The sequence below is a fragment of the Acinonyx jubatus genome, chromosome A2 (assembly GCF_027475565.1).
Source record: "Acinonyx jubatus isolate Ajub_Pintada_27869175 chromosome A2, VMU_Ajub_asm_v1.0, whole genome shotgun sequence".
NCBI classification, from domain to species: Eukaryota; Metazoa; Chordata; class Mammalia; order Carnivora; family Felidae; genus Acinonyx; species Acinonyx jubatus.
Window position 1 is genome coordinate 68356507 of NC_069383.1, and position 72089 is coordinate 68428595.

The 72089-nt window shown below is 36.1% G+C and overlaps 1 protein-coding gene, 1 long non-coding RNA gene and 1 pseudogene across 2 annotated transcripts; 1 reads left to right on the plus strand and 2 right to left on the minus strand.

The window, feature by feature from the left end:
- Window positions 1-14929: 14929 nt before the first annotated feature.
- Window positions 14930-18520, minus strand: LOC106969957 (40S ribosomal protein S2-like; annotated as a pseudogene).
- A 1589-nt stretch (window positions 18521-20109) lies between these two features.
- On the minus strand, window positions 20110-30755 carry LOC106970011 (uncharacterized). Its single transcript, XR_008296828.1, has 3 exons — window positions 30619-30755; window positions 26417-26575; window positions 20110-22099 (listed from the first exon to the last, which is right to left on the minus strand). It is a non-coding gene; the product is annotated as an uncharacterized LOC106970011 (long non-coding RNA).
- A 73-nt stretch (window positions 30756-30828) lies between these two features.
- Window positions 30829-55188, plus strand: SEM1 (SEM1 26S proteasome subunit). The gene is made up of 3 exons (XM_027071936.2): window positions 30829-30970; window positions 48811-48904; window positions 54982-55188. Exons 1-3 carry the CDS (start codon window positions 30895-30897, stop codon window positions 55022-55024), a joined length of 213 nt encoding a protein of 70 aa, XP_026927737.1. The 5' UTR covers window positions 30829-30894; the 3' UTR covers window positions 55025-55188.
- Window positions 55189-72089: the final 16901 nt, after the last annotated feature.

Here is a 72089-nt window from a genome sequence, read left to right on the forward strand (position 1 = left end):
AGGTAACATATCCATCACCTCACATAACTACCTTTTTTGTGTGTGCTGAAGACATTTTAGATCTACTCTCAGTAACTTAAGTATATGATAAGGTACTGTTAACTGTAGTCACCATGTTGTATATTACATCCCAGAACTTATTCATCTTATAACTGGAAGTTTATACCCTTTGACCAATATTTCCTCCTTTCTGTCACTTTCAGGTCTTGGCAACCACCCTTTTACTGTTTCTATGAATTTGGCTTTTTTAGATTCCACATATAAGTGATATCATACAGTATTTCACTTTCTCTGTCAGACTTATTTCACTGAGCATTATAATCTAAAGGTACATCCATATTGTTACAAACGGCAAGACTTCCTTCCTCTATTTGTTCCCTCTTACCTTTCCTTTTATATTTTCTTGCCTGTTCCTTTCTAGGAGAGTTCTCCAGCTGATCTTCCAGCTTACTAATTTATTTTCAGTTTTGTTGAGTTCTTTCTTTATTTCAAGTCTCATGTTTTGATGCCCAGTTTCTTTCACTGTTATATTCATTCTTACAATGATTTGTGTCTGTTTTGTGTTCCTAATAATCTCTCTTATTTCTTTGAAAAATCTTTATTATGATTAAAATTTTTTTTCTTCTATCTGGTACATTAAAGGTGCTTCATCTAGTACAGGTTGTTCAGTTTGTCTTTTTTTACAGTGCTTACACCTCAGAAAACGTCTGCTTTGGCTGGTAATGTTTCCAAACTGAAGCAGCAAAAAGCCTAGGCCCTGTCTAGCACCATCAGAATGTTTTTGGTATTGGGGAGGGGATTCTCCTTGTAGAACAAGGTCTCTGATGTTATAATTCACTGTCTATCACTCATTCCACTTGTTTTCCTTCCCACCAACTAGGCAGCTGGCTTTGAAACCTTCCTATACCTTGGCCTACTATTTATCAAAAACTACCTCTCTGAACTACAATCACCTATTTCACACGGTATTGAAAGGAAAAGGGAAGAGAGTGCGATAAATGCTTAAGGGTTAGCCTTCTGCATGTATGGGTTTTGTTTGTTTGTTTGCTTGCTTGCTTTGTTTTTATCACTCTTCACCCAAGCTAGAGAGCTCTTCCCCATAGATTGATCCAGAGCATAGGATGGCCCCTTGCTTTGAACTATCATGCACCTCATACCTGGACCTAACCTCTTTCTGTCTCCCAGGATCTTCAATGTCAGTTTCTAGGATCCCTCAAACTTTTTTCTTTCTCTTTTAAGAAAGAGGTTGAAGTTCTCTTTTTTCCCTTTCTCTCTTGACAGGACCAGCCAAGTATTGTCTGGTATCCTAGTCCTCACTTATAAAATGTGTCTAAGAAAACATGTCAGCCCAGAAATATATTAAGGCTGAGTTTTCACTCAGAAAGTTGTAGCTTTACAATGATAGAAGAAGGTATTTCACAGACTTGAGGTGGCAGTTTTGTGCCAAGGTATGTAGCTTTTAGAAAGAACATAGCCAGGGTAAGACAGTATGACAGGCCTTGATAACTACATATACCTCAGTCATATTATTAACCTCCAGTAACCCTGTAGAGACTTTATCATTCATTTTCCTCTTTTTTTCCTCTCCTCTCCCCACTCCTCTTTCCCTCATTCCTGACTGACCTCTTTTTCTGCATGTGAAATGATCAGACGCTGCTTGCCCACAGCAATAGGAATCCACACAGTGGGGTGCAGGTAAAAGCGGATTTGCAGCAGGAAGTTTGGTGGAGGGACAGAGAAGCACTTTCCTCTGTAGTCAGAGGATTATGTCTAGACGAGGATGCCTGATTTGACTTCCAAATTAAAATACTGCAATGCAATTTCCCCAACAACAATAGGTGATTCTTATAAGCAAAGCATTATATGGTTCTTTGCTCTTCTAATTGTAATGTCCCCTCTGATTTCTTCCATTAACATGCTTTTTGCCAGAAGCAAGTCAGACAATTGAGTAAAGAGAGCTGGATTAATCATCCCAAAATATCTATAGTCTACAAAAGAAAAATATTACCAGAAATCGGCAATTTTTATTTTCTCCCAAAGTAAAAATGTGCAAAGGACTATTCAAAAAATGTTATTTTATTTGTATTCTATGTTTATGTAAATTCACAAGAATAAATGGTTTCCTATGACATCATCTTCCCTCCTAAGTAGATAATTTACTGACTGGTACACTTTCCAAAAGAAGGCTTTTACCAAATAAGGACTGTTGCAAATGCAAATGCACAAAGTGAACACTCGATGAATAGAAAAATAAGAGAAAGAGAGGAGGAAGAATATACCTAAGTAACTCCTTCTTAAGAATAATAATGTTATTCATTTACTTCAGAATTTCTTATTCAGATAGTCTCAATTTATTCAATAAAGAAAGAAGGTTTATGAGGCTATTCTTCTGCATTCTTTAACATCTAAATTTATTTCATTACGACCAGAACCTATTTCAGCCAATTAATTTATCCTTCAAAAGTATGTCATAATCATTCCCTTCCTTCTTTCTATACCACTATCACATCCTTATCCCCTGTCCTTATCCTCTGTTTCAGTTACTATTGCTGCATAACAAACATGCCAAAACTCAATGGCTTAAAACAATTATTTAGTATTTATCATGTGTTTGTAGGCTGACAGGGGTTATTTGGGGCTCAAATGCTTCCTAACAATCTCTCTATAGTCTGTATAGACTAGCCAAGACATGTTCTTCTCTTTGATGACAGCAGAATTAAGTCCAATCACACAAGTGCTTCTTGAGTCATACTAACATTCTAGCAGCCAAAACAGGTCACAACATCAAGTCCAGAGTCAAGGGGTGAGAGTGGTACGGTGGAAGAGAGAGGAAGTGAATATTTGGAATTATAATTTAACTTACTTTATCCCCTTATTTACATATTTTGATATATCAACCTCTTAGCCACTCTTGATGATTGTAGAATCACCTTTGTCCAATGCCTACTATGTATATTTTCCAGATTAGTCTTCCTTAAACAGCACTTATATCATGTCATTCATCTCTTCTAAAATCATGAATGGATCTCAATTTCCAGCTGTACTTTGTCTAAAGTCTTCTTCCTGTCTTTCAAAACCCTTCATGATTTGGCTATTCTCCATTTCCTCAACACATATCCTCCACTCTGATAAAGCTAGGCTCTCCAATATATTATGAACATCCTCATCTAGGTACTTTTGTTCATACAGTTCCTCCCACCACAAATGCCACCTTGTTTTCCCCAGTCTTAATTTCATCTTATCCACAAAGTTCCCTAGGTAATTTTCCCCAATTTATATCCCTTTTACCAAACATTGCCTGGCATTATAGTAAGTGCTGGAGATACCATAGGGAAAAACACCTAGTCCCTATATGATAACAAATTGGATAACCTAGAAGAAATTGATAAAGTCATAGAAACACCCAACCTTCCAAGACTGAATCACAAAGAAATAGAAAACCTGAATAGACTGATTACAAGTGATAAAATTGAATCAGTAATTTAAAAATTCCTAAGAAACAAAAGCCCAGAACCAGACCATCCACTTCATAGATGAATTTTACCAAACATAAAGAGTTAGTACCCATCTTTTTTGAATTATTCCAAAAAATTGAAGAGGAAGGAATACTTTGAGGCCAGCATTACCATGATATAAAAAGCAGATAAAGACACCACAAAAAGAAAATTATAGGCCAATATCCTTGATGAATGTAGATACAAAAATTCTCAACAAAACATTAGTAAAACAAATATATCGAGTGGGATTTATTCTATGGATGCAAGAATGGTTCAACATATGCACTTCAATCAACATTCTACATCACATTAACAAAACAAAGCATAAAAACCATATATGATTACATCAATAGATGCAGAAAGAGCATGTGACAAAATTCAACATTGATTTATGATAAAAACTCAACAAAGTGGATACAGAAGGAATGTACTTCAACATAATAAAGATCATTATGACAAATCCACAACCAACATCATGCTCAACAATGAAAAGCTGAAAACTTTTCCTCTAAGGTGAGGAACAAGACAAGGATGCCCATTCTCACCACTTCTATTCAACTTAGATAAGATTTCTTAACCATAGCAATTAGGCAAGAAAAATAAACAAAGTCACCCAAATTGAAAAGGAAGAAGTAAAACTGTCTTTGTAGATGACTTAATATTATACAGAGAAAATCCAAAGGACTCCACCAAAAAGTTATTAGAACTAATAAATTAATCCAGTAAAGTCACAGGACACAAAACTAACATAGAGAAATCAGTTGCATTTCTATACACTAATAATATACTAGACAATTTTATAATATAGTATAATATAGTATAATATAGTATAATAATATACTAGACAATTAGAAAGACAATTTAGGAAAACAATCTCATTTACAATTGCATCAAAAAGAATAAAATACCAAGGAATAAATTTAACCAAGGAGATGAAAGACCCATACACTGAAACTATAAGACATCAATGAAAGAAACTGAAGCCAATACAAATAGAATACTATTCCATGCTCACAGAATGGAAGAATTCACATTGTTAAAATATCCATATTACCCAAAGCAATCTGCAGATTCAGTGCCATCCCCATGAAAATACCAATGACATATTTTTCACAGAACTAGAACAAAGAATCCTAAAATTTATATGAAACCACAAAAGACCCTGAAGAGCCAAAGCAATCTTGATAAAAAAGAACAAAGCTGGAGATATACCAGACTCCCTGATTTCAAACTATATTATGAAGCTATAGTAATGAAAACACTATGGTAGTAGCCCAAAAGCAAATATAAAGATCAGTAAAACAGAATAGAGAGCACAGAAGTAAACCCATACATATATGGTCAATTAATCTATGACAAATGGGGGAAAAGACATTCTCTTCAATAAATGGTTCTGAGAATAGTGGACAGCTACATGCCAAAGAATAAAACTGAATCACCATCTTACACCATAAACAAAAACAAATTCAAAATTAGTTAAAGACTTGAATGTAGGACCTGAAACCATAAAACTCCTAGAGGAAAAGATATGTTTAAGCTCTTAAACATATTAGCAATTTATTTTTAGTCCAGTCTCCTCAAGGTAAGGCCAATAAAAGAAAAAAATAAATGAGATTATGTAAAATTAAAAATATTTTGTATAGTGAAGGAAACCATCAACAAAACTAAAAGGCTAAAAAACTAAAATATTTGCAAATCATACATCTGTAATGGCTTAATATAACAAAATATGTAAAGAACTTACACAACTTAATATCACACAACTTAACTAAACAATGGGCAGAAGACCTGAACAGACATTGTTTCCAAAGAAGACCTGATGGCCAACAGACACATGAAAAGATGCTCAACATCCATAATAATGACGGAAATGCAAATCAAAAGCACAATGAGATACAGCCTTACATTTGTTAGAAGGGCTATTATCAAAAAGACAAAAAATAGCAAGTGTTGGCAAGGAGGTGAAGAAAATACAACCCTTGTACACACACTATTGGTAGAAATGTACATTGGTGCAGCCACTATGGAAAACAGTATAGAGTTTCCTCAAAAAAACTAAAACTAGAACTACCATATAATCCAGCCATTCCACTTTTGGATATTTATCCAAAGAAAACAAAAACACTCATTTGAAGAGATATACGCACATTGTAGCATCACTACAATAGTCAAGATATGGAAGGAAATTAAGTTTCCCTCAACAAATGAATGGATATATATATACATACATGCACCCAACACAATGGAGTACCACTCAGCTATAAAAAAGAATAAAATTTTGCTATTTGCAACAACATGAATGAGTCTAAAGGGTATTATGTTAAGTGAAATAAGTCAGTCAGAGAAAGACAAATACATGATTTCACTTACATGTAGAATCTAAAAAACAAAACAAATGAAAAAAAAACAGACTTATAGATACAGGAAACAAATTCTTGGTTACCAGTTGGAGAAGGAACTGGGGAGAGGACAAAGTAGGTGAAAGAGATTAATAGGGACAAATCTGCAGTTATAAAATAAGTAAGTCATGGGATATAATAATGTACAACATAGGGAATATAGTTAATAATATAATTTTGAATGGTGAGAGTTACTAGACTTATTGTGAAGATCATTTCATAATGTATAAAAATTGAATCACTATGATATACATCTGAAACTAATAGGATACTGTATGTCTATTGTACTTAAATAAAAAAATAATGAAATAAATATAAATAAAAGTCAATAAATATATTAGGTAAAAAAAAATTTCCTAGTCCCTGTCCAACATGCTGGTTGACAATCTCTTAGGAAATAGTAAGGTGATAGAGCTGTAGAGAGGTGAACACAGAGGACACAGAAATGCATATGAGGAGCATTTAATTCCTATCTTGGGAGACTATGGAAAGACTTGGAGGACAAGTTCTCTAGAGTTAAGTCTATGTGGTAAGTGAGAGTTATTCAGCTGAAAAGGGATTAGTAGAAAGCATTAACAGTAGAAGGAACTAAGAAAGGAAGAAAGACCCAGCATATTTGAAGTGCTGCCCACAATCCTGCATGGCTGTGGCATTGAATGTGAGACAGAGAGAGGAAGGAAATAAGGCTAGAGAGGAAAGCCATGTGTAAGGAATACGAAACTGACTGAAGTCAGCAAGGAAGTACGTAGCATGCTTAAGCAGGGACATGACATAATCAGATTAGTGTTTAGTTTTTTTGTTTTGTTTTGTTTCATTTGAGATATAATTGAAATATAACACAGTAGTTTTAGGTGTACAACATAATGATGTAATATTTGTATATATTATGGAATCATCACCACGAATCTACTTAACATCCATCACCATACATAGTTGCAATTTTTTTCTTATGATGAGAACTTTCAACATCCACTGTCAGTAATTTTTAAATACACAATATGGCGTTATTAACTATAGTCACCATTCTGTACATCACATCTCTATGTCCTGTTTATTTTCTATTTGGCAGTTGGTACCTTTTGACCCCTTTCACCCATTTCATGTCTCACAACCACCCACTTACTTCTGGCAAACACCAATCTGTTATTGATATTTGTGACTTCATTTTTTAATTCCACATAGAAGTGTGATCATATGGTATTTGTCTTTCTTTGACTTATTTCACTTATAATGACCTCAAGGTCCATCCATGCTGTTGCAAATGGCAAGATTTCCTTTTTTATGCCTGCATTCCATTTTCATATATTATACATCTATATATTATGATTACATATATAACAGTATTTATATTATATATTATAAATTTTATTATACTTATAAATTATTTATAAATGTTATAAATATAATATATATAATATATATGTAATAATATAGTATAATATGACCTAATATAATAATAATATGTAATATGCCTACATCATTTTCTTTATCCATTCATCCACTGATGGACATTTAGTTTGTTTTTATGTCTTGGCCATTGTAAATAATGTTTCAATGAGTATGTGGGTGCAGGTATCTTTTTGAGTTAGTGTATTTGTTTCCTTTGGATACAGAATTCCAGAAGTGAAATTGCTGGATCGTACAAACAAGTACACAAGTGTTCTTTTTTCTCCATATCCTCCCCTGTTTTAAATTTTTTAACACAGATTAATTAGTGTGTTAAAAAGATCACTTTGGCTGCTTTGTGGACCATGGATTAAAGGGAGATAAGAAGAGAAGCAACACTCATACGTGGAATTTAAGAAACAAAACAGATGAACGTATATGGGAGGGGGGAAAAGAGAGAGGAAACAAACCATAAGAGATTCTTAAGAGTAGAGACAAAATGGAGGGTTAATGGAGGGAGGTGGTGGGAGAATGGGCTATATGGGTGATGAGTTCTAAGGAGGGCCCCTGTTGTGATGACTGCTGGATATTGTATGTAAGTGATGAATCATTGAATTCTACTCCTGAAATCAATATAGCACTGTATGTTAACTAATTGCAATTTAAATAAAATTAGAAAAAAAAAAAAAGAGAAGAGAACTAACTCCAGTTCAGGAGGTTGTTGTAATAATCCAGGTGAGAGATGAATGTGGATCAAACTATAGTAGCGGAGAAAGTAGATTATTTCAGAGATACCTAGAAGTGGATTTAACAGGTCTTGGCTACTAAAATGAAATGAGGGTACAAGGCAAAGAGCAGTGCCACTAGTTTGGGGAGCCAGAGAGGGAAAAGAGGAGATATGGAGAAGTGGAAAGTAGTGCAGAGCAGGATGCAGAGGTGGACAATCAAGGGGGGGGGGGTGCACGCCACACCTTGATGCTAATTAAAGAATGATGTTTGTTGTAGATATCATCAAGTAGGCAGATAAGGAGGTCCTTCCTAGCACCCCTGAATCACTCCACATAGGTGAACACTTATAAGTGTCCTGCTGGTGAGTGGAAGTAAGTTCAAGTTGGAATGGGCCTAGGAGGAGTGCTATGGCCCAAAGTTGCCTGAGATCCAGATCAGCCCAGTTGTGGATACCAGGGGTGGGGTACAAAGTTGCTGAAGGTAAGACTATGGGTCTATGTGTACTTTCTCCTTACTTGACTTAGAACACTGATAGTTAACAATTCCTCATTCCTTAAATACATATCCAGTGATAGTGTTCCTGAGACTTGCAGCTCAACCTTACTCATTTGATGTTGCTACACTAATAGTGTTCTACCAAACAAGAAATGAAAGAATTAACTCCAAAAAGTCAGTTTTACATTCAATAAAAATTTATATTCCTTTTAAGGAAAATGAAATTAATAATCATTTACATATGGAGAAATAAAATTTCCTTTGCTGGAAGAATGGTCAAAATATACATATTGGATCTTAAAAACAAAGACAGACATGGAGTTTTTATGTTAATATCAGTGATATCAGAATGTTGCCCCAAAAGAAAATAGCATCCATAGGAATGACAGCTATACACTCAAGGGAGGGGACTGCGTGCTTGATGGTTTACAATGCGTTCAATTACTGGGTAGATCAGCGACTCAAGGCTTTTAGCAGTGCAAAAGGCTGTTAGATCATTTACCAACCCCTATTCCATACCCCCACCAGCACAGGATTCTTCTCTTTGGTATGTTCATAAGGACTCTGTTCAGTCTCGTTTTAAAGGTCTTACGCTTGGAGGTTTTAATCACCTTCTTTAGAAGACTCTTCCCTCCTATCATAGGAAGTATGTCCTTAAGGGAAATTCACTGATACTTAACCCATATTTTACTTGTTATAATTTCCTATTACTCTAATTAATACCTTTCTCTGAGCTTTTCCTTGTGACTCACCCACCCTGTATCACCTCTTCCTCTGTGGTGTTTTTGCCATTTAGATCCCTTGCATGTGGATAGTCATCCTGAGTCTCAAGTCAGTCTTAATAGTTAGGAAATGTTTAAGCCTGTAGTACTAATAAATCAGCTCAAGGTATAATTAGAGGCTTAACTCTGCGAAGAGAAGATGTAACCATTTGTTAATAACATCACTTAGGTCTTTTGAAAACATTCCTGCCTAAAATAACTGAGTCAAATTAAGAACTAGCCTTAAACAAAATGTCAAAATAATGGGCTTTGAGGACACTGAGAGCCCAATTCCTCTACTGAAAGTGTAGCTAAGAATACGCTGCCACTTTCTGCTAGTTATTCCATAAGCAAGTTGACTTTTAGCTTCTCCAAAGTTGATTAAAATTCAGTTGTGATTAATATTCGCTGATGTACTAGATACTTTCATTTAACCCCCACATTATACTCATAGACAGTACACTACAGCTAAGAGATGTTAAGTAACATTTATGATACCATACAGTAGAAAGTGAAAGACTCAGGATATAAATCCACGTCTTTTGACTCCAAATCCTGAGCTCTGGAAATGTTATTCACCTGACTCGGAGATGATTACATTATTACTTAGTGGGCTTGAGTCTCTCCACTACACCCTGAGGCCTTAGCAAAATATCTGCTTTGTATTTTCTGCTGTGCCATAAAGCATCTGGGCACTAAGAACAAGCATGTTTATGGATGTATATAGAGCTATGGAATTCATATTCTCCACCTTGTAGTAATCTATACTTCCTTGCTCAACCTACTTCACATTTATTCCTTTTGTGTTCTTATACAAAATGGCTGCTGCCCCCTTTTATGGACAAGGTGCTCTTAAAAGTTTTCCAAAGAGCACAGAGTAAGTAGAAAGTGGCTGAGTTCAAAATCAAACACAAATCTCTCTGATTCCAAAGCTCTTCCTTCATTTGTTGAAAATAAGTGAAGGAAGCCTACTTTGCTTCCTCATCAGGAATCTTGTGAGGGGGGCGGGGGGGGGGGGGCAGCGGATAACCAAAGAGTGATTGCAACATGTTTTGCAAAGTAAAATATGTCAGGGAAGAACTGATAGTATCAACAAGCTCCATAGGAATTGTGTAGATGATGAACTTTAAAACTCACTAAACTAGTTTTTCTGTTGTGTAATTCCTTTTCTTGTCACTCTCCTAAATATGCAATGTCATCTCTTATGTACTGTAACCTGTTCAGTGATAGCTAGTTCTAATTTTATTGCTACTTGGGTAAATTATGTTTAAAATTAAAGTTAGTAATTTTTAATGAAGAGAACATTTTCTATGACTAAGTAAAATATCAAAAGAGCATGTAACCTGACAAACACTACTTCAGCCAGGTGGTCAAGGTGATTATCAACAGTGATAAATCATGGGATTAAATTGGCACTTTATGTCTGTGGTCTTGCTTCCAAAGATTGTAACTTCCATCCAATTGAGAAAAAAATTAGAAAAATCTCATTAGAGGGACATTTTACAAGATACCTAATATAGATATAGCTAAAACCGAAAGTACTCCTCAAACCTGTCAAGGTCATCAAAAACCAAGAAAGTCTAAAAAATTGTCACTGTCAATAGAGGCTTAAGGAGAAATGATTAAATGTAATATGATATCCTGGATGATATCCTGGAACAGAAAAAAGGACACTGGGTAAAACTAAAAAAATCTGAGTAGAGTACAGACTTTAATTAAAAACAATATATTGATATCGGTTCATTAATTGTGACAAATATACCATACTAAGGTAAGATGTTAATGACAGAGGAAACTAGTTGTGGGTTATATGGGATTCTCCATACTATCCTCATAATTTTTCTATAACTCTAAAACTGTTCTAGAAAACAAAGTTTATTAGAAAAATAGCTAAAATGAAAGATTATGTAAATAGAATTTTGCTTTGAATAAATTCCTTAAAATATATATTCTCCTCCCATTCTCATGGTTTTGTTATTTTGTTAAATTTTTTCTAATATTTTAGAATATTCTAAATAAATATTTACTTTTGGGAGAGCGCAAATGGAGGAGGGGCAGAGAGAGGGGGCAGAGGACCCAAACTGGGCTCTGCTCTGACAGGTTGACATCAGTGAGCCTGATGTGGGGCTCAAACTCATGAACCGCCAGATCATGACCTGAGCTGAAGTCGAATGCTCAACTGACTAAGCCAACCAGGTGCCCCTCATGGTTATTTTTTTTTTATTGCAAGCACACAGGAAAAATAGCATTTTTTAAGTTCACAGTAAATGTGTTTATCATGGAAGTGTAAAAAATTACTTTTCCCTTGCTATCATGAACAGAGATTAAGAAACTCAGGGCTATTTTTCTTTAGCTTATCATTGATTAATTATGATCTTTAAAAAGTCATTTTTCCATTTGTAAAATAGATAAAATTCTACTTTATGGGAGGCTTATATAGTTTAGTGAAATGAAATAGATAAATAGTGCCTAAAAGAGAATTACTTTAGGGCTAAAGTTATAATATCAGAGCTTTTTAAAAATAATCAATGATCCATTTCACCCACTGACCAGAATATTTGACTTTCCTGTCAATGAATATGACTATAATGATTTTATTCCTTTGTTGAATTTTCTTCACACAAATCAGATGCACTTAAACTTGGCTTAAATACCAAAACATGCTGACACAAGCTGAGGACAGAATTGCATAGACAGTCCACACCCTGGCTCCTGCTCAGTTTTTAAAATCCAAGACACAGTATAACCCAGCAAGTCACTGTTTCATGAATCAGCCCCTCGATGTGAGGGGGAAAGTCCTTGGCAACCTGACTGTGCTGTTCTAAGGTAAGAGAAGTGATTGCCTGGGGAGAAGACATCAAGGCCACCACATGTACAGACTTGCTCTTCCCAGGATATGGGGAATTTTGCTTTGCTTGGAATCAGCCCCAGAATTCAGAAGTAAGCTAACTATAGCTTGCTTCTCTAATATCCTAAAAATTCATGCTTTTCATAAGACCCTATGTGCTGGTTTTCATATCTGTGCTTGCTTTGCTCTGCTCACCATCTCTGAGCCCTTGGAGTTGACACACCATTGCTTGATCTAGTCAGGTAATGTGAACTGGAGTGAGGCAATCAGCCATTCAATTCAGTCACAGGTGTAAGTGTAGAAACAACCTCACATGTAATCAAAGGAAGTCACAAGACAGCAAAGGCAACTGCAGGTTTTGAAAAGAGACCTGATTAGGTCTATACCAGAATCTAGGTAGCTAGAGTGGGGTATGGTCACCACTTCCGTGGTGTCTGTTGTTGTTATGGTCTATGCTATCATTGCTTAATTCAAGAGAATCTCACCTGGTGGGACCAACAGGCGAGAGAGAGGCTACTCTTCTGTGGGGTCCAGTCTCTGACCTAAGGTTATTTCCAACTGCTCCTTTTATTCCCTCAAGTAGGCCCATGGAACTCATGTGATTAGACTTATGACTCATGGTAGTTACTAACAAGAATTTTATGGAACATAAATTCACCACATGACTTTAAAGTTGTAAGACTGAATTTCATAGCCTGCATTCCTTTTCTCTTTATTGCTGTGCCTACTGCATCTATCCCTAGAGATTCCTCTTTTTTCTCATCTCCAAGACTGGCTGTGAGTGGATCATGTACTCTCTAGTACTTAGTTGTTAACGTATGGACATGCACACCATTTCTGCTTTAGAAGTTTAGACCAAAGTACTATAGGAATGCTGACACCAGAAAAGAAAAGAATGTAGTAAGCATGGGGGAAGTTGTAAAACCAAAACCAAAACCAAAACAAAACAATAAATTATATAAAAGTCTTCCAGTCATAATCCCTAGTCTGAAGTTGTGGGATAACACCCATTGGTATTCAGTTCTTGTTCATAAGGGTGAAGTTTGAAAGAAATAAACTTATATTTCCTATCTAGGGGTAATGTTTATTTTTCAGAAACTTTCAAATAAATGTTACCAAATGTAGTGGGCATTTTCACAGGAATGGGTATTTAAGGAATTACCACCTCCTTAAACATACTGAGATACTTACATCCCTATCCAAAATTCTTTGAATGCTAAGGAGTTATTCAGTCAATATACTCAAAAAGAAGAACTTGACTTCAAATTTTACTTCTATCATTTGACTCATGAGGGTAACTAACCAGAATTTTATTGAATATATATGTGATTCTGAAACAAATGCAGAAGGCTCTGTGGCTTGGTTTCTAATTTCATTATCATCTCTCTACTCAGCAATGTTGCTTGGACTCAATGCTAGTCTAGGGTTTTTTTCCTCATTTAGATCCAGAGCTTCATCTGACAGAGTTTAGGCTTATGTTCGATAAAGTCACTAGAAAATTTTATTAATTTATAACACTAAGAACATTAATTTTTTTTTCTCTAGATACTGACCTCAGAAATGAACCAAGGACAGACACAGGCCTAATGACTATGGAGGTAGGGAATAAAGCAAAGAGAACGTTTTTTAAGCTGAAACAGCTTGAGGAAACTTCCCCTTACAATTATGGCACCACAGACTTGTATCTGCCCAGGAGCCTAAATATTCCTGTCACTAGTCTGGGGGCCCTTAGTTTAGAGACATGCCCACAAATTCTTACTTTATAATTCCCATCTTTCTGGATGCCATATGTACCCACACTTTCTGTATCTTCACCCTCAATGCAACCCTCTTACAACCTTTGAACAATGTCTTCTACGTTCCATTTAGCTGACTTCTTATGGGAAAAAAGTACCTATGTATATTAATTGCTGTCAGTCCCACAGTAGGACTTGCCTTTTTTTCTCTCCTTTTTAAAAAAAAAATGTTCTAGCATTCATCTTATTTTGGTCCGTTTTGTATATCCAATTATTACAATTGCATACAGCAAATAACTCACCACATTTCAAATTTGTAGTTATATCATCAGTTGACTAGGTACCATAAGCACAAACAAGAGCAAAAATGGTATTATAAAATCACAAAGGAGAATCATATAGGATATACATTCCTTTTTTCCTCATCCTATATATGTGAATGGGGGAATTAATATAGGTTGACATAATGGTAGGGATCTTGGCACTTTAATACATAACAGTAAATGAAGGAGTGTAATTGAACAATTGCCAATCTTGTGTTCAGTCATTACTGACTTGAGGTTTTATTTTTAAATGTTTATTCATGTTTGAAGGAGAGAGTGTGGTAGGGGAGGAGCAGAGGGAGGGGAACAGAGGATCCAAGGCAGGCTCTGGGCTGACAGCAGTGAGCCTGATGTGGTTCATGAACCATGAGATCATGACCTGAGCCAAAGTCAGCCACTCAACCCACTGAGCCACCCAGGCGCCCTACTGACTTGAGATTTTAATTCAATGGACATTTGTTTCGTTCTAAATAGGAGTGTTTACAAATCTTTGACAGAATAGCAGAGAAGCACCCAGAGTGGGGAAATCGTATTGTAATTATTATTAATAAACACACTATAATTAATATAGCCTCTGAAGTATTTTTACCTAAATTTTGAAAGGATCCTGTGATTGGGTAACTGGATATGAAAAAGAATAAAATTGGACCCTTATTTCACACCATGTATAAAAATTAACTCAAAATGGATTACTGACCTGAATCTTCATGACCTTGGATTATGCAATTGTTTCTAGACGTAACCTAAATGCACAAGTGATAAAAGGAAAAACAGATAAATTGGATTTCATCGAAAAAAAAATTTTTAAGTTTATTTATTTGAGAGAGACAGAGACAACGTGAATAGGGGAGGGGCAGAGAGAGATGGAGAGAGAGAGAATCCCAAGCAAGCTCTGCACTACCAGCACAGAGTCCAACGCCGGGCTGGAAATCAAGAAACCATGAGATCATGACCTGAGCCGAAACCAACAGTCAGATGCTTAATGGACTGAGCTGCCCAGGCACCCCAAGCTTAAAAACTTTTTAATTGTAACTATGTGAGATGATATGTTAATTAGCTTAATTGCAGTAATCATTTCACAGTCTATATGTATACCAAATCATCATGCTGTACACTTAAATATATACAGTTTAAAATATATAAATTACAAGATTAAAAGCTTTTTGCTTCAATGGACACTGTTGAGAAAGTGAAAAGGCAACCCACAGAATGGGAGAAATTGCAAGTCATATATCCAATAAGGGACTTGTACCCAGAATACATAAAGAATTCTTATACCTCAACAATAAAAAGACAACCCAATTTAAACATGGGCAAAGATTTGGATAGGCATTTCTCCAAAGAAGATATATAAATGTCCAATAGCACTTGAAAAACTAAACATCATTAGTCACACAGCAATGCAAATCAAAACCCTAATGAGACACTACTTCACACCCATTGGGATGGCTATAATCAAAATGACAGACAATGACAAGTGTTGTCAAGGTTATGGAAAAACTGGAGCCCTCATACATTGCCAATGGTAATGTAAAATGGTACAATGCTTTGGAAATAGTTTGATAGTTCTTCAAAATGTTAAATATAGAGACACTATAGGAGTCAGCAATTCCACTCCTACTGAACTCATTCCCAGTTATATCCCATGAAAAAATGAAAACAAATCCACACAAGTTCATAAATAACCAAAAAGTGGAAACAACCAAAATGTGCATCAACTGATAAATGGATAAACAAAATGTGGTATGCCCATATAATTTTATATTATTTGACCATAAAATGGAATTAAGTATCCATACATGTTATAACATGGATGAACCTTGAAAACCTTATGCTAAGTGAAAGAAGCCAGACACAAAAGACCACATATTATATTTTCAATTTGCATGAAATGTCCATAATAGGCAAATCCATAAAGAAGGTGATTAGTGGTTACCAGGACCTGGGGGAAGGGGTAATGGAGACTGCTAATGGATATTGGGTTTCTTTTTGGAGTGATGGAAACATTTTGGAACTGGATAGCAATGATAGTTGCAAAACTGAATATACCAAAACCCTGGAGTTGCACCCTTTAAAATGGTGAATTTCATGGTTTGTGAGGTAGGTATATGAAATATCCACACTTTAAGGTAAAGAAACAATGGTTCAAAAATGCTGAGGACTTTATTAGACTAATGGTTCTCAAAATGTGGTTTGCAAATCAGCAGCATCAAAATCACCTGGAAGCTTGTTAGCAATGCACATTCTCAGGTTACTCCCCAGATCAAACGAGTCAGAACTTTCGGAGGAGGAGCTCAGCAATCTGCGTTTTAACCAGCTCTGCAGGTAATTCTGATGACACTCAGGATTGAGAGTCACTGGGTTAGTTATAGCTTTAAAGCCATATTGCTCTCCTGGTCACTAGATGTATAGCCTTTGGCAAGTTTCTTGACCTTTCAGTGCCTCAAATTATTCATCCAGAGAAATCGTTCTTCACAGGGTTATTATGAGGATAAATGTTTAAACACAAGTAACTTGCTTGGAAGAGAGTTTGCCACTCAATGAGCTGAGTACTCAATAAGAATCAGCTTCTGTTATGTAACAGTACTGAGCTGATATAGGAAACAAATGTAGATCCCCTCACTTGGGGAAACTGAGTCACAGATATAAGTTTTCTAGTAGCCACATAAAAAAAGTAAAAAGAAATGATAAATTAATAACATATTTTATTTAACTCAATGTGTTAAAAATATTAGCATTTCAATATGTAATCAACACAAAGTTTTTGGATAGCTTACACTTTCTTTTTCAAACTGAGCCATCAAAATCCAGTGTGTTTTATACTTAGAGCACGTCTCAATCTGAACTAGCCACATTTCAATTGCTCAGTAGTTACCTGTGGCTGGTGGCTGGTGTACTGGACAACACAGCTCTTACTCAAATGCTATGCTCTTTTCCTTACCTAAAGTTCCTAAAAAAAATTCAGCATGTAGTCTTTGAGGATATTCAAAGAGTGGAATGATGAGGTGGGGACAAGCACAGAGCATCCTTTACTAACATATTCCATCTTAAAAGGTGATGTTGGGTTGCAGATGAGCTTTGAATCCATGTCCTCAATTGCATATTATTACACAGGAATTATCTGGTGAACTGCCTGAGAAGATTTTTTTTAAGCTTTAATTCACTTTATTTTTCTTACAGCTGAAGCCTGGGTCCTCTGCATGGAGACTCTGGTGTGGATCTTTACAAGATGGTCAGTAAATTCCTGATAAGGAGACTTGGTGAACACAGTCTCTTTCCAGAGGTCAGGGGTAGGTCTTGGAAATGGCATCAAAAGTGGCCTTGGCAAGGTTGCCCAGGGTGGCAGTGCAGCCCCTCGCTGAGGTATAGCAGTCGTCCATACCGGCCATCATCAGTAGCTTCTTCGGCACAGGGGCTGAGACAATGCCAGTGCCTCGGGGGGCAAGGATGAGGCACACCAGCAGAGACCCACAGTGGTCATGGGACAGTGTGGAGCTTGCTGATCTTGTTCCCTGAGTAGCCTCCTTGCACAAGGACAATGGAAAGCTTGGCCACGATGATGGCCCCACAGATGGCAGTGGCTACCTCCTCGGAGCAGTTAACACCCAGACCGATGTGTCCATTGTAATCTCTGATAGCAACAAATGCCGTGAACCTGATCAGCTGGCCAGCATGGGTCTGCTTTTGCACAGGTATAATCTTCAATACCTCATCCTTGAGGGATGCCCCCAAGAAAAAGTCAATGATTGATGGGCAGGGAGAAGACAGAGATTTCCTCCAGGGAATTGATCTTCATGTCCTTGACCAGGTAGCCCAGCTTGGTAATGGGGATCCACTCCTTGTCCTCCTTGAGGAGAATCTTACTGGAATAAAATAGTAGACTGCAGGCCCTTGCGTATTGTTTGTTCTTGTTCATTCTTGTATCCGTAGAATCTAGAAAACTTGCTAGGCACATTGCAGGCACTCAGCACACTTTTTTCAATTAATGAATGAACATTGAGAGTGATTTTCTAACTTAACTTTTAATTTTATTACAATTTTTTTCAAATATCTGAAAACATCTAATAATTCCTTTCATATTGTCTTTACTTCTCAAAAGCAAAATCCACTTTTTGTCTTCTAAATTGATTTATGCTTTTCCTTATGTTTAAATATTTATCAAGTCCCTAGTAAAGATTAGATTTCAAGAACATGAGCCTGTAACAGAATTGCCAATATTAAGGGTTTATTTTCTGTGACAGAAGACATACTTCATATATGTGCAAATATCGTACAAAGATCACAAATGCAATTTTGTTTGGATTTTTTTATTGCTGGTCTAAGAATAAATGGAAGCAAATATCCAGAGTTTCAATATTGATGAGTCTTCCTCATTCTCAGTAGCAGTAATTATAGGACATACTTTTACATTAAGGGCCCACATCCCTGGATAATGCTGACATTAGTAAAAGTTACAGACTTAAGTAACCTGAAGAAACACTATTGATATATGGGTGGAATGGTTTCCTAGGAAATTTGATACCTGGAATGAATTAGTTTCTTACTGAGTTCCTAGAATCCTAGAAGCAAGATATTGTGGGTAGTTAACTCAGATGGAGTAAAAGACAAGGTCCTGTTAACAACCTAGGCTTCCTTGACTCACTCTATGGTTTTCTTTATGCTCACTCCCCTCCAGCCACACTAGCCTCCTTCCCGTTCCTCAGACACACCAGGTTTGCTCTGACTTTCCTCCTATCCTTAATGTTCTTCCCCCCAAATTCACCTGGCTACCTCCTTTCACTTCCAGTCTTGCTCAGATGTCTCTCCTCCATGAGTTCTACCCCAGTTGCATTATTAAATACAGTCACCTGCTGGGATTCCATCCCCTGTCCCTCATCTTTTTACCCCACTTAGCACTCATTACTCCTTATGATACACCATCCTGTTGTTTATTGTTCATTGTTCTAGAATGTAAGTTTCACAAGAACAGAGATCTTGTCTGTTTTGTTCACTGATGTACCCTACCCTAGAGTAGTGGTTGGCTTACAGCAGGCACTCCACAAATCTTTGTGGAATGAATAGTTCACTCATAGACCAGATTCTTTACCAGATTTCTTTTCCTTTTCACTTTTTTAGCCTACTCTAGTATTAAGATCAGCTGGAAGGTTTTGCAAGCCTAACTGTGAAGCTGAACTCTCCCAGCCTTCTAGTTGGGCTTGCTCCCTGAAGGGTCCTGTCTCTGGAATTCATTTCTCTGGGCAGGTTGCCAGGAGCCTGAATTTGTCGTCTTTGGTGTATGATGCAAGATTTAGGGTTTTTGTTTTTCTTTTTGGAGGGGCGTGTTTCAATTTTGGCTAACTTTATTGTTTTGTCTGGAGTTTTATTCTTGTGTTGAGTTTTGTTTGTCTGGGTTGATCAAGCAATTTAGCAACTATTCTTCACAGAGCTATGGAATACTAGAAATTAGAGCTGAAAAAGACCTCATGGTTGATCCAGTCCATCCCCCTTGCCATTGAAGTCTTGCTCTGCACAATACAATGTCCACGGCTTTGTTCAATGAGGTTTTAAATGTCCTCAGAGATTCCTTTGGGCACCCACTCAACTAACCTAATAACTCTCAACAACTAACAAAAATTCCTAGTGTATGTCTAAACTCTCCCTTTCTATTTTCATTTTATTTCTATGTGTCCAAGATGTCAAGCCTTTTCCCTTGTGGGATTTTATATCTTTCAAAGAAGTGTGGACTTATATTTCTGCTATATCAGTTTTTTAGCCAACTATGCATGCATTCCTAACTTCATTCTCTTCAATTTTGGTTTTGCTTAGTGAATTCTTTCAAACTCCTTACCTTTTTATTTAGTATGTGTAGTTTTACTAGTCATCCATTGAATGACTGTAACATAATGCTTTTCCTTCTGAAACCTTAAGACAAAGCACTGCCATCTACCATAAGGAATTGCAAATATAATAAGGAATTGCAAATATATCCAATTTGCTGCCATAATCAACCTAGGGTGTTTTTATTTTATTCATCAGACTATTAAACGAGTTCTATGCAATGCTCTTCCCTTGACTTTAAAATTTTGATGATAATTGTGTAATATCAGACATCTCACTCAAGCTCTTTGTACTTTTGTTTTTCCATCTGCAAAAGGCGAGAATATTGGCTTCAGCCTGCTTTGCTGTAATCTTATGAAAATAAAGATGTTACATTAGGGCTAAAGAGAGATCTTTCAGAGATAAAAACCTTTCACTTCCTAGCTTTCAGAATCACATGGAATAAATTATTGTCAATACTATGAAGTTCAAATGGCACTCTTTTTTTTCTGGTTTATAGTAATTTATGCTAGATCAATGCAGCTCAAACTAATTGTGGTAAAGGGCAGCTTTCAAAAATTTTCAAATGCCATGGACTAATTTTTTCAAAATACAAAATCACAGGGTTCGATGAAATAGGAAGAGTCAGTTTTTATATTTATCTTTTCCCAAATGGGCAATGGTTCACGGACCCTACTTTTAGTAGCCCTAACCATCATTGTCCTCACTTTCAGATTCGGATACTTTATAAATATTTCTCTTATGAAGATTAACATAGTACTTGCTTTTACCTTTCAGCTTGTTTTCTGCTTCACTTGAAAATCAACTTTTAGAAAAAAGAGCCAATTAATCATTTCCCCAAAATATTTGGTTACATGTTTCCCATTTATTTATCTTCACTTTTTTTGAAGTGTAATAATCCCTAATTTATTTCATAAAATCAAATCTGAATGAAAAATATGTTTATGAAAGAAAAATACATCTCTTGGAGTTTACACCAAGTCAGCATCTTACAGGATAGTCTCTTGGTCACACAATGCCAGTTGCTTCACTGTTCAAACTGTCACTAGTCTCTAGCAATCCTGACCATGGCCAGGGCAACACTGTTGACAGCAGAAAACCACCAGTCCAAGAAGGTAAAAAACAATCTCGCTTATTCCACTTTGTCTGGCACTCTGCCATCAACCTGCACTTTTTGGATTTAAGACGCAGATTATATGTCACCAATAACTGGAGTAGCTATTACATAAGCTGGTTATAAGATGCCATGTGCTTTCAACCGGCATCTTTTATAGTTTGGGCATAACAAAAATTTAGTTTTAGCACTCTTTTCTGAAATAGGCTTCTCTTATTTTTAGTGGGTTTTAATTACTTTGAGAGGGAATTAAATAAAAATATACTGAAATATCATTTCTCCAGGGAATTAAAAAAATAAAGTTTATGGGAAAACATGAAATGTAAGGAAATATTAAATATAGTAAACTGCACAAATGTAACATAAGTTACACATTTTTATGATCTAAAAATCTATTCCAAGAAAAAGAAAAAATGAAACTTGAAGACTTATGAGCTTGTTTCAAAAAACACTAAAAATAAGTTCCAGCTGGTGTGAGAACATGGTAAAGGTATAACATGGTACTAGCGTAAATAATAGCACAGGATGGGTGAGGCATTGGCAGAGGAAAACTTTAAATGCATAACATTTTATACTGCTTTTTAAAGGAATTTTTACAAAAGTAAGAAAGCATATATACACACATCAATAGCAGAGAAAATGTATTGAAACAATATATCAGATATGTTTTCTTTACATAAGAGAAAGCACAAGGCCAATATGGATTAATCACTAATGAATTTAATAAAGTGAACAAATTATTAGCTCCTAAAGCTAGTTATTTTATTTTCTAATGTTTCAATGTGCCAGATGTTTCATAAAAATAGTTTTTATTATCTAAAATGATTTATGAAGCTAGAATGCCCAACTTTTATTTCTGTGTTAAAATTTAAGAGTTAAAAACCGTTAACAAACAGAATTTGCAGTTCAGTTAGCAGTCACTGAATGTGAAAAGAGTTCTTAAAATGCTCCTCTTCAGAGCCATTCTTGTTCCCATAGAAACCAATGTGAGATCCTGGAAAACAAGGTAAGTTCTAAAATAATCACCATTATAAATACCCATTATATAAATGTAAATACAGGCAATTGAAATGATTTAGATGATTTTGAAATTGCATATCATTTCCCAAACCATAATGATTCCTTCAGAGTGGTTCTTGTCTGTCATATAAATACAGCATTTACAAAATTTTTAAAATTCTTATGATTTACTTGTGAGACCATAATCGCCTTTTCAAACAAGACTTCGGCATGCAAATATCGATTTTTGAACATGTATTTTGGTGCAAGATGAGTATTTTGGCTGGGCTTTTCCTTTGGGTAGATTAAGTACTTACCATTATTAGTATTTGGATTTTATATAGCCACTTCTTTATTCATTATTAATTGCTCGACAATGAGATCTAGATATTTTAGAGTTATTTTGCAATTATAAGTTTTCACACTTTTATTTATCCAAGCATTTTGTCATGTTAAAAGAACCAATAAATCTTCTTTTATTGGGATTGTAATTCTTTCCAAAGTCCAGAACCGATCATTGAGTATAGATAATAATATTAATAAAGATGTGTGAGTTGCTCACAGATATATATCCCTCTAAGAGATAAGCTTCTTAATGTTTAAGGAGCAAGAAAATTTCAGAGGTAAAGTTCCAATAGTAAGAAGCAAGCATTTTAATTTAGTATGGCTGTTGAAGGAGTTCTGGATATGCTACCCCAAAACATGACACTTTGGTATAGTGATTATTTTGAGGTGAAGGCACTTGAAAAACAACAAATGCAGGGAGAGGCTTTCTCGGAACTTCCCTCAGCTTCATAAAAAAAGAGCCTTCAAAAGTAATTCAACTGTCATAAATTCCCTCCCTGGGATTGACTCCTACCATTGGGAGGAGACCAGAAGTCAACACCACAGCCAGACAAACTTTGTCACAAACTATTATATCTCCCATCTATTCTTCTAACGGCCCATTCATTTTCCCTAAAAATAATTTACTGTCCCCCAAGTTGCCTATATCCTCTCCTTCCTCTGTTAAAGATGGCATATAAGTTCTCAAATCTCACCACTTTTTTGAGTTTTCACTTTTTTTCCCCTCTGTGATGTCCTAATAAACATAATATTAAAAATTAATAAATTACCATTTCTCCTGTTAATCTACCTGTTGTCAATTCATTTTATAGACTCAGCTATTGAACCTAGTAGAAGAGTGAAAGTCTTTTCTCCCTTACACTGTTAAAGGAGCCACAAGTTATAGACTAGTCATGCAATGTTGTTAGCTGGATCAATGTTCAGAAATTCGGATATTTTCTCTTCCATTTCATCTAACCCTTGCTTCTTAAAACTTAGTGTCCAGAACAGCAATCTGAAAGCTTGTTAAAAATGTAGAATTTCAGGGGCACCTGGGTGGCTCAGTCAGTTAAGCATCCAACTCTTGATTTCAGCTCAGGTCATGATCTCACGGTTTATGAGTTTGAGCCCTGCCTCAGGCTCTGCCCTGACAGTGTGGAGCCTGCTTGGGATTCTCTCTCTCCCTCTCTCTGCTCATGCGTGCACGCGCTCTCTCTCTCTCTCTCTCTCCCTCTCAAAATAAATACATAAATAAAACTTAAAAAAATTGTTTTAAAGATGTAGAATTTCAGGCCCTAGGTAGACTAACTGATTCAAAAGCTGCATTTTAATTAGGTCACCAGTGGCCTGAATGCACATTAAAGTTTAGAAACACAGCTAGTCTCAAATATTTGCTCCAAACAAATTTTTGCTTTATTCCAGTTGGACTGATGGAAGCTACTAGGATATAAACTCTGAGAGGGGAGGGACTGTGTCTGCATGTGGCATCTGTCCATCATGTAGGTTTAGAATAAAATCCATAAACAACGTTAAGTAATTTTGAGAAAAGAGAATGAAAAAATATCCCTTTATTTCACAAATGACATATTTTCAAATTTTATCTTTTTAAAAGGAAATGTTCTTATATTTCATTTTGTTTTTACCCACTCCCCACAAATCAAACCATTAAACATATATCATGTGCAAAAATCAACTCAAAATAAATGGAATATTGAAATGTAAGACCTGAAGTTGTAAAACTCCTAGGAGAAAACATAGGGAAGAGCTTCAAGACATTAGTCTAGGCACTAATTTCTTGGACATGATACCAAAAGCACAAGCAACAAAAGCAAAAATAAACTAGTGGGACTAAATTAAACTAAAAAATTCTGCACAGGGAAATAAACAATCAAGTGAAAAGGCAACTTACAGAATGGGAGAAAATATGTGCAAACTATAATGTAACTAATAAAGATAATAAAGGGTTAATCTCCAAAATACATATGGAACTCCTACAATTCAATAGCAAACAAACAAACAAACAAACAACCCAATTAAAAAATGGGCAAAGAATTTCAATAGACATTTCTCCAAAGAAAACATACAAATGACTAATAGGTATCTGAAAAGATACTCAACATCCTGAATCATCAAGGAAATGCAAAAAACAAAACAAAACAAACAAACAAAAAAACCCACAATGAGATATCGCCTCACATCTGTCAGGATGGCTATAATAATAGTAATAATAATAATAATAACAACATATATTGGCAAGGATATGGAGAAACCGTAACCCTTACATACTGTTTTTGGGAACGTAAAATGGTGTAGCCACTATAGAACACAGTATGAAGATTTCCCAAAAATTACAAGTAGAACTACTATATGAACCAGCAATCCCAATTCTGGGAATTTATTCAAAAGAACTGAAATCAGGATCTCAAAATGATATCTGGATTCCCATGTTTACTCTGCAGCATTATTCACAATAGCCAAGATACAGAAACAACCTAAATTCCCATTGACAGATAAATGGATAGAATATTACTCAGCCTTAAAAAAAGAAAGAAATTCTGACATATTAAACAACATGGATGAACCTGGAGGACATTATAATAATAAAATAAGACACTCACAGAAGGACAAATATTGACCTTACATGATTCCACTTACATGAAGTATATAAAATAGTCAAACTCGTAAAAACAGAAAATAGAAAGGTGATTTCCAGGGGCTGGGAGGAGAGGGCAATGGGGGAATTGCTGTTAAATGGCTATAAAGTTCAGTTATATAAAATGAGTAAGTTCTAGAGATCCTCTGTATAGCATCATGCCTATAGTTAACAGTAATGTATTATGTGTTCAAAAATGTAAGAGGGTAGGGGTACCTGGGTGGCTCTGTTAAGCATTTGACTTTGGCTCAGGTCAGGATCTCACGGTTTGTGGGTTCAAGCCCTATGTCAGGCTCTGTGCTGACAGCTCAAAGCCTGGAACCTGCTTTGGATTCTGTCTCTCGCTCTCTCCCTGCCCCTCCCCCACTCACACTCTGACTCTGTCTCTCTCTCTCTCTCTCTCAAAAATAAATAATAAAAATGTAAAAGGGTAGATATATTAAGTGCTCTTACCACAATTAAAAAAAAATAGATCACAGCAGGGTATAGAGCTAGCTGCACATGTTCAGAGTCTGACTTCATAATTATAGTTCACTTTTCTTAAAGACCTTAAAGATCTGTTTCAGGGGAAAGTGAATAAAATTTAAAAGTCCAGAAAGAATGAAAATGTGAACATGGAGTTATAGATTTATATGAAATAAGAGATGTTCTATAAACTATATCCCAAAGACTTTCTAAATCTCATCCTTTCTACATTTCCCCTGCTTTATTTCCATTGCTGAAAATTACATATGGTTTAGTTTACCCACCCTTTCAAATTTTCTCCTAACAGAGTTACACCTACATTTACCACAAATTTATGTAAGCTCTGTTGATGGTGTTGATAGTTGTCTAAATGTTGTGACCTGGTGTGTAGAGAAGGGTCCTAAAAGTGTGCTTTACAGATTTAATTTCATCTAGGACCTGTCCCTCGGAGACTGAGAGAAAAGCTGAAACAAATAGTTGTGTTCTGGATGTTAGAAAGGGCAGATAAAAAGATAGATAAGACATAGGAAAAGTTCAGTACTTCTTGATGACAAGCATGGATGCTGTTGGAAATAAACTCTTGAGGAGTTTTATGCATTGCTAGAGGGCAGAAATCGGCATTATCATTCTCTTTTCTACTTCAAACTATTACTATTTACTGCCTATTTACCACATGCCTTCTGAGTGTTTTACATGAAATAGTTCATTTAATCCTTGTAACAACCTCACAGGGAAAGTAATTATTCCTCCCATTTCAAATCTAAAAAATTGAGGTCCAAGGGGGAAAGTAATTTTCTAGGATCCCTCAGCTGGTAAGTAGCAGAGTGTGAGTTGGGTAGAGTGACTCTAGAACCAAAGCTTTTTACATACCCTGAAAGGATGTCTTACAAACTTGATATGTAGACGTGCCTCTTCAGTCTTCATGGCTGGCTAATTAGCTGTGACCCCCTGAAGAAAAAAATGAAGGTGCATTTGAAATCATTCCTTCCTCCAGCTATCACTCACTTAGCAGTCACTCACCATTTCTTCCTGGATAGAGACAGATACAGAAAGGTCAATCTTGCAGAATCCATTCTGCTTCATTAACTAAATGGTCACTCTATAGCAAACTTAAGGATTCAGGTATTTGTGGTACAACTAAAACTATGTAGATCCCAAATGAAACTTAAGGGGGGGGGGGGAAGATTTGCCAGAGACAAATGGAATCATCTACTAAAAAATCTGCTGCTAGCTTGATTTCTTCTGAAGTTAAATATAATCAACCAATTACAGATATGATATGTAAAGGCATAGTTTTGACTATAAACAATGCTTCTCTCTCACATTGTGGAGGGTTTCCTAGCCATACACAGCTAAGTCAATATTAAGATTTTATTTTCTTCTTCATTCTACCTCTTTGCCTTCTGCACTTCTGTCTACATTTACATCTTTGTTATTTTCCTATATATGTGTATGTTCAGCAGTGTAGAAATGATTCCAGGGGTTCCTGTGTCAACTGTCTGCCTCTCTACACACTGAGATGCTTTTTTTCTTATCCTTTTAAAAGCCCTTAGGAAATACAAATCAAAACCACACTGAGCTACCACCTTACACCAGTGAGGGTGGCTAAAATTAACAACTCAGGGAACAACTGATGCTGGCGAGGATGTGGAGAAACAAATGCAAACTGTTGGTGGGAATGCAAACTGGTGCAGCCACTCTGGAAAACGTGTGGAGGTTCCTCAAAAAATTAAAAATAGAACTACCCTATGACCCAGCAATAGCACTACTAGGAATTTATCCAAAGGATACAGGAGTGCTGATTCATAGGGGCACGTGTACCCCAATGTTTACAGCAGCGCTTTCAACAATAGCCAAATTATGGAAAAAGCCTAAATGTCCACCAACTGATGAATGGATAAAGAAGACGTGGTATATATATACAATGGAATACTACTTGGCAATAAGAATGAAATCATGCATTTGCAGCAATGTGGATGCAACTGGAAGGTATTACGCTGAGTGAAATAAGTCAGAGAAGGACAGCTATTGATAATACGTTTTCACTCATATGTGGATCTTGAGAAACTTAACAGAAGACCATGGGGGAAGGGAAGGAGAAAAAAAAAAAGTTACAAGCAAGGAGGGAGGGAGGCAAACTATAAGAGACTCTTAAACACAGAGAACAAACTAAGGATTAATGGGGGGAGGTGGGAGAGAGGGGAAAATGGGTGATGGGCCTTGAGGAGGGCACTTGGTGGGATGAGCACTGGGTGTTGCATGTAAGCGATGAACTATAGGAATCTACCCCAAAAACCAAGAGCACACTTTACACACTATATGTTAGCCAATTTGACAGTAAATTATATTAAAAAATAAAATAAAAAGCCCTTAGGATACAATAGCTCCGTCACTTCTTAGCACTGTGACTTTGGCCATATTACAACCTCTCTGTGCCTCAGTTCCCTCAAGTATTAAATGTATTTCATTCGTACTCACTTAATACACAGAAAAGGCTTGGCACGGTGACTGATACAAAGTAAACACTAAATACATGTTAGCTATTGTTAACTTGTGGAGGAACGGACTTCTTCCTTGGAAGGAAGGGAAGGAAACAACCCACATTTAAAGACTTTTACGGTTGGTATAGAGGGTCTGAGATATTTAAAATTGAAGTCCCTTATTTAATAAGAGCTAATATGTATTTATCAATTATCACATGCCAGGTATTGTGCTATGCCCATTATATATATCTATAATGTACATGTATATCTATATAGAGATAGATACAGTCATTTAATCTTTGTTATCAAATCACTAAAATATATTTTGGAGAAATTAAGCAATTTGCCTAAACCCCCTATTTAGTAGGAAATGAGCCTAGATTTATATGCTGGTTCATCAAATATGTATTCTTATGCACTTAAGTTAGCAAAGCAATAATGTCTCTTACACTTTAATAGCTATCATTTTCCAGAGTTTTTCCATGTGCCATGACCATTTAAGTGAGAAGTTGCTCATTGTGGAATGTGCCACATGATTAAAATAAGTTTTTTCAGTGGTTCCAACATTCTGGACTTAACAGATCAAAAATTGAAAATTTAACATAAAATTGTTATTTGTAAATTATTCCTTTACATTAAATATATTCAGTTTTAGGGGGGAAATCACTATATTGCTATTGTTTTTTTTCTAAGAATTCATACAAACATCAATTATATATCAAATAAATTAAATAATACACACAGGAGTTAGAATTTGGGACCCCTGACTTCTTGGCCAAATTTTTAATAACATTTACAAAAATTCAGATATACTTCACATACCATAAACTTTATCATTTTGAAGTGTACACTCAGTAGTTTTTAGTACATTCACTATGTTTTTGCAACCATCATCACTATCTAGTTTCAGAATATTTTATTACCCCACAAACCCTATATCTATTAGCAGTTTGTCCCAAATTCCGCCCTTCCCCATCTCCAGGTAGCTGTTAATCTTTCTGTCTCTATGAATATGTCCTAAGGCAAATCTTTTATCTCTGCACAAAAATGGCAATCTCAAACCTGTGATTTGTTTTTTATTCCTTGCTGCCTAAATCAAACTGCCTGCCCAAAGCTTTACCTTGGTATGTTGTTCCCAGTGGCATATGTAATATATATATGATAGAAGGCATGAGAGTGTGAAATTCTAAGATAGCTCATCAAGGTTAGCAAATGCTGCCATATGTATGGATTTTATTTTATTTCATTTCATTTATTTATTTTTGAGAGAGAGAGAGAGATGGAGGCAGAGAGAGAGAGAGAGCGAGCGAGCAGGGGAGGAGCAGAGAGAGAGAGAGAGAGAGAGAGAGAGAATCCCAAGCAGGCTGCATGCTGTCAGCAGAGCCTGACCCAGGGCTCAAACCCATGAACTGTGAGATCATGACCTGAGCCAGTATCAAGAATCGAATGCTTAACCGGCTGAGCCACCCAGGTGTCCCAGTATGGATTTTAGTAAGAAGAAATATACTACATTCTTTCTACATTTCCACTGTCTACATTTACTTACAGTTTTAGTTTACTTCCAATTTACTTCCAATTTTAGATTTTCCTCATCTTTTCTCTTCTTTCTCTTCTTATGGCATCTATTTATATAATATGTCAAATTACATACACTTTGAACTTGAGGACTGCTAATGTTTTTAGTAATGAATAGAAATCAAAATAGTATTATAATACTCATCTTATTTTCCCCTTAATTTATATCTAATTGTAGGATCCCAAATTCTAGTCCAAATTTGTGCTATATTTAGTTGATCTGTACACCCATACACTCTGTTCATTTCTCAGATAATTTCCTTTTAAGGTAGACATTCAAATGTATTGCTATGTTCCACTGTGATTTATCTGTTTACATGTCTCTGAATTCCTGGAGGGTAAGGACTTTGTCTATACATCTTTGATTTCCAGTATAATGCCTAGTGCATGACCTAAACTATTGTTGTTGAATGAAGGAATAGGATTGAAATATACAAACATTGTATCAAAATTTATAATACTCAATTACATGTTATATTACATAATGTCCATCTAGAATATTACATACCCATGTAACAGATCTATGTAGTTCACAGCTACATTAAAAAGTTTTTAATATTTGAAAAATTCAAAATGATACATTTTGAACACCATAAAATGTTACATGTATCGAATTTTAAATAGTATTATGTTATAATAACCTGTAAACTAGTTATTACACACACAGAAACACACTGTTTAACACAGTATTCACTGCGTAATTATAAGATGGAGACACTGAATAATGTAAAAGTTTGTGGAGATTAAAGTCAGGTAAACAAACCTGTATTTGGATTGTCTAGCACTGCCTTACTGATTTTGCCTATTTCTTTCTGAACCTGAATTTTCTGTGACTGGAAATATTTAATATCAAACCGCTTAGGGAATTGGTTTAAGGATGGAGCTAATCCATATTAAGGGCCTGACCTTTAGGCCCTTCAGGAATTTTAGCGGCCACTTTATCCCTCAGACGTGAACTAAGTAAAGGTGTTTAATTTTTTAACACGAGTCTCTCTTCCAGTGAGGAAAACCTACCCGGACGCCAAATTTGTCAATTCAGAGAGTCCAGATAAAACGGTAAATGCTCAAAATAATCCGCCTCTAACTCTGACGGATTGCTAAACCCGCAGGTAGCGCTGGGCGGACTTCCACTATCCCAGCATTCCGCGCGCCGCTCCCGTTACTCTTCTATCCCGTCTCTATGGTAGAGCCGGTCTTAGAGGCGGCAGTGGTGTTGGCGACTTCGGTGAAGAAAAGTGAGAGTTCCAACTTTGCTCTTGGCCCGGGAGGGTTTTGGCGCGGAGCGTTGTCATGTCAGAGAAAAAGCAGCCAGTAGATTTGGGTCTCTTGGAGGAGGACGACGAGTTCGAGGAGTTCCCTGCGGAAGGTAACTGGCTGGGCCCGGGCCTCTGGGCCGCGCGGACGGTGACTCAGGCCTCTGGGTAGAGTCGGCGCGCTAGGCGCGCCGGGCGCTTGGGCTCGGCCTCGAGGCGCCCACGGGAAGTCTCGACCCCTGCGGCCGGCTCTGTCGAAGCTGTGCACGCGCTACCCTCCGTGAGAGCTGCTTCGGGTTCGGAGTGTCACGGTGGGCCTCACCGGTTAGCGTCACCGGTGAGGCTGAATGCCTTCTGCTTCCTCTTTGGGAGGAGCCACGGTGACCTGGGTTAGCGCCGTGTCTGGGATGGTTGGTCCTTCTGCTCTTCAGTCGGGTGACCCGCCACCTCGTTCCTGTCTGTATAAACCTCTTTGCTCTTTATTTTCTCGCAGTGTAGCAGCCTGCCTTTGTCCTTAGACAAGCCAGAATTAAATTGTTGTTCCCGGTTAGGCCAATTTTGCTTACTTTTAGGACTTTACAAATGAAGGCTGTGAAGAAGGATGGGAGGATCAAGTGTTGGGTAATACACGTTATTGCCTTATCCTTGTTCCTCATTTTGGATCACTTCAAACTAACAGAAGTTGAAGGATCTGTAAGACCCTAAAACGTGTACGTTTTTATTAGTTTAATGGTTACTAAGAGAAACTGTAGGTTTTTCATTGTAAATAATAGCAAATAGCTAACATTTATTCGGTGGTTACTTGTCTAAGTGCTTTGCTTGTATTAGTTCATTTTCATAGTTCTGGCAATTATTAGGTACTGGTGCTACCATTTTTCAGATAAAGAAATTGAAGTTTGGAACTATTTAAAGAAACTTGGCCAATGCCATAGCTGGCTAGAAATGATGGACACCTGGCCCAGTTGACTCCAGCGCTCTTGAATCTTTTGATGTACTGCTTCTGTTTCTTTACTAGATCGTTGTTACCAGGTGTGTTTTCAGAATTATTTGCTTTATCGGCTGGTTATGTATAGGATAAATGCTTGTAAGAAAAGGCTACTGTTGGGTAGCCTTTCTGAAGGTGATGGGAAGAGAATTGGTTAATGGTGTACAAATCTGTTGAGCAGTTACTGCTTCACTAAAGTTGTGTTTAATTGTACCCCATCGTGATTCTATTGTGCATAAAACCACATAGCTCGAACATTTGTTCTTTTTATTTATGATGTACTCTATTATTTTCCTTAGAGAGGAAGACATTAGTGTGCATAGGACATAAACTAACCCAAGTCACATTTCAATTATGGGATTCATTATATATTGAGGGGATTGTTTTGTTTTTGTTTTGATAGTGGATTTATCTGTCCAGACATGTTTTCTGTACCTCACTTTAATGTTGGTTCATAATCTAACATAGAGCCATACAGTAAAAAAAACTCACTTATTGAGGACAGGATCCACTTTTTACTCAAACTTCATATTTCAAATAGTATTTATCCATTGTTTATCACATACAAGGTAGAATGTTAGGCATTTTATTTACATTTTATAGTCTAATTATCACCATATCTGGGAGGAAACTGTGGCTTAGATTTAAAAAGTTTCCATTAAGTAGCCAAGCCAGAATCTGAAAGGTCTAAGTGACTCCCCAACACAAGCTTTTATTTTTACCTTTAGCAAAGTACGTGTCACATAGTAGGTGGTTAATAAATATTTCTTGAATGAATGAAGTTGAGAATTTACTACATCGCAAGCTCTAGAGATAACTGTGTACCTAATGATACACATGATTTTTCTCAGCAACTTTCATCAGTTTTGCAGAATATGTAGTTTGTTCTTATTCTAAGTTTATGTTGTGTGAGCAGCAATTTGTTCAGTTTGGTAGCTACATAGTAAAAAAGTCTCATTGAGAGGAAAAGCAGAGAATGTTTTTGTTTTTGAAGAGGAAGGCCTCTCACAACAGACTAGTTTATTAGCATTAAGTAACTCACCATTTATTGGTCACCTTATAGAATATTTGCTGTCTTCAGGTTTGAATGTGTAGAACCTAATTCATTTAGGAATTTTTCCATTTAGAATGAGAAATAACATTGCAATGCCATTGTTCTGTTCAGTTTTCTATGTTTCTCTTGTTTATAATTTAGACAGGTTTTCTTTTCATGTTAATTTGAATTGAGATTTTGCTGGATACAAAATTACCCCACTAGGTGAAATCAATCAATATTTACTAATAAAAACTGCCCTTTAAAAAACAAAACTAAAAGAAAGAAAAACTTGGAGAAATATCATCAAAGAATTATTTCTCTTTTGAAACTATGTGTGTGTGTGGCGGGGAGGAGGGGGGCACTTAGCCATGGTTTAATCTCCATTGCTGCTTAGTGTGATCCATGCAGTTTTGGCATTACCCGGCAGCTTATTAGAAATGCAGCATCTCCGGGCACCTGGATGGTTCAGTCGGTTAAGTGTCCAACTTCAGCTCTGGTCATGATCTCACTGCTTGTGGGTTGGAGCCCTGCATCTGGCTCTGTGCTGACAGCTCAGAGCCTGGAGCCTGTTTCAGATTCTGTGTCTCCCTCTCTTTCTGCCCCTCCCCCACTCACTATCTCTCAAAAATAAATAAATGTTAAAAAAAAGAAAAAAAAAGAAGTGCAGCATCTCAGTCTAGAACTACTGAATTGGTTTAGACTTTTGCAGTCTAAATCTTCCTAAAAGATTTGTATGCATTTAAAGTTGGAGAAACACCCAAATGGCCTATTTTGAATATTTTAGTATTTAAGTTTTCAGTTCAACTATTATGTCCACTTCTCAAGTTCTCTGCCTTTTTTGGAAATTGTCTTTCTTTTGATTGTCCTTACAGTAAATGTACCATTGACAAACTCACTAACAGATACAACTTAAAATGGCCTGTAGTCATCTTTTCTATGTATAGGAGGTCTGATTTTCAGGGGCCTCGTTTCCTGTCTGATCCAGAAAGTGGATGATAACCATTGTCTAGGGCAGAGACTGTTACATGAAAGCCATTACTGATGTTTGACTGGTTTGACTAATGGATTGTCCATCTTTTGGGGGAGTGTTGTTGGCTACATCTCATCCTGGATAAGAACTTGTTTGGTAGAGTGTCATTCAGTCATTTTAAGAAAGGGGAATTTCTATTTTAAAAAGGAAACTAAGATAATATGTTTTCATGGAGGGCTCTTTGTTTCTTCTGAACAGTTCTTCAATGTGAGGTATAGCTGTGGGAGGAGGAGGGTACGGGTGATTCTCTGAAGGTACAAAGAAACAATTGCTTTTTTTTTTTTTTTTAACTTTTTACGTTTAGTCTGTAGATCTGTGTTACATTGGCAGTTCACAGTTATTCTAATTGATGGGTGTGTAATCTGGTCCTTAAGCAAAAACCGTTTAAAAATCCTGTTTAGGGGGCGCCTGGTAGCTCGGTCTGTTAAGCCTCTGACTTCTGCTCAGGTCAAGATCTCAAGGTTTGTGAGTTTGAACCCCATATCTGGCTCTGTGCTGACAGCTCAGAGCCTGGAGCCTGCTTTGGAATCTGTCACTCCCTCTCTGTCTGCCCCTCCCTCCCTCTCCCTCTCTCACTCTCTCTCTTTCTCAAAAAATAAATGTTAAAAAAATTTTTTTTAATCTTGTTTAGGATCTTTGTGAAATGCATTCTGCAACTTTTTGACTGTTTAAACTGATTGTGAATAGGCATATATTAAGAATTTCAACAGACTGGGTGTGATTGATTATAATTAAATTTGAAGGCTTTGGCATGGTTAGAATTTTAGAACTGGAAAGCAACTTAAAGTCTAGAGAAGATAAAACTTGTCAAGCTTATACAGCTAGGTTGGTGGTAGTAGAGCAGGATCTAAAACTGAAATACTTTATAATTTATTTGAAACTTCAAACAGTTTTTCATACCAGATATTGAAAGGGTATTAAAAATATTTTCATTAATCTCCTCCCTCTGACAATTTGAAGTGGGTGAGAGTAAAAGTGGGAAGAACAAGTGGGTGGGCCTTTAGGTTCTTTTATTCTCTTCTTTCTGTGCCAGAATTGAGAGGGTTTTTTTTTTCTTTTTTTGAGGAAATAACTTTTTAGAATATTTAAAAGGAAACTGAGTTTGCCTCCAGAAGCAATGGTATTTACAAGAAAATTCTGTTAGATTCTAAGTATTCTGTAATTTTTCTACAATCAGTGAAACTGCTCTATTATTTGATAAAATCAAGAGCAGTATGCTACCTAACTTCCTACCCTCCTTGAGAAATTGCTGACGAAGAGACTGTTATTGATGGTGATCCCCTCTGGAATAACTGAGGTACTTCACCTAACAAAGTAGAACATCTTATAGTGGTTCTTATCCAGGGAAATATTTTTGGATGTCACATTCACTTGACAGATGCAGATGTGAAATCATGATCATGACCAGAATTTAGGGGTATAGATGAAGGATTTTAAAATGCTTGTTGTGCATAGACCAGTCCTGCACAAGAAGAATTGTCCTATGAACAATGTCACTGAGGGGCACCTGGGTGGCTCAGTCGGTTAAGTGTCACAACTTCTGCCTGGGTCATGATCTCACAGTTTGCGAGTTTGAGCCCGGCATCAGGCTCTGCACTGACAGCTCAGAGCCTGGAGCTTGCTATGGATTCTGTCTCCCTCTGTCTCTACCCCTCCCCCGCTCATGCTTTGTCTGTCAAAAATAAATAAATGTCAATAATGCCACTGAAAAATATTTACATGAACATTGGATACCAACTGGACTAAACCAGCGATAGGATTCCTTAGAATCTTTAAAATTTTTTTTTATGTTCATTTATTTTTGAAAGAGAGAGAGAGAGAGAGCGAACCCAGAAGGGCAGAGAGAGATGGAGACACAGAATCCGACGCAGGCTCCAGGCTATGTGCTGCCTCACGAGCCATTGGATCATGACCTGAGCTGAAGTTGGATGCTTAACTGACTGAGCCACCCAGGTGCCCCCTTAGAATCTTAAATGTAAAGGTAGATAGAACTGATACTATGTCAGATAATATACTAGTTAGTTAACTAGTGCCAAAGGGACTCTGCTATTTTCAGTTATTAAATGTAATATAATGGACCTATAAATAATACCATCACACATTTAAATTATTTACCTGGTGGTAGCAAGAAATAGAGAAATCACTCCCTCTCTCTCTGCCCTTCCCCCGACTCGCACTCTGTCTCTGTCTCTCTCTCCCTCTCTGTCTCTCTCAAAAATAAATAAACATAATAATAAAAAAAATTTTTAAAAAGGGGCGCCTGGGTGGCTCAGTCGGTTAAGCGTTCCACTTCGACTCAGGTCCTGATCTCACACTTACGGGTTCAAGCGCCGCGTTGGGCTCTGTGCTGACAGCTCAGAGCCTGGAGCCTTCCTTCAGATTCTGGGTCTCCCTCTCTCTCTGCCCCTCCCCCACTCTCTGTGTGTGTGTCTCTCTCTCAAAATTAAACATAGTAAAAAAATTAAAATAGAGATATCATTTTTATTAAAAATTAAGAAAAAAGATAAATACAATGAATGGCGGAGTGCCTGTTGAGTGTCCATTCATGGTAATCATATGCAAGAAGAAAGTTTTTGAATCCTGAGATGGAAAAAGCACAATGAACCTAAGATCAGACCTAGGTTCAGAATCCGTCTTTCATCAACTTTTTTTAGCTTGTCAACTAATGCTGGTTACTTAACTTCTTTAAAATACTTTTATAGTATAATATATAGCATAAAAGGGCATAAATTAAAAAATAAAAGCACTGTTTCTCCCTGCCTTCCCCCCAAAACATTTGTTATGCTCCAGGGTAGCCACTGTTAAATGTTTTTTTTTTTTTTAGTATCCTTCCAGAAATTATGTATATATCGTGTGTTTGTATATATTTTAAAAATACAGAAGTCTATATTATATATACTATTTTTCATTCTAGAGCAGTTCTCATTCTCAGTTGGTCTTTGACTTTCATGATTTTGACACTTTTGAAGTTTACAGGCCAGTTATTTTGTAGGATGTTCCTCAACTTGGGTTTGTCTCATGTTTCCACTTGATTAGATTCAGGTTCTACACCTTGGCAGGGATATCATAGTTGTGATTCTGTGTTCTCATTGCATCCTATCAGGTGGAACATGATTCACATTTGTTCCATTACTAATGATGTTCACTTTGATCACTTTTCTAAGGTAGTGTCTGTGAGACTTTTCCAACATGGCTCATTTTCCCTTTGTAATTAATAGACATTTTGTGAAACTACAGAAATACAATATTCATTAGCAAACTTTCAGTTTATTCACTTGGTCATGTATATCCGCACAAACTCATGGATTCTCATTTAATGGGTTATGATTTTTTGCTATTGTCTATTTTGATCCTCAAATTGTCCTATCTTTGAACATGGAAAACCCCTTCATACTGTCTTCTGTGTCCTTTTGACAAATCACCATCATTCTTTGTGTGTTTTCAAGCATTCTGACACAAAAAGGTTCCCCTCATCTAATCCTGGAATTAGCCATTTCTCCAAGGCTCATTTCTTTTAGTGGAGAATGATATTCAGAAGGCAAGATCTTAACTCCAGTTGTGGTCATTGCTTTGGGGAATGGAAGGAGCTAGGAAATACACAAATGTGTGTATACATATATACACTTTTACATTTATGTATGTGTGTATATAAAATCATGAGCTCACACGGTATCTCCATTTACATTTCAACACTACGGAGTTCATTCTCATTGATTTCCGTATTTGTAACTCCCTTCCCAAACAGTGAGAAACCTGGCTTTCTTATCTTAAATATATCGTCTATTTGTTATCCTCTTCCCTAGCCAATTTTTGTTGCCCTCTCTGCCCACAGATACCTTCCTTTTGTCACTTGGGCTTCAGCATTTTTCGCCAGGTCACCCACTTCCCTCCTAACTTCAGCACTGTATGACTTCTTCACCCTGTTCAGGTCTGACACACCAGTCACGTTGTGCTGCCTCTCTATAGGAATGCCCTCTTGGCTCTCCTTTGGGCACTGACACCTTACCTGAGATGAGGTGCATTTCAAATTTTGACATACATCTTCACATTGCCTTTAGAATGGATATACCAATTAATATTTCTATCTACAGTTTCCCTTTTCCCTCGTAAGGTTGCCTACACTCCATATTAAGCGTTTTAGTCATTGTGAACATGAAATGAAAAATGGATGAAAAATGAAATCTCATCATTTTGATTTGTATTCATTTGAGTGAGATTGATCATTATGTTTTTCCTTAAACTGTTACCATCTTAATCCTAAATTTCTTCATATGTAATTGTGGATAATAGAGTCATACAAGTACTGCATGAATATGTTAATCTATTCAAACTACCATAGCAAAATATTGTAGACTAGGTGGCTTAAACAATGGAAATCTATTTTCTCACAGTTCTGGATTCTGGGAAGTCCAAGGTCAAGGTGATGGCTGATTCAGTTACTGGTGAGGACTTTCATTTTGGCTTGCAGACTGCTGGCTTCTCACTGTGTCCTCACAAGGTGGAGAGAGAGAAAGGAAGCTCTGTAGTGTCTCTCCCTGTAATGGCACTAATCACATTATGAGGACTACACCTTCATGACCTCATACAACCCTAATTACCTTCCAAAGATCCCATCTCCAAATACCATTACATTGGAGGTTAGGGCTTCAACATAAGTATTCTGAAGATGGGGAAAGGAGACACAAACATTCAGTTCATACCAGTGATAAATGTATAATGCATAGGACAGAGTTTGGCACAAAGTGGTAACTTATTCAGTAAACATTAGTCCTCTTTCTTTTCTTCCCTCAGATCTTCTTGGGGAATTGGATTGAATATTTGGTATTTACTTAGAATTTGAATTGTTTTTGACATTTTATTTGTAATTTTAGGTATATCCAAAATTAAGCTTGTGTATTATTTAAAAATTGATTTATTGTTCAGTATTAAAAACTTTTAAATAATATTGCTAATTTTCTTTCCAAAAGTATGTTAAAAATAGTTTTATTATTCATATAGAATATAAAAATATTTAGAAAACAATAGCATATATTGTTTAAGGATGCATACAGATGTATAAGAGGTATAAAGAAACACAGGGGAGTGAAAAACCCCCAAATCAAAATACTAGTGTTTCGCACGGGATAGTGAGAGGTGTGCCTCAGGGATATTAAACAGTAAAACTTACTTTGAAAGCTATCTGATTAGCTGTTTCACTGATTTTATAGAATGAACAAGCAATAAGCAATTGCGACTTCGGTATTTAACCTTATTACTGGTTTGTTGTTAAATATTTCTCATTGAAAGATGTGATGAATTGTTAAAAACACTGAGGGGAAAATAAAAGTTTTGAAAGCTATATTTACACTCTTTTTCTGAAGTATTAAAGATTCACCAAATATTTTTTTTTCCTGTTTTGTGTTGTGTTGTATATGTAATTATTTGGTAGAAATGGTATTGTCTTTATTATGGAACATATTTTTCTTACTTTCTTTACCCCTCAAGTTGATGTGAAGTGATTAGCACCCAATAAATGATTTATTCATTCAATATATGCTTGTTGAGTGCTTCCTATAAATCTGGCACTGAATGGTGCAGAAAGAATGATGTTAGCCGCCATTTATCAGTGGTAAGTGCTGTATATACATAGTTTTATTTAATCCTCATAGAAGCCTTTTGAAGGTTTTATGCTTGGGGCTCAGCAAAATTCAGTAGCTTACCAGGTCACAGTTAACTAGAGGCTGCACTGGGGCGCCTGGGTGGCGCAGTTGGTTAAGCGACCGACTTCAGCCAGGTCACAATCTCGCGGTCCGTGAGTTCGAGCCCCGCGTCAGGCTCTGGGCTGATGGCTCAGAGCCTGGAGTCTGTTTCCGATTCTGTGTCTCCCTCTCTCCCTGCCTCTCCCCCGTTTATGCTGTCTCTCTCTGTCCCAAAAATAAATAAATGTTAACTAGAGGCTGCACTGAGGCAAATTTGACTCCTTAGTTAGATACATGTCTTTGAACTTAGAAATATCAATGCCCAGGGAGCTAGGGCACAGTGATTTTCATAGTCAGCTTGAGCTTTTTAGTATTGTAGAGGTGCTTATCCTGGGAGGTGGGGCTCCAAGCTTTTCCTTCTCCGTCCCCAGTTAAACCAGAGCAACTTTACTTTTGCCTATAATTATCTTTTGGGCTTCTTCTGGGTGAGATTTTATTGAGTTTCCTTTCAGTGGTGGCGCAGGGAATTAGACAATGTGGTAGTAAAGTGTAACAGCAGCTAAAAAGAAGGGAAAATTATTTCCAGTTCTGTGCAACGTGAGATAGCGACATTTGAACAGAGTTTTCAAAAGATAGAAATGTAGAAAAAGGGTTTCCAAAGATAGAAATGTAGAACAATGGTTTCCAAAAGAAGGGGAAAAGAGTAGATACTTGGAGGTAGAAAAATAATGTGTATGTGTTTTTAATTTGTCTGTGAAATAGTGATTGCAATTGCAGGTAGTTTGGGGCCTAATACTGGAAGGCTTTAAGCCAAATGGCCAGTTTGGACTGTATCCTTAGATACATGAAAAGACAGTTTTTTTGTTTTTTTGGGGTTTTTTTTTTTTTTTTTTTGGTTTGATGTATGTGAACTTCCTTTACGCAGTAGGCAGTTTAGGAAAAATCAACCCAGCAGAATTAATTTGAAAAGATAGAAAAGAGTCAAGGAAGCTGATTAGCAAGTTGTTAAAATAGCTTAGCTGAGGACTAAGGGCCTGAAATAGGTTGTTATTAGGAAAGAAGTGAAGAGAGTGATGCAAGAATAGCAAGTGAGCTTTTTGGCAACTGATTTGATATGGACTGTTGGGAATAGGAAGAAATCAGAGGTTGATTTTGCATTTGTGTGTCTAGTGGAAGACAGGTGGTGGGGTTCACATCTTAATAATATGGAGGATTAGAATGAGGGAATTGAGACGTGTTGGTCATGAGGGCTTGCAAAAAATGAGAATAATGGCTTTTGAGAATTCTGTAAACGTAAGAGACAAACAAACACTAAGCACTAACAAACAGCGTCAGCATGACTTTGTAGTGGAATCATTCTCCCAGAGGTGTGTATTTTTAAGTTAACTGATGAAAAGAATTGTGTCTGAATTTCCTTTTTTTTTTTTTTTTTTTTTGATGTAAGAAAAATTATAGAGGTGCCTGGGTGGCTCAGTTGGTAGAGCATCCCACTTTGGCTCAGGTCATTAACTCATGGTTCGGGAGTTCCAGCCCTGCATCGGTCTCTGTGCTGACAGCTCAGAGCCTGGAGCCTGCTTTGGATTCTCTGTCTCCCTCACTCTGTTCCTTTCCTGATCACACTTTGTCTTACTGTCTCTCTCTCAAAAATAATTAAGAAAAATAAATAAATAAATAAATAAATAAATAAATAAATGTAAGAAAAATTATAAATGGTTATGTAAGTTATTTTGAGCCTCTCTTTGAGCTCAAATAACTGTTGACCACAGATAACTGAAAGCTCATGAGTAATCTGGTAGCAGCATAAATGTCTTGCTTTCCACTGTTTGGTCTGAAGTTCCTCACTGACATTTTTGGTCCTTGTTGGAGAAAATACAGTAGTATTATGGTTCTCTCCTAGGTACTAATTTTTTAGCCACTGAATAGACATTAGATATGTAGGGTATAGTTGTTTTTGTATTATGATAACATATAGAATTTTATTTTTTAAGTTTTAATCTACTTTATACAGTTTAAGCAGGAACACATGTATTTCAAAATGACTAGATTTAGTGTGGCTTCATTCTCATATTCATAAACATAATGATGTTGCTGTTGTCATTTACACTTAACCTATGATGGTGAGTATACAATTAAGAATTTTTCAAACTTTCATCTGTTTTTTAAAATATTTTTCTTCATGTAATGTTCTGTATATAGATGCACATTTTTTATTTGAAGAAACTTTATTGAAGATTAGTTTGTTTATAATCAGAGGAGTTTTACTATTAAGGAATGAATGAGAATTTGATCTTCCTGAAAATCATTAATAGAATAGGGCATTTGCAGGGACCCTGGGTGGCTCAGCCAGGTCGAGCTCCCGACTCTTGGTTTTGGCTCAGGTCGTGATCTTAACAGTTCATGAAATCGAGCCCATGTGGGGCTATAAGCATAGAGCCTGCTTGGGATTCTCTTTCTCTCTCTCTCTCTCTTCCCGCCCCCCCCCCCCTTTGCTTGCCCTCTCTCTCTCTCCCAAAACAAATAAATAAACTTAAAAAGGAAGAATAGGGCATTTGCAACACTATTTGCTGTAAATGTAATTTCTTCTTTACTTTTCTTCAAGGAAGTATATTTCATACTTTTAAGAAATTTTAGAATGTTTATTGAAGAGTAGGGAGAGTAATTTAAAAAATAATTGAGAGAAAACCCTTTTCCATGTCAAGGTGATACTTAGATTAAGTATGTGGGATCTTTGATAGTTCAGATTTGTGAAATTTAAAGCTAGTCACAGATGTAATTCTCACTGGCAAATGTGAACAAAGCCAAATTTGGGGGCAAAGTCTTAAATAATGTAGAATTCCTAGAAACTTATGTATTAGGCATCTGTTATTGGTTATTTCCAATTCTGACTTCTTAAAATATGGTAATTTTTTTTTTACCATTACACATCTGGAGGCCTGCACACCGAAGTAAACACAGCTGTGGTTATTTAAACAATTAATCACAATCCTGGAAATGCATTTCATGTTGAAGATAAAGTGTGTATACTTTATAAAGTCATCTACATATTGAAGGAAAGCATTAGATATGAATCAGGTATCCTTTGATTTTATTATTTTGCCCTTTTCAAAAATGGTGTTTTGGAGTTAAGTCTTTAAAAAGGAGTGATTGAATAAAATTGCATAGTTATCAATGTAGAGTTATAATTGAAAATTAAAACACAAATCAGGGATATATTACACGAAATGTCAAATACCATAGATTATAACAATCATGGCTTTTTAATTTACACATTCATTTAGTATGAGCTTGCATATATTGTAATTTACATATATTGTAACATATGTACAGTATGGGGAATTTATAAGTGTTGGAAATAATATTTGGGCGCATTACATCTTATCACTTAAAATTTTTAAATATTATTTTTTAAGTTTATTCACTTACAGAGCATGCACAAGTAGGGGAGGGGCAGAAAGAGAGAGGGAGAGAGAATCCCAAGCAGGCTTTGCACCATCAGCACAAAGCCCAGTGTGGGACTTGAACTCACGAACAGTTCAAGGCACCCTAAACTTTTTATATAATATGTTCAGTACATTCTTTGTTAATAAAATATTTTAAAGATTTTAAAGAATCTCAAATAAATTATGGATTCTGGTTTGTCAGTGTGAATGAACAAATACTTCTTAATGGTGCTCTTGTTAATAATTTACAATGCTTACTAATAAGTTGTAATTCAAGAGGTTATTTATTGTCTTAGATTCTTTACCTGTGATAGTCAGAAGGCTAGTATGTTCAGGGCATCTCACTCCCAGGATAAGGCATTAAGGTTGAAGAGTAATACATTGAAATTCATATGATGATTGGTGAAGAATTTAAACAGCTTTCCCACTTTTTCTATCCTTGTATACTCAAAAGTGTCAATCATAAAGTGCTGTATAATACTACTAAAGAAATACAGAGTTAGCATTATGAACCTTTTTGTGTGTTCTCTGTAAAATTTTGCTCACAGTACTGTCCCACTGCACCCTCATGAGCACCTTTCTTTCTCTTGGGACTTTATTTCTACCTTCCTTTTCCTGTCCTTGCTACATTGCAGTTTAATGATATAGTTGTATGTGATTTTTTTTATACTGGAAAGCCTTAGTAATTAGCACAAAACAAGAAGCATAAAATCCTGAGCTGTCCACAGCTCTAATAGCTAATACTATTAGATAGCTACAGAGCTATAGGTTACAGTAAGACTGGAGGGAATGTGGAGGAAATAGCATTTAGTCATTGTTTACTTGCTATAAAAGGGATTGTGGATTTAGTTGTCCCAATACAAGTTCAATATACAAGAATACACATTTTTGGAAAGTTAAATTTGAGATTATTTGAAGTGCTTTATTCAGCTTTAATCTTAAACATTAAAACCATTCAGTATCTGAGAGAAATAGATCTACTGTTTGAAATGAAGCTCCTTAATTTACAGTTTGATCTTAGCTGCACCCAGTACCACCTTTACTTAATGTTTCTCTCATGTACTTAACATTGCCATTTCTGTCCCCTTATTTGTTCCTTAGAATAGCTTATTCTTTCTGAAATTTCTCTTATAAGGAAAGAAAGTTTATACATAACATTATAATGTATATAGTAAATAGTTCATTATTGATTGAGATGGCAATATGAGAGTTAACAGTACTGTTTTATCCAAATAGCTAATGATCAACTCTTGACTTAACTAAGTCACTTGTCTAGTCTATGAAGGTACAAAAATGTTATTCTTTCAGTTTCTTTTAACTTTGGGAGTATATAGATATATAAAAATGGGTTGCAGTAGCTTTCTGATTGCACTTCTATAGACTAAGGGAAATCCTTAATGTGATTCCCTATTTTTTTTTTAACTATCTTAATCCACTCTCATTATAAAGTATAGCTAGTTTCACAAACAGAATAAAAATTTTCAGCATGAGCTTCAAGTTACTATAAGAAAGGAGAAAATGTAAGGCTGTCTCTAGCCCAGTCAAAATTGAGATGTAATTAATACTACTATTAAGTATTACTGTTGTTAACGACCTCAGAGAATAGTGTAGGATTTGAATTTAGGTAATTACAGTATTTTCTGTTTGAGAATAATATTGCTAAGGGATATAAGAAAATTTATTTGGGTAAAAATACTTCTGATTATTGAGAGTTTTTATTAATGAATATACATTCACTGATCTATATCCAGTGATTAAAGTTGGGTATACATTGTGTGTGTGTGTGTGTGTGTGTGTGTGTGTGTGTGTGTGTGTGTGTGTGTGTGTTTTAAGTAAGCTCTATGTGCAACTTGGAGCTTGAACTCATGACTCCAAGATCAAGAATCGCATGCTCTACCAACTGAGCCAGCCAGGTGCCCCTAAAGTTTGGTATATATTTGAGCTTCCTAGCAACCTGAAATAAATTGCCTAAGAGAAACTTTTTCATCTTTTCAGGTACTGGGATCTTAAATTTCCCATGATCTCTTTTTGAGGAGCATTGAGTGAGGTGATCACTATTCTCAAAAGAATTTATAATAAATGAGAATTCTACATGACCCATTCATAATACGTGATATGATTTATCTCTTCTATCTTGAAATATATACTTTTGGCTTCACTGAGACTACAGTGGCCTCTGTTTTCTTGACATTGGCCACTTGGAGGGCACTTGAGAAATGTAGTTCCATTTACCTGGTGTTGAGTGTCTACTATGACCGCAGAACTCAGTGCGGGGCATCAGAGTTGCAGATTTAATAAAATGTGGTTCCTACCTGAGGGTTTTGAATAGTAATGGACAAGAATGGTGGTGGTATTTTAGACATCAGTGGAGGATGGGTATAAACTATGTAAGACTGGGGAGGAGGGGACAGAAAGAAGACTACAGTAATATTTACAAGGAGAATAATTCTAAACTAACAAGTGGCAGTAAGAATAGGGAAGGGGAGACTTAACTCTGGAGATAATTGGGAGTTGAAATGGAAGGGACATAATGAGGAGAAAGTAGCTAAGATGCCGCCTAAGTTTCTGGTTTGGGGGACCAGGTAAATAAATGTACTTCTATTCTTAAATCATGATGATGACATATACTGCATTTAAAAATTTTTGTCAGTGACACAACATAATACCATGCCCATATTATGAACCATTGTTGAATAGATTTAAATTTATATGTACATTATATAAGAAAGCCTAAATTATACCTTTTGTTACTTAGTTACTTTTCTTTTCAAGTTGAAATGTTCTTAGCCATGTTTCTAATAAGCAATTACTATGGTGAAGCTTATGGCTAGGACATACTTAAGAGAGAGTGTAACTCATAATTACTGTTTTTGAAAGGGAGGGGGTCATACAAAAATACACAAGGCCTGATTTAGAGTTTTGTTTCATCTTTCATAGCCATTTGTTGTGCAAATGCTAGGTACTGTTTTTAAAATTACAAAGGTAAATAAAATAGCTGTTAGTCTTGAGCTCAGACACTAGTAATGGACAAAGACATACAAATTGATAATTATGATTGTACAGTATGTAAGTGCTATAATAGAAATAGACACAGAAGAGGGAACCTAATGTCTGAAGGTAAGGAGGAGAAATGGGAATAGGGAAAGCTTCCAGAGATGATTCCAAACTGATTTTTTTTAAAACTATCTTTCACACCTTTTAATTTTGAAACTTTCAACCTACAGAAAAGTATAAAAAAAGAGGACAAGGTGGGGGATGAACAAAGTGGGTGAGGGGTCAAAGGTGCAGACTTCCAGTTATAAAATAAATAAGTCATAGGATGTAATGTTTAGCATGGTGCCTACAGTTAATAATACTGTATTGCATATTTAAAAGTTGCTAAGAGAGTAGAGCTTAAAAGTCCTTATCACAAGATAAGATTTTGTAACTATGTATGGAGATACATGTATACTAAACTTATCGTGGTTATCATTTTGCAACAAAATGTACAATTATGGAATCATTATATTGCATACCTCAAACTGCTATATTATGCCAGTTGTGCTTCAATTAAAAAAAAAAAAGCAACATGGGGTGCCTGGGTGGCTCAGTTGATTAAGTGTCTGACTTTGGCTCAGGTCATCATCTCACGGTTTGTGAGTTCGAGCCCCACATCGGGTCTGTGCTGACGGCTCGGTACCTGGAGCCTGCTTCAGATACTGTGTCTCCCTCTGTCTCTCTGCCCCTTCCCTACTTGTGTTCTGTCTCTCTCTCTTTCAAAAATAAATAAACATAGAAATTAAAACAACAACAAATACCTGAGTTTTGTCAGTTGCTAACATTTTCTTGTGTTTATTTTTATTATCCCTCATGATTAGATTAAGCGTCAACATTTTTAGTGAGAGTACTGTACTGAATGGGTGATGTTTATTTCTCACTGCATCACATCAAGAGATACATGTCAAGTTGTCACAATTTATTGGTGATGTTAAGTTTCATCATTGGTTAACATTGTGATTACCAGATCTCTCCATTTTCCTCTCGTAAAAAGTATGTAATCTATCCTGTAGTCCCAACTATTTTTTACTTAACAGTTTTAGTATCCATTGTTGACCCTTGCCTAAATTGTGCTGAGGGTTGCAAAATGGTGATTTTCTAATTCTGTCATTCTTTCTGCATTTATACACCTGAGAATTGTAAAGAGGATCTCCTCCCCAGTGTCCATCTCCCAACATATTGCTATGAATGCAAGTATTTTTAAATTTAATTCAGTGTGTCATTCTTTATGATTATCAAGTTATTCCAGATTTGGCCAGTGGAAACACCTTTAAGCCAGTTTTTGCACCTTTTGACATGTTTTCAGGCATTATAAAAAGGAATCTCATACTTACCTATTAATTGCCTTATTCCAGATCTGAGATCAGTCCTTTTAATGGGCAATGGTATTTTAACTAATTAAGGTGTTTTAACTAAGTACAAGTCAGTGCGAGTGGTAGGTTTGAAAGATGGCAAAAAGACGAAGAGATGAGGAACAGCATGTTTGATGAATAGAAATTTTAAGCAATTTCAAAACATGAAGTAAAGTTAGGGCTGAATAAAAATGAAGAGCTTGTGGATTGTTCTTCACTGTTAGTTTCACATTGAGGAAATGTGTGTGAGTGAGTACTTCAAGCCATATCACTAACACGAGTGAATTGTCCAGTGGTTTTAAATTTAGATAATTTAAAAAATTAGATAATTAAAAATACATATTTTAAATCAAATATATAAAATCGTAATTTTTTGTGATAAAACCTAAAGCTATGTCAAGATTATAGTAGGTGGTCCATCTTAAGTAAGAAAGCAGAGTATGCATAAACTCTCTTGCTTCTGGGATGGTTTGATGTCATTAAAAAAAAAAGAATATATAATGATATTATTACCCTGGAGACTAGATTTTTATCAGGACCAAGAGAGTAGAAGGAAGAAGACCTGATAGAAGAATATTGCCATTGTATAGGTAAGAAATGATAATGGGAAGGTCTGAAGTAATAGGGAAGGAGATGTTAGTTTACATACATGTTTTCTATGTTTTCTGAGTATACTAAATAAAAGCTAAAATCTAATCCATCCCCCTGTAACCAGAAGGGGAGGAAGAAAAAAGGAAATTGAGAAAAACTAAAAGCTACAGCATTACTCTTTGAGCATATTTATACTTGTGCTTCCTTTAAAAATAAAGATTTTATATTAATAGTAGGCAAATGTTAATGATACTTACATGTTAGTGATACTTAACAATTTCTTTTACTTTTCATTTATGTATGAGTTATCCTTTTTTTATGTTTAGCAGTTTTGAATTCCAGGCTAGTATCTTCCTGCTACTCAACTTGCTTTAGCAGTGTTGGTGCTGTTTTGAAAGATTGTAAAATAGACCTTATAAAAATCAGCCCAAGGAAAAATCAGGAAAGTAAACATCCTCCTGAAATTATATTAAATTGTCATGGCAAATAGAATGTATTGTATTAACTTCTGTTTTAGATTATCAGCCAATATAAGAATTGAGAACAAGACAGTAAGTATAAATTGAGATTTAAAGAGGAAGATTACCATTATTTTATAAATATAAATATTTATTTTCTATTTATATATATTATATATTATTTATATATTTATATTTTTTATATTTATATATTTATATTTAGATGTTTTTATAAATATTAGATATTTTGGATTGTGAGAGTCTTCAGTGGACAACTTTCTGAAGTTTTTGTATTTATGGAAATAACATATGAGAAGTATTTTGACAGTGTCTGTTTCTGTTTTTAGACTGGGCTGGTTTGGATGAGGATGAAGATGCACATGTCTGGGAGGATAATTGGGATGATGACAATGTAGAGGATGACTTCTCCAATCAGTTACGGTAAGTTTTAAGCCAGTTTTTACATAGCTTAGTATTAATTATAAGGACGGAATATGTAGCTTACATATGATAGCTGACGTCTTTAAAAAAAGATAATCTTTGAAATATGTTTTTGAATTATGAAAAGGAAAACCTATTACCTTCATCTCCTATGTTTCTAAACATGAATACTTTGTGTAATTGTGCAGAATTTTTATTCTTTCTAGTTGCTTTACAAAGGTAGTTAAATAGAAGCATATTTGCTATTTTTAATTTCTGTAGGTTTAGTTCTATCAACGTTAATATTCCACCAATATTGAATAACTCAGCAGAAATTAGAATCACAGTGTTAGGACCTAATAGATTGGTAATTCTCAAACTGGAGTGGAGATTGGGGTGATGTGAGTGTACTTTTTCATATTCGTGTACAAATTTACCTAATATGATTGATTGAAGTAAAATTCATATATCATTAATCATTTTAAAGTGTACATTTCAGTGGCATTTTGCATATTCACAGTGTTGTACAGCCATCATCTGTGTGTAATTCTGAAGCATTTCCATCACCCCAAAGAAAACATCATACCTATTTTAAGTTTGTTGATTTATTTTGAGACAGAGAGAGAGAGCAGGCATGCACATGAACAGGGGAAGGACAGAGAGAGAGAGAGAGAGAGAGAGAGAATCCCAAGCAGGCTCAACATGAGGCTCAGTCCCGTGAACCGTGAGATCATGACCTGAGATGAAATCAAGAGTCATGCTCAACCGACTAAGCCACTCAGGTGCCCTGAAACACCATACTTACTAAACAATCGCTTTGTGTTCCTCTCTTCCCCCAGCTCCTGGTGACTGCTGATTTGTTTTCTGCCTATAGATGTGTCTATTTTAGATACATCATAAAAATGGAATCATGTAATATGTGATCTTGTGTGTCTAACTTCTTAGAGTTAGCATAATATTCTCACATTTCATCCATGCTGTAGCATGTATCAGTACTTCGTTCCTTTTAATGGCTAAATAATGTTCATTGTATGGATATGCCATAGTTTGTTTATCCATTCATCAGTTGATGGACATTTGGGTTTCCAGCTTTTGACTACTGTAAATTGCTAGTGTGAGCATTCATGTACAGGTTTTTGTTTGAATACCTATTTTCAGTTTTTGGGATGTAATCCTAGAAGTGGAATCTCTGGGTCATATAATTCTGTTTAACTTTTTGAGGACCTGCCAAACTGTTTTCCACTGCAGCTGCACAATTTTACATTATTACCAGCAGTGTAGAAAGGTTCTAAATTGTCCATGTCCTCATTGAAACTTTTTTATCTTTTTTATTATAGCTATCCTAGTGGGTGTGGACTGGCTTTATCTTGTAGTTTTGATTTGCATTTCCCTAATGACTAATGATGAGCCTTTTTCCATATATTTGTTGACGATTTGTATATCTTCTTTGGAGAAATAATCTGTTCAAGTCCTTTGCCCGTTTTTAAGTTGGGTTGTCTTTTTGTTGTTGAGTTGTCAGAGTTCTTTATATATTCTGAGGACTAAGCCCTTATACATATTATTTACAGATACTTTCTCCTATTCTATTTGTCTTTTGAGTTTCCTCATCATGTTCTTTGCACAAAAGTTTTTAATTATTTTGTTTGTTTGGTTTTTTAGCATTTATTTATTATTGAGAGACAGAGACAAAAAATGAGCAGGGGAGGGGCAGAGAGAGAGAGAGAGAGAGAGAGAGAGAATCTGAAGCAGGCTCCAGGGCTCAAACTCACAAACCATGAGATCATGACCTGAGCCGAAGTTGGGTGCTTAACCTACTGAGCCACCCAGGTGCCCCCAAAAGTTTTTAATTCTAATGAAGTCCAGTTTATCTACTTTTTATGAATTTATTGCCAAATTCAAGGAAAATGTATCCCTATGTTTTCTTCTAACAGTTTTAGAATTTTAGATCTTACATTTAGGTTTAAGATCCATTTTGAATTAATTTTTGTAGATGACTTGAAATAAGGGTCCAACTTAATTCTTTTGCGTGTGAATATCCAGTAATAAATACCAGTACCATTTGTTGTAGAGACCATTCTTTCCTCCCTAATTTTATTCTGATTCAACCCATATGTATCTGTCTTGGCCACAAAGTTATCTAAGTGAACTGTCACATACTTTGCTCAAATCAAGGTCTTGCGGTTCTGCAGTCTTCTAATTTTCTAGTCTACTATATTTGTTCAAAAAGAAAGATGATTTATAATAAATTAAAATTTTTAGTAATGATGCAGTACCTTTTGTTCTATACTGCCTTTTTTATGGCCTCAAAAACCCTACATTCTGAAGATGTTTTAGTATTTTGCTGGAGACTAAATAACAATTGTATCTATCACCTTTCTCCTCTTTTTGGGAATAGCACAATTTACCTTTCACTGTTAGTCTGATACTTTTACAGTTCCTCATGATTTCTCAAAATGGCTGACTGTTTTTTTGACTATATCTTTTTGTTTTTTCAGTACCCTGAGATGTAATTATGCAGAGCCTAGAAATTTTAAACTACTTTAATGCAGTTTAGAGTTATCTCACCTGTCTTAGTTTTCAATTTTGTGTTAATGATGTTTTTCCTGTTGCAGTTTTATGAGCAAGGTAGGAACAATAGCTGTTGAACAATAATTCTGTTTTTTCTCTAAATCTGTTAATATTGCATCTATTCCAAGCATTGGATGGATCTGTCCTCATTCTTGTTTATTCATGTATGGATTTCAAGGCACTTTTTGTTCTTTGTATAGCTCTTGATCCATTCTGCGATTAAATTCTGTGTGTACAAATTCTTGCCACTTTTCTATTTGCATTTATTTTTGGTTTATATTGTTTTAAAACTAGGCAATATCAGAGAACACTCTGCTACCTTTAAAAAAAAAAAAGCACATTCCCTCCTTTCTTCCCTCATTAGAATCATATTATGCTGTTAGAATATTTTCAGGCTTCCCACCTCTGTTGATCCCGTTCTGAGTTCTTAGTCATATATCAGTTTTTTTCTTTTCTGTTACCTAGAAATTTTTCAAGTTGAAGCTAAATGAATTTTATTCCTTTGTTATTCACAAAAAAGTCAAATTTCTCCAAAATTTTTTTCTTTTTTGTCTTTCAAAGTCAGACCATAGCACTTTTCTCTTAAAAATTAAATCAAGATATTATTAAATACAATCATCAGGAGACTTTTAGTAGTAAATATATTGGTAATTGGAATTTTTGTCATTACTCCTTCTTGCCTTTTTACTGGTTTGGAAATAGAACATTATTCCTATATTATTTGTGGCTTGTTGTTTGTATAATACACCTTCACAGTGCTCTTATGTTCTCTTGTGTTCTGCATTTAGGTTTGTGGATTTCCTTAAGAGTATAAATCCTGACACTTTTATTAGTGAATAAGATTTTTCTTTTTATTTTTCTGTTTGAGTCATGAGTTTTTTCTGCATGGGTATTGATACATCACCAGTGCCAAAAAATAAAACTTTCTGTACTGGTAAAAATGTTCTATAAGCTGCCCTATCCAATATAAAAGCCACTAGCCACATATGGCTATTGAGCACATGAAATGTAGCACAGCTGGTGAACTGAGTTTTTAATTTAATACATAGCCACATGAGACTACTGTATTGGACATTGGAGCCTCAGATAATATTTTTATCTTTGCTTTAAAAAAATTGTCATGGTTAACAAGTTTCCTGCAGAGATGGTCTTCTCAGTCTTTGTTAAACATATAGATGTTTAATGTAATATTATAAACGATGGTAAAGAAAATATTTTACTGTGTTCTGATATTGTATATAGGTCTTAATCCTTTTAACTTTGGAGAGGCAGTACATTTTCTAGAGTCCTTCTGGTTCCCTGGGTTTCAACTCCAGATCTGCCTTTTGTTAGCTGCATGCCTTAGCAAGGATTTAGCTTTCCACTTTCCATGTTTTTCTCTTCAGTCTAATTACAACTAACAAGTAGAAGTAGAGAGAAAAAGGTTACCTGTGTCTCCAAGTAACCAAAAGTCATTATAGAGAAACAAAGGTATCAGAAACACAAAACAGAATTACCTCTTGGAGTTACTTGGAGACATATTTAGTAGAAATAGGCAGGATTATGAGATTTTCCTAATCTTGCATCACATGTTACATGAGAAATACAAGAAGCCAATATCGTTCTTGATTTGCTGTGTCACATATAGCTACCCTCCTATAGCAGAGTCGTTTCTTGGATAATAAGAGGAGTTCTCAAACCTACCAGTGGCTACTTGTCTTGTTCTTGTTTTGTTGAAAAAGGTATGCTGCCGTTTTTGTTTCAAATAGTGTACATTCATAGGAGTGCCTGGGTGACTTGGTTGAGTGTCCAACTTCGACTCGGCTCATGATCTTGCGGTTCACGATTTCGAGCCCCGCATCAGGCTCTGTGCTGACAGCTCAGAACCTGGAGCCTGCTTTAGATTCTGTGTCTCCCCCTTTCTCTGCCCCTCCTCAGCTGTGTTCACTCTGTATCTCTCTCAAAAAAAAAAAAAAAATCAAATAGTGTACATTCGCTATGTGGGTTCTGTGATGATGTTCCAGTTGTGCTGGACTTCTTTCCTCTTTCATCTCCTTGTTGGATTTTTTTACTCAACAGGCTGATGATGCTAGTGTGTTTGTGTTATTTTGTGTTTTGTACTTGGTGGCCTCAACTTACTTTCATTTCATTTTTTTATATCCTAAGTTCTCGCAAAAACTTTTCATCTTCTCTAAAAATTCAGCTAATAGAGAAACGTATCATAATCTCCTTTGTGTTTGTAAACAGTTTATAAATGTGTAGTTAGTCACTATCTCCTGACAGGAAGGCAGGCACAAACCTGGACAGACTTGGTATACTTGTTAATTAAACTGTAAACTGAATTTCAGGGATGTTTTGTTGTTATTAAGAGAAAGTGAATAATCTACATCGATTCTGTTAAAGGCAGCAGAAAACTATTGTTTAAGAAACTTTTAAAGCTATTTCCATTTTCAGTAGAAAACACATAATCTTCAATTTCCTGAAAAGGGGCAGAGGGCAAGGGAAGCATTTTGTGCTAATCTTTTGACTCCTCAACAGGTATTTTACCACCAGCCTCTATACCTGAGCAGAAGACAAAAATGTCTTATATTAGTAATCTCTGGCTTTAATATTATTCATAGACTTTAGATCAGTATTTGTATCGTTAATAACTGTACATTTATACAATGTTTGGTCATATGTTGGCCCTGAAATAATTTTGTTGTGAACTTCTATAAAATTGAATTGTGGCAGAGACATTATTGGTGATATTTGGAGTGGTAGTTTAAGTAGCTGAAATTAATTACAGGGCTAAACTTTTTTGCAGTTGATATTTTCGAAGTATGACTGAAACTTGTGATTGAATAAATTACTTAAAATTATAAAAAGTATCTTTTTGAAGTATGTATATTTATAATATACATTTTTGAGGTTTTTATCCACATTTAAAATTTAAAAAGTAAAGTGTTACTTAATATTTTATAACTTATTTTTTATATATATTTTGCCTACATATAGTTAATGCATAAAATACACATGTACCTTTAAATTTGATTGATAATATTTGTCTTGGTTAGCACAATGGATACATGTCAATATGGGAAGCAGTCTGTTTATTCTTTAGGTGTAAATAACAGTGATACCTATTATGATTATAAAATTCCTAAAAGTTTGGTACCAAATGTCTTATGTTAGCCATATGGCTGATAATTCTTAAAATTTGTTTAAAGATTTATTACAGATAGGATATCTGTATGGTATTTAGAAGATAATTTGGAAAATAGTAGCAAATCTCTCATATTTTTCTATCAATAGACTTATCAGAAAACTAAGGAATTTAAAATACAAGTTTGCTAATGGGAAAGCAGAATTTTATTAGCATTATGTTGATTCACATTCAGTTTTCTTAATACAGATTTCTTTTAAGGGAGTAAAGTAAAGCTATTTGGTAGTATTTTAAATTGGTGCCTAGGCTTAGCTCATTGTTTTTATTAATTGTATTATTTGTAAAAACTTTGTTTCTTTATCATAAAGAATGTCTAGTGATTTTGTTGTTTTGTGTTTTCTTATAGAGCTGAACTAGAGAAACATGGTTATAAGATGGAGACTTCATAGCATCCAGAAGTATTGAAGCAACCTAAACTTGAACTGTTTATTAAATTCTAGGATGGAGAACCCAGGATGGGACACTTAAAAAAGAAATATGTTTATTTCATTAGCAGCTTGGATTTATTTTTGTTTTTGTAACACACAAAATAAATGTTTTGATCTGATCTTGATTTGGTTCAGAAGTCTTGATCTTTTGCTTCTAGTCATTAATTTTCTCATCCTCTTTATGATTTTCTAAGACTTTATTATAGAGAGACAGTAAATTCATCTGATCCCCAATTGAGTACTTTTATTTAACCACATCAATTTAATGTCGATCTTATTTATAAGGTTACTTCTTTTAAGTTACATTTAACCTTAATCTCATCTGTATTTTGAAAGCTTAGGAAACATTTGCTGACATCTCTAAGGTGACCCTTCAAAACCTATGTTTTAAAAATATTAATCATTTTCAATTGCTGTAATTAGCTCCTGAGCCATTAATAATAGTATTAAAAGTTGATAGAGTATTATTAGTACTTAAAATCAAGCGGCTTGATCACAGTTCTAAGAACAGTGTCCTGTGTCAAAATTGGGGAAGTATGGGGGCACCTGGGTGGCTCAGTCACTTGAGCGTCTGACTTCGGCTGAGGTCATGATCTCACAGTTCGTGAGTTTGAGCCCCACGTTGGGCTCTGTGCTGACAGCTCAGAGCCTGGTGCCTGCTTCAGATTCTGTGTCTCTCTCTCTGCCCCATCCCCACTCATGCTCTGTCTTAAAAATAAATAAAACATTAAAACAATTTTTTTTAAAAATTGGGGAAGTAGGATCAAGATACTTTGTTAACAGGCATATTCTCAGGTACTACATAGTAGATCCATTGAATGTAATTAAGTTTCTGCAAGATGATTGTTGTTGCCACATCTACTTTTGTGAGTGGGAGATACAATTTAGTTGGTAAAAGATTCTGTTAAGACTTAGAATGAAGATGGGGCGCCTGGGTGGTGCAGTCGGTTAAGCGTCCGACTTCAGCCAGGTCACGATCTCGCGGTCCGTGAGTTCGAGCCCCGCGTCAGGCTCTGGGCTGATGGCTCGGAGCCTGGAGCCTGTTTCTGATTCTGTGTCTCCCTCTCTCTCTGCCCCTCCCCTGTTCATGCTCTGTCTCTCTCTGTCCCAAAAATAAATAAACGTTGAAAAAAAAATTAAAAAAAAAAAGACTTAGAATGAAGCTAATGTACAATTTTTATTAGTAATATTTTCAAACTCATATGTGTTACTTATTTAGAAGGAGAATTTTCAGAACTGTTGAGTAATTTAAAGTGTAAAATTTCTGTAATCTGATGTAGTATTGACACCAAAATAGAGTTGGGTGCCTGAAATATGCCTCAAGATGATTTTGAACCTAAGTAAGTTTTCTTCTCCTAAGACAAGCATAATTCTGCCTTGCCTACCTTACAGGTGGTCAGATAAAGAGTAAAAAGAACTTTGGAAAGTATAAAGGCATCTTATATTTTTGTAATCCTGTAGTGTAGAACAGGAAATCATGCTATTATTGAGGCATGTGCATGAATACTTCAATGTGTATATTCTCAGTACTCTAGTAGGTGACTATCTTTAGACCCTATATCAGTGGTCACCTTGACAGTGTCAGATAATTACCCCGAGGGATGACCACCTCATGACTTTAAATTGGTGCAAGGTATGATTTTGAAAACTTACAGGAATTGGGGAGAGGCTTTAATGGGTTATCACTAGTTATGTAGTGTTTTGTCCTTAATGAAATTTCAAAATTCAGGCGTTTTCTTCTGTTAAGGATTGAGTGCCAGGAAATTGGTGTTTGGCATCAGGATGATGAAGCCATCAATGCAAAAAGTGAGACTAGTCAAGCAGCTGAAGAAAATTGTTTTTATGGGATTTTACAGTTAATAGACTTCTTGAACTTTTGGTCTTCACAGTAGTCACAATAGCCCTGCCAAAGCAGGCAGGAAGGGCCTGTCTATTGTAAACATTTTGTCAAATAGAAAACAGCCTCAGAGAAAATAAGGAAGTGAATAGGTGTCAGATAAATACGAGAATCCAGGGTTTTCATTTTTCCTTCCTCATGTTCCATAATCACTTAATTTCCATTTGAGATAGTTTTGAATTCAAATTGTAGATGTAATAATGGTCAGCATTTTTCATCAGGCCTTGGATCAGAATTGTTGCCATTGGATGCCATGTCTCTTTAGCCTATTTCCACTAAATGTTTAAGAGAACAATGATAGTGAGCCAACAACTGTCTTTTGAAAGAGTGTAAGGTGTTAATAATGCCTTTTTATGAAATACCGTGATCTGCCCTGTACCTTTTGGCAGAGAGCCAAAATTTGCACTATTCTCTGGCTACCCACACATATTGTGCTGGGGAGTTAGACTTGAGTTGTCTAGCTGCCTTAGTGACTCTGGTTGTATTCCACCTCTAAATCTTGGCATGCATCTAGATTCTGTCCTGTATCTACTTCTTGCTCTATCCGTACTACAATCTCTTTAGTAATTTCATTCAGTCTCAGTTGCATAAAAAAAAAACCAAAAAAACTCTATATGTGTGATTTCATTTTCTATTTTCAGTCTTGCCCTCTCCTTGAAATTGCAAACTTTTATATCCACTAACAACTTGATCGCCTCACCAGTATCCAATGGATATCTTAAAGTTCAGTGAGTGAAAACAGAAGACTTATTCTCAAACGTGATCTTTCCTCCAGTCTCTCCCATCTCAGTAAATACCCCACCTCCTTCCCAGTTGCTGAATCCAACACTATAAAAACTGCTCTTGAATCTTCTTAGTATTTAATTTATTGGCAAGCCTTGTCAACTCCACCTTCAAAGCATATCCCATGTCGTTGATATCACTGCTTGTTGTTTACCCAGCATCTGTTCCCCCCTTCCTCTTTTCTAACAAATAATCATTTTTTTCCCTTAAGTATCCATCCTCTTTTCACATAAGCCATGTGACTCAAGGCAAGTCAACCCCATTCCCAGTTAGGGAGGGCTCTGCTTGATCTTTAGTCAGTTTTAACTCCATCTCTCATACAAATGAATGGATGAGGGATGGGTAGGCTTAAAGAAATATGGGTCAATGAACAGGGCTAGGGGCATCTGGCAGGGACAAATCCTGGCTTTTGAAATAGCCACATAAAGTAAGCGTCTCCCTCTAGGTATAAATAAGGAGCATATAGTCTCAATTGTTAGTAGCAGTCATCTAACAACTATTCCACTCTAAGGCTTAAGATGATTAGAAAGTCTGGAAGAATACACTTCTTTGATAATATTGAGGCTGCTCTGGCCCTAAGCTTCCTGTAAAATAAGCATACAATTGTCCGTATGTCAGAAATCTTAAGTTGGGTATTTGGTTACTTGTATCCAGAAACAACTGATAAATTCAGAATCTATCTACTACAACTTAACTAGCATCTTAATCTAAACCATTGCCATCATGCACTAGGATTGACTGCAGTGGTCACCTAACTAGTTTCCTACTTTTATTTTTTTCTACCCTACAGTTTTTTTTCTGTAAAAAACAGGGATCTTGTTAAAGTTTAGGTCACGTCACCCCTTTCTTGAAATGCTGCTCTCGGGTGCTCCTTAAGGCAGCCTAAAACTGCTTATAAAGCCCAGTATGATTGGCTTCTGCCTATTTCAGGTACATCACTTGGTTTTCAGTAATGTCTTATTTTGGTGACTTCTGAAGAGTAAATTAAAGCTAAATCACTAAGCAGAAAGCATTATACTCAAATGCTTGAACACACCAGTGGTCTTTCCACAGGTTGGTCCCTGGAATGCTTGCCCTCATCTCCTCACAGGTCTGGACTTCAGAAGGATTGGCAGAGCCAGTATAGACCAGGAAATAGAGTAGAGACTGTTTTTGTTTGTTTGTTTTTTTAAAGCAAACAAAAAAACAAAAACCAATGAGGACTTCTGCCTTCTTGGTTATAAGGCACAAATCCATGTAATAAGTCATGTCATCTCATTGGTTGTACCTGGACAGTTCAAACCTTGTATCCTGCCAGAAGAGGTCAGTAGGGTCACCAGTGATTGTGAAATACACTTTTTTTGTTGTTGCCTGCAGTGAATGTCTTGCAAAAAAATCTTCATAACTCTTGATTTGACCAAAATATGACACCATTGTTCAATAGCTAGTCAATAAACCAATCACATGAACCTTGTTTGTATTTTCAAGAGTAATCCTTAAGGTAAAATGATTTGCTTTTGTATACATTAGTATAAATAAGTAAAGATAAATTAGGATGTTTGAACTTTGCACATCTCATACTCAAAGACTCATGGTATTGTATGTATAGAAACGTGTGGTCCAAGTTAATAGGGTAGGTCTTCATGATTTTGATGGTGATATCTCCAAGTAGAGGAATGGACAGATTTTATGAGAAGAGCAATAGCTTCTTTTTGCTAGGGCTAAGAAGGTCACTATCATTAACCACAAAGTTGACAATTTGTGTTTATGTCATTTAATATTTTTCAGTAATTTCCCCTTTGGTGATTAAAAACAGAGCATATAGATACACTAAATTTGGCTTTGGAGACATGTATCTTTCCTCTGAAGCAGGACTGCAGGAAAAAAAATCTTACAAAGGTGTCTTGCTAAAATGTGTAAAAATTATAAGCTAAGTTTTAAGTGCTATTGATTTATATATGAGAGGTTTCTTTATACTTTCAGTTTAGTTTGTTAAATAAGCTTAGTAAAACTTTTGGTGGCTAAGTTTTCACTGATAAAATAGTCTCAGTCTATATATTACTAATTGACAGTAGCATAGGGGATTAACTGCTGTTAGATTTTATTTTGTTTTTCAAGTTAAAATTGTTGATAGACTAAAAATTGTCTCTTTTTTTAAAGCCATCGAAAGAGAGCTTATGTACTTTTCCATGTAAAGTTTATTCCTTAATTTTTCTTATCTGAATGAAATTGGTAATCTCAAGGTACAGAAAAGTCAAAATATTTGGGAATTTGATGAGTAATGTCTAATAGTATTCCTAGGGAGCTTGTGGATGAATGTGCAAAGATGGGGTCCACACATCCCTCTTTGTTTCATTTGAAGCTTTTTGACCTTTATTTGTGTTAGAAATTGGGATTCAATGTAAGATTTCATTTGAAAAAATCGATGTGGCTGCCTTTCTTTAAAGTTTGATAACAGTGATCTAGATTTTCTATGATATTGGCAATTTCTCCTAAGTACTACCAGGTAAGTTAGGTTTTGCTTTTTGTCCAGATTCAGGGTAAAACCACTACATACTGTGAAAATTATAAACATTTTTTTTTTCTAAATTTGCTGAGTCTTTGTCATCTATATATTTGTGATCATGATGTTAGATTTATAGAAGTGGATATATTCTTAAAGAGAATCTACCTCTACCACCTCATTTTGCAGTTGAAAAAATAAACCCAAAGCAGTTATGACCTGTCCCCAAGGTCACATAGGGCAAAAGCAAGAAGATTCTACCCCAGTACTCTTTCTACTGCTTTTAACTTTCTCTTTTGGGGGTTCTACTTCATCAATCTAGAACAAGGAATATTTGTTAAATAGTAGGAAATATAAATGGCATAAAGGAAAGGATAAGAACAAATAACATTGAAGAAGAAATTCATTTATTCTAAAAAACATTGAGCAGCCACCATATATCAGGTACTGTATATTTATTGAAAGTAAGCTGTTAGCTTACATACAAAATCTATATGTGCCCTATACAGTGTTAATGTAAGTTGAATAGATGGTTCCTGGCCTTTAGGATTAAAACAATTTGTTTTAACACCATAGTGGACATTGGTTGCAACTCAGCGACCCACAATACATTGCCCCTTATGTTGATAACAATATCCAGATATCCTTATGGGTAATGAACACCACCATCTCCGCACCACCCCCATCCACTTTCATTTTTCTGCAGTCTTCATGAGGCCAAAAGTTAAGGTTCCCTGTTCAGCCCTAACCAAAAGGATGAAAGCATATGGCCAATTTTAAGTCAATTAAACTGTTTTCTCTGGGACTTGCTGTCTCAAGCAGAGAGATAAAAAGATGGGGAAAACTGTCAGAATTCATTTCTGCTTCTGAGACCATCTCCCCTCCCAGAGCATCTTGGATTCTTTTTCAAGCTTAGCACTTAAGCATCATCTTGGATTCTCTTAACTTACTTCCATTAAAGTCCCTTTTCACTTAAGCAAAGTTGGTTTCTGTCATTTACAACCAGTTAATCCCAACTGGTATCTATGTCTGTGAAAGATTCTGCAATTCTTTATTGGATATGACAACACAAATTGCTAGAGAAGAACAGGACCCTTGAAAGTTTAGGCTCTTTGTCTCAAAGTCCAAAACATGAGTCACTTCATTGAGAGAATGTGACCCTAACGCCCAAACAAAACTTTTAGCTCTTTTAACAAGCTTAGTATCAGGAGACCTGTTACATAATAAAGATAATTTCCTTCCTTCGATCATCTTCTCCCTTCTTGCTTAGAGGCAGCTTCCTAAGAAGCCACGCTGGACCTCTTAGAACTGTGAAGCACTGCCATCTTTTTCCCAGTCTTCATTTTGATCTGCTGAAGTACTATTGCACTGGCCCTCTGTGGAGTGCTAGTGACTTTACTCGCTGATTACTTTTAGTGATTCCTTTCAGTGGTTGATGAAATGACTATACAGTAATGAAAACAGAGCTCATTCACTTTCTCTTATCAGGATTAAAACTGAAAACAAATCTAATTTTCTTTTATGGGGAGGAGAAGTAAGACCAAAAGGTTTGATCAGCATCTTAAAGTAACATGAAAAGAAGACTGCAGGATTTAAGATGGTAAAAGGAAAGGACACATAACTGTTAGGTTCCTAATGGAAGAACTGGTGATGCTCTGATTTCCTTGTTAACAATAAATTCCATTTACATACCAGGCCCAGTATACATACTAGCCCACATACCCTCCAGATAGATTTGTAATCGAAGTTGGGGGAAAAACACATGTGGGAAATGTAAAAACTATCATGGGAAAATTGAAGAGATTAGAATTAGAGCTTTGGACAGTGCAATTTGAGATTTTTCCCTTTCCACGATATCTGTCTATCAAGTTGGGAATATTTAGTTTATAGGAAATTAAAGATACTTGGAAAGTTCTTGACTTCTTTGAGATTTTCTGCCAGTGGTGAATGTGAAGGGTTAATTTAAAAATTATTGCACAGAATGTTAGATATTTGTAAATTAATTAATTTACATATTAGAGAGCACATGTGGGAGGGAGGGGCAGAGGAAGAGGGAGAGAGAGAATCTTAAGCAGGCTCCACTCTTTCACGACCCTGCAATTATGACCTGAGCTGAAATCAAGAGTTGGACTTTCAACCAAATGAGTAACCCAGGCACCCCTAAATATATTTTAAGTTAAAATTCCAACCTTTTAATACTTGAATGCAAATAGGTTGGTGCAATTATAGAAGGATGGACTGTACACTAACATTCCTTGTTCTTTCACATTTTTTCCTGAAGGAATAAATACGTGGTACAATCTATAGGTAGAGAGAAAGGCAGAATAGCCCAATGTAGTATCAGTGCATTATTGTAATCATAGTGTATATGTCAATGACTTAATCTCTAGGCCTCTGTTTTACAACTGAAAAATGGGGGTTTATTAGTCAGGGGCAGGGCCACTGCCCACCTATAAATGTCACTATGGAAATTGGAAAATGCCACCCCTTTCTTCAGCAGAGTGTAGCCCCACAAGTTTGACAAGTGAAGCACAGGCTAGATTTCAGCCACCATAGTTTCTTTTGCTGGCTTCTCTTTTACAATGTACAACTCAACTGCATATAGCTGCCTTGGTCTGAGTTCTTGGTTGCCTGCAACAAAGACCAACCCTAAATATCTTAAGCCAAAGAAGAATTCACTGGCAGGATATCTGGGGCTGTAAGAATATGAGAAAATGACAAGATGTGGGGCATCTCCGGCATCAGGACCTTAGTTAACCAAGGTTTCAACTCAGGAGCTGCCTGGTTCTTGGGCCTTGAGTGCTGCTGCAGTGAGTTTGGCCTCTCCTTGTGCCCTCTTCCTTTGTATTCCTCACCCACTGGGATTTGCAGTCCTAGGGGTGCTGTTTGCTTGCCTGGTGTTAGGGTATACCAGGGAGCTAGTGAAGGAAGGAATGAAGGAAATGCTTCCCCTTCTGAAGTTGGAAATGGTAGTGAGAGGTGGCATTTGATACCCTCCCACTAAGACTACACACCACTTGAATCTCCAAGGGGAGATGCTATGAGGAAGGTGTGTGTGTAGACAGTTGGGTGCAGGATAAATAGAAAATGTTAAATGTCTGGTATAGGACTTAGGTATTTATATTTGCTGTTTTTACTTAATGTATTGTCTAGTCCTAGCTCCTATCAGATCAAGAGCCTTCTACATGACCCTGTCCCCACTCCTTCCTGCTGTGAAGGACCACTGGTGCTTCTGGACAGGATTACCAGAATGGCAGAGTATAATAGTAATTCTGGTTTTCAGTTCTTTTCCAAGACTTTGCTGATTTTCCTTAGATGTGAATTTTTTATGCCCTTGAGTTTCTTCTGTGTACAAAACTTTTGTAGTCAAGTCTGTGCAGATCTCTAGCCTAGCAATTAGTCCAGTGGAATTTGTCTTTCTCCTAATGCTATTGTCTATATTATGGAACAATAAACTTCCTTCTACTTATATGTAGTTCTTTTGATGGATCAATGTTCGTTCATTAAAGAAATAATACACTATTTAAGACCTAGTGATGTTCTAAGCCCTGGTTTATCTTTTTTTTTTTTTTTTGGTAAGTGAAACTTAGATGATCTTATAGATTCCTTGTGTGTTACAGATAAGTGGTGGAGACAAGGAAAAAACCAAATGGACATATTTGTAAATATGTAATTATAAATTATGAGAGGGAATCATTTTAAAGAAAAAACAGGGCTCAATAATAGAGGGTAGCAAGGGTGACACCTACTTAAGAAGGGATGACTATTAGGCTACTCTGAGGAACAGATGAGTCATGATATGAAGATTGACAAGAAACCTGTCAAACAGATGGGTGGGGAGGTGGAGGTCAAGGATGTAGGAAGTAGATTTAGGGTGGGGTTGGGTGTAAATGGTGTATATTACTCAGGATGGGCAAGGCTTAAGCTGTGGTAACAAGCAGCCCCCAAATCATAGTGGCTTAACATTTAAAGCATTTCTTGCTTATACAAAGTCTTTTCTCTGGAGCAACTATACTCTTTTGGTGACTCAAGTCCATCACAGGGCCCCTATCTCCACACACGACTGCCATATTCTCCACCAAAAGGAAAGAGCAAAGGGGAATGTTATGCAATGCTTTTCTCCACTGTTAACAGACCATTGACCTGAATGAGTTCATAGCCCTTTCTAACTGCAAGGAGCTGGGATACTGAGGAAGGAATGGAAAGCTGTATATTGTTGAGCACTAGTTATGCCTTCCTCGTGGAGTGTGGGAGTGAAAGGGGAGCTAAAGCATTCCAGGCAGTGAGAAAAGCCTGGAGGAAAGTCTGGAGGTAGGATTATTATTAGCATACTGCAGTACTTTGGGTTGTAAGAGATCATGCCACCTTCTGTAGCCATGTAGAAGATGCACACTTGAGTGACACCATTTATTGTTCCCGTTACTGGAGTTCAGTGGAAAGTCATGTCTTTCATAGAAACATATGGCTTCCAGGACTTCTGGGGAAGATGTCAGAGTAGAAGGATCCTACGCTTACTTTGTCCACAGATACACCTAGATAACACCCACATTAGTGTAAATAACCCAGAAAATGACCTCAAAACTGGAAGAACAGACTTGACAGCTAAATGTAGAGAAGAAGCCATATTAAGAAGAGTAAAAAGGGTGGAGATAGTGGTTGGGAACCAAGATGGACTGTGAGAATATACAAGGGAGGAGGGACACCACAGGCACAGAGAAAGAAGATGAACAGACACCACACTGGGACCCCACTCCAGGAATACCTGTATTGGGAAGATGAATCCCCATAACGTCCAGGGATTAAAAGACAGAGTGGCTTCACATCACAAGTTCTTACAATCAGTGGGACTTAACACCTAGAACTTTAAAAATCAGCAAGCTTGGTTCTGGGAAGGCCTTTAGGAAACTGAATCCTGCCTTTAGAGAGACAGCAAAACAAACAGCCCCACTGAGATACAGCATAGAGGCAGCAGTATACAGGAGGGAGATTTGTTTACTCATCTTAGACTATGTGTTGGAGGGGCAGGGATCATTGGGAGACTTCTCCAAGAACAAAGGAGGGTGCCATTTCCCTCTTCCATCCCCCAGGCTAGATACATGGACATCTGTGGGAACAGCAGAGTGCAAAAACTTTCTACCTTGCTTGCTAACAGCATGCCCTGCCCCTGCGCTGTTCTATGGACCCATCCCCTCCAACCTAACCTCAGAAAGAGTTCTCCAAAGCAGCTACAGGTCCCTTCCTACAACAGACCAGCTCAAATCTTGTTAACGCATGGTGCCTTCCATCAGTGTATTCTTCTGTGGACTTGCCCCCTCCAACACACCCTTGGCAGGACACACCCAAAAGCACAAGAGAGTTCCAACACACCCAATATAAAGTGGTTCCACAAGCCTGGCAGTGTGCAAGCAGTTACAACAGGGGCCAGCACCATTCCAATATGACTCCTGTCCTGGGGGAAAGAGAGGATAACCACACACCCCATTTTGACTGTATTGTGGCCCCAACAATGGGCTGGAGCAGACATCTGGTCTGACTGCAGGCCCCGCCCACTCACAAAAGCTTTTCAAGGTACAACACAGGGAGAGCTCCCGGCATTCAGTGTGATGTCAGTTCTGGCCAATGCCTGTTCTGACCCAACTCAAGCCCAAGGCAGCCCCAGACTGTCCCACTAACAGCACAGAAACCAAACCCTGGTAACAACAGATAAAAAGAGCCATTGTAGATTATTGAACTGAAGGCAAACGCAGCTCAGCCACAGCAATAGGGCACAGGAGATACCCTGAAGTGTGAGATTCTGGTGAAACAGGGGATATTGCACTGCAGGGAACTACAGGACCTCTATTTCATAAAGCCACTATTTTCAAGAGCAGGAGACAGAGCTGATTTACCTAACACATAGGAAAAGACCCAGAGAGACAAAATGAGGAGACCAAGGAATATGTCCCAAGTGAATAAAAACAGGATAAAATCACAAGAGAGTTAAATGAAATGGAGATAAATAATATGCCTAATATAGAACTTAAAGTAATGGTCATAAATATACTCACTGTACTTGACAAAAGAGTGAAAGATCTCAGTGAGACTCTCAACAAAGAGATAGAAAACATAAAAGAGAGCCAATCAGAGATAAAGAACTCAATAACTGAAATTAAAAATACACCTAATGAAATAAATAGTAAACAAGAGGATGTGGAAAAACAGATGAGTAACCTAGGAAGATAGAGTAATGGAAAACAAACAAGCTGAACAGGAGACAGAAAAAGAATAATAAAAAATGAAAACAGATTAAGGGAACTCAGCAACACCATCAAATGTAGCAACATTTGCATTATAGGGATTACAGAAGGAGAAGAGAGATAAAAGGGGGCAGAAAATTTATTTGAAGAAAAAATAGTTGAAAACTTTCCTAATCTGGGGGAAAAACAGAGATCCAGATGCAGAAGGCACAGAGAGCTCCCAACAAAATCAACCCAAGGAAGTCCACACCAAGACACATAGTAATTAAAATGGCAAAAAGTAGTGATAAACAGAGAAATTTAAAAGTAGCAAGAGAAAAGAAAACAGTTACAAGGGAAACACCATAGGACGATTAGCTGATTTTTCAGCAGAAACTTTGCAGACTAGAAGGGAGTGGCATGATAAAGTGCTGAAACTCAAAGGAAAAAAAAAAAAAACCTGCAACCAAGAATACTCTATCTAGCAGGGCTATCATTCAGAATAGGAAAGATAAAGAGTTTCTCAGACAAACAAAAGTTAAAGGAATTCATCACCACTAAACCAGCTTTATATGAAATGTTAAAAGGGACTCTGAGTGGAAAGGAGAGACCATAAGCAGGAGTAAGAAAAATAGCAAGCACAAAAGCAATTAAATGAAGTATATCTATAAAAATCAGTCAAGGGGCTCACAAAATAAAAGAATAATGTATGACACCATATATTTAACACATGGGGAGGGGCAAAGAAGTAAAAATTTAGTACTTTTAGAATGGATTCAAACTTAAGCAACCATCAACTTAACATAGGCTGCTATATCCATAACATGTTATATATAAACCTAGTGATAATCACAAATCAAAAATTGGTAATAGAAATGCAAAAAAATAAAGAGAAAGGAATCCAAGTATATCACCAAGGAAAGCCAACAAACTGTGCAAGAGAAAGCAAGAGAAGAAAGAAACCGAGAACTACAAAAAGAAAATCATAAAACAAATAACAAAATGGCAGTAAGTATATACCTAACTGTAATTGAATGTAATGGACTAAATGCAATCAAAAGACATAGGATGACTAAATGAATAAAAAAGTAAGACCTAACTATATGCTGCCTACAAGAGATTCATTTCCAACCTAAAGACACTGCAGATTGAAAGTGAAGGGATGGGAAAGCATTTCTCATGCAAGTGGAAGTGAAAATAAACCTGGGGTAGAAATACTTACATTATACAAAATGAACTTTAACAAAAGACAAAGAAAGACACTATATAATCATAAAGAGAACAATCCAAAAGGAAGTTATAACAGTTGTAAATATTTATGCGCCCAACATGAGAGAGCACCCAGATACATAAAACGGTTTATAACAAACATAAAGGAAGTAATCTATACTATATAATAGTAGTAGGGGACTTTAAACCCCACCCAGATCAATGGATAGATCATCCAAAGAGAAAATCAACAAGGAAACAGTGTGGCTTTCAATGTTACCTTGGACCAGATGGATCTAACAGATATATTCAGAATATTTCATCCTAAATAGCAGAATACATATTCTTTCAAGGTCACATGGGACATTCTCCAAAATAGATCACATATTAGGCCACAAAACAGATTGAAAAATATTGAAGTCATACCATGCACCTTTTCTGACCATAATACTATGAAACTAGAAATCAATCACAAGAAAAAAGTCTGGAAAGAACACAGATATATGGAAGTTAAATAACATTATACTAAACAATGAATTGTCATCCAAGAAATTAAAGAGGAAACGACAACAAAAAAATACATGAAGACCAATGCAAATGAAAACCAATGGTCTAAAACTTTGGAGATGCAGCAAAAGCTCTTCTAAGAGGGAAGATTATAGCAATATAGGCCTATCTAAAGAAGCAAGAAAAATCTCAAACAACCTAATCTACACCTAAAGGAGCTAGAAAAACAACAGCAAACAAAACCCCAAACAAGAAGATGGCAGGAAATAAAAGATTGGAGCAGAAATAAAAGAAATAGAAACCAAAAAAACACAATAGAGAAGATCAATGAAACCAGGAGTTGGTTCTTTGAAATGATCAATAAAATTGATAAGCCTTTACCTAGACTCACCAAAACAAAAACAAGAGAGAGAGGACTCAAATAAACAAAATAAGAAATGAAAGAAGAGAAATAACAATGAACACCACAGAAATATAAGGACTATAACAAAACATTATGAAAAATTGTATGTCAAAAATCGGACAACTTAGAAGAAATGGATAGATTCCTGGAAACATATAACTTTACAAAACTGAAACAGGAAGAAATAGAAAATTTGTGCAGATAAATTACCACCAATGAAATTGAATCAGTAATCAAAAAACCCCCAACAAACAAAAATCCAGAACCACATGGCTTCACAGGTAGATTCTACCAAACATCCCCCAAAACATCCTGTACCAGACCACTTCACAGGTAAATTCCACCAAATATTTAAAGAAGGGTTAATACCTATTCTCAAATTATTCCTAAAAAATAGAAGAGGAAGGTAAGTTTTCAAATTCATTCTATGAGTCCAGCATTACCCTGATACCAAAACCAGATAAACATACAAAAAACATGAACTACTGGCCAATATCTCTGATGAACATAGATGCAAAATCCTCAACAAAACATTAGTGAACTTAATCCAGAAATGCATTTAAAAAATCATTCACCATAATCAAGTGAGATTTATTCTTGGAATACAAGTTAGACTCAATATTCACAATTAATCAACATGATACATCACAACAAAAAGAGAAAGGATAAAAACCATATTGATCATTTCAATCAATGCAGAAAAAAGCATTTGACAAAGTGCAACATCAATTCATGTAAAAACCTCCAAAAAAGTAGGATTAGAAGGAACATATCTCAGCATAATTAAGACTATATATGAAAAACCCACAGTTAACATCATACCCAATGGGGAGAAACTGAGAGATTTTCCCCTAAGATTAGGAACAAAACAAGCCCACTCCCACCGCTCTTATTGAATATAGTTCTGGAAGTCCTAGCAATAGCATCGAGAAAAGAAAAAGAAATAAAAGCATCCAAATTGGCAAGGAAGAAGTAAAACCTTCACTATTTGGAGATGACATGACTCTATATACAGAAAACTCCAAAGACTCCACCAAAAAACTACCAGAATTGATAAATGAACACATTAGATTGCAGGATACAAAATTAATATACAGAAGTTTGTTGCATTTCTATGCACAAATAAGGAGCAAAAAGGGAAATTAAGAGAACAATCCCGTTTATAATTGCATGAAAAATAATAAAATGCCTAGGAATAAATAAATAATCCTGAAATTTGTATAGAAACGCAAAAGACCCCAAATAACCAAAGCAATGTTGAAAAACAAGAACAAAACTGGAGGTACCACAATCCTAGCTTTCAAGATATACTACAAAGCTGTAGTAATCAAAACTGTATGGTACTGCACAAAAATAGACACATAGACCAATGAAATAGAATAGAGAACCCAGAAATAAGGCAGTTTCAACAAATGGTGTTGTGAAAGCAGGACAGCAACATGCAAAAGAATAAAACTGGATCACTTTCTTACACCACACACAAAAATAAACTCAAATGGATTAAAGACCTAAACGTGAGACCTGAAATCATAAAAATCCTAGAAGAGCGCACAGCCAGCAATTTCTCTGACACTAGCCATACAACATTTTTCTAGATGTGTTTCCTGAAGCAAGGGAAAGAAAAGCCAAAATAAACTATTGGGAGTACATCAAAATAAATACCTTATGCACAGCAAAAGAAACCATCAGCAAAACAAAAAGACAACTACTGAATGGGCAAGATATTTGCAAATGATAGATCCAAAAAGGAGTTATTATCCAAAATATATAAAGAACTTATACAACTCAACACCAAAAAAGCAAATAATCCAATTAAAAATGGGTAGAACACATGAACAGATATTTCTCCAAAGAAGACATACAGATGGCCAAAAGACAAATGAAAAGATGCCATACATCACTCATCATCACAGAACTGCAAATCAAAATCACAATGAGATATCACCTCAAACCCGTCAGAATGGCTAAAATCAAAAACACAAGAAACAGCAAGTGTTGGTGAGGATGTGGAGAAAAAGGAACCCTTGTGCACTGTTGGTGGGAATGCAAACATTTGCAGCTACCCTGGAAAACAGCATGGTGGTTCCTCAATAACCTAAAAATAAAAATTACCATATGATCCAGTAATTCCACTACTAGGTATTTACCCAAAGAATAAGAAAATGCTAATTCAAAAAATAGATGTGCTCTGATGTATAATGCAGCATTGTTTACAATAGCTAAGATATGGAAGCAACCCAAGTGTCCATCCATAGATGAATAGATAAAGAAGATGTGGTATACACACACACACACACACACACACACACACACACACACTGGAATATTACTCAGCCATAAAAAAGAATGAAATCTTGCCATTTTCAACAACATAGATCGATCTAGAGAGTATAATGCTAAGTTAAATAAGTCATAGGAAGACAAATGGCATATGATTTCACTCGTGGAATTTAAGAAAGAAAACAAATGAACAAAACAAATAAAAATAGACTCTTTAAAAAATTTTTTTTAATGTTTATTTTTGAGAGAGAGAGAGACAGAGCATGAGCAGGGGAGGGGCAGAAAGAGAAAGAGACATAGAATCCGAAGGAGACTTCAGGTTCTGAGCTGTCAGCACAGAGCCCAATGCAGGGCTTGAAATCACAGACATGAGATCATGACCTGAGCCGAAGTTGGATGCTTATCCACTGAGCCACCCAGGAACCCAAATGTAGACTCTTAAATATTGCAAACAACCTGGTGGTTACCAGAAGGGAGGTTGGTGGAAGGTTGGGCGAAATAGGTGAAAGGGATTAAGAGTACAGTTATCATGATGAGCACTGAGTAATATGCAGGATTGTTGAATCACTATGTTGTACACCTGAAACTGATGAAACACTGTGTGTTAATTATATTGGAATTAAAAAAAATTAATTAAAAAAACAGAAACAGAATATGGCTTCCAAATTTTGGAGTCCTAGGTGGGAAACAGATAACTATTAATAATTATTAATCATAAACTGTATGTGATAAATATAGCACATACATTGTCTCATTATATTCTAAGTACTATTACTATTCCCATTCTATAGGTGAGGAAGCAGACACAAAGAAGGTAAGTACTTTACTTACGCTCACACAACTGGTAAGTGATGGAGTTGATGTTCAAACGCAGGCAGTCTGACTCAGGGCCTCTTTAACCAGCACACTCTAGTGCAGATTGAGAATGTTTTCTTTGTCTGGGCCAGGAAGGGCCTTGGTGACCAGATGCCTGATCCTGTAGAATAGAAAGTGTTATTGCATCTCACAGGGTCAGGACAGAGGACAGGAGAAAAGAATGAGTGTAGGGTACTAATGAATTTCTATTGCCTTTTGGAGTTAGTGTTTATCCTAAGAATCAAGTTTTGGAGGGTGAGAAGCCAGTACTTAACTGGCTGATTAACTTAACTACTGTCAGTTTAACTACAGGTTGTTCTGCCAGTGTTGTTGGTTTTGTTCTTCTACACTAAGTGTTTTTGGAAGTCTCAGCCTATTGAAGTTAGAGAAAAAAA

Coding starts and splice junctions, on each gene's coding strand:
- SEM1 (XM_027071936.2), top strand. CDS start 30,895: ATGTCAGAGAAAAAGCAGCCAGTAGATTTGGGTCTCTTGGAGGAGGAC. Junction 30,971..48,810: donor CGAGGAGTTCCCTGCGGAAG/GTAACTGGCTGG, acceptor TTCTGTTTTTAG/ACTGGGCTGGTTTGGATGAG. Junction 48,905..54,981: donor GACTTCTCCAATCAGTTACG/GTAAGTTTTAAG, acceptor GTTTTCTTATAG/AGCTGAACTAGAGAAACATG.